The sequence below is a fragment of the Nuphar pumila genome, chromosome 17 (genome assembly GCF_984573655.1).
Source record: "Nuphar pumila chromosome 17, dmNupPumi1.hap1.1, whole genome shotgun sequence".
In the NCBI taxonomy this organism is placed as follows: Eukaryota; Viridiplantae; Streptophyta; class Magnoliopsida; order Nymphaeales; family Nymphaeaceae; genus Nuphar; species Nuphar pumila.
In genome coordinates, this window is record NC_143265.1 from 11401895 (window position 1) to 11463111 (window position 61217).

The 61217-nt window shown below is 37.9% G+C and overlaps 2 protein-coding genes and 1 pseudogene across 2 annotated transcripts; all 3 read right to left on the reverse strand.

Moving 5' to 3' along the window:
- Positions 1-6096: 6096 nt before the first annotated feature.
- LOC149811632 (28 kDa ribonucleoprotein, chloroplastic-like) lies at positions 6097-9947 on the reverse strand. The gene is made up of 4 exons (XM_089993397.1): positions 9346-9947; positions 9061-9162; positions 6523-6804; positions 6097-6433 (listed from the first exon to the last, which is right to left on the reverse strand). The coding sequence occupies exons 1-4, from the start codon at positions 9859-9861 to the stop codon at positions 6368-6370; spliced, it is 966 nt and encodes a 321-aa protein (XP_089849523.1). The 5' UTR covers positions 9862-9947; the 3' UTR covers positions 6097-6367.
- Positions 9948-30971: 21024 nt separating this feature from the next.
- LOC149811633 (uncharacterized) lies at positions 30972-31892 on the reverse strand. The gene has a single exon (XM_089993751.1). It carries the CDS (start codon positions 31872-31874, stop codon positions 31209-31211), a length of 666 nt encoding a protein of 221 aa, XP_089849877.1. The 5' UTR covers positions 31875-31892; the 3' UTR covers positions 30972-31208.
- A 14744-nt stretch (positions 31893-46636) lies between these two features.
- On the reverse strand, positions 46637-51664 carry LOC149811634 (cytochrome P450 71AP13-like; annotated as a pseudogene).
- Positions 51665-61217: the final 9553 nt, after the last annotated feature.

The window sequence follows — 61217 nt, forward strand, 5'->3', positions numbered from 1 at the left end:
AATTCTTCAAGAGTTTTAACAATGGTTGGTACACCTCCTCTATGAAGAATAGCTGATTTGGTCTCTTCAAATTCGGGTCTAAGCCTATTAACAAATTGATAAAAATACTCCATTCTAATTTATTTTTCATGGAGTTCTATATCTTGAGGGCAATGCTATTTTGGCTCTAGAATAGTCAATTCATCACAAAGAAGAGAGAGAGCATTTTAATATTCTCTAATACTCATCTCTCCTTGGGTCATAATTTTTACCTTATTTTGCACATTGCATATGTGAGCAATATCCTTGAAACTATACACATATTTAAGATACTTTCATACATCACTAACAAAATCAATTTTTACTAAGCTAGAGCATTGTTTGATGTTAGCACTATTGATAAGCCATCCAATTATCATGGAATGGCCCATCCTCCATTCCTTCTATTTTTTCTCATATTTGACAATGGCCTTAGACATCTCTTCTTCTTAAAGAGTCACTTCATTTCCATTTTCAATCTTGGTAAGTATAAGTTTAAGCTCTCTTTTGGTGTCATTAACCAAACTCCATAGACCCTTTTTTCATATTTTATATTTCACTATGGATGCACATCACATAGTTAATATCATTGAGTCTCATGAGAATGAAGACAATTACTTCTTTTTCATCCTTCATTTTTATAATAATGAGAAAGAGAGAGAGAGAGAGAGGTAACAAGAATTTTGTTGAGGAGATCTTTGATGATGTGCTTCCAGATGCACCGATCCCATGAACCGATACTCCACCAATCTCACGATCCTCCTCTTGGCCTTTCTAAATGAATAACAACCCAAGAGCACCAAAGCTCTTATACCTTGTAATGAAATAAGAACAAAAGCAAATAAGTGCCTATTATGAGCTTACGAGAACACAACCAACCCAAGAAGAATACTTATTGATCAATCCACACCACCCACACAAGGGTCAAAAATAAAACAAATGCTTTTGTATTACACAAATGCTTAAAAAAACATTAGAATTTACAAGGGCTTAAAGCCCTATTTATAACAAGCAAGGGAGATAAGGAGCAGCTCAACTAGCTGTTAGGTTGCTCCCAATCGATTGAACTAAAAAACAAAAATACAAAAAATAAAAAATAACAATTATACAATCATCCCTTAATGGGTTGACTTCTATTACAAGATAAAATGATCAAAATACCCCTGATAGGTATTTCAGTTTATATATATATTAGAAACACATCTTAACAATACTCCTGCACACAAAGACCACAAGATTTAACGTGGTTCGGTTCAGTATGAACCTACATCCACGACAGCTAACCTGCATCTACAGGGTTAGATTTACAAAAAGAACTTTTGAAAATCTTGTTTCATAATAGTTTACATATTTTGCTGGTTTACATATTCTAGTTTTCCTATATATATATTAGCTCATAATAATGGATGCTTAAACTGACCAATGTTATCGGACGTTTTTGTGCTTGTGTATTTTTAGCAGTTGTCAAGACTGTCTCTAAAAACATATTTTTTTGACATGTGGTGCTTGACCGTGCATCGAAGTGTTGTTCGGCACTTAACCTGTCCATCATTACAGGTTTTCCTATATATATAGTTGGTGGTAGTTGTCTACTCTCAACCTACTTAGCTTTGAAAGGGTTTTTTCCATTTTGTTTGGAATTTGACCATACATATGTGATCTATATGCTTAATTTTATAGGAATCGACTTTTGGATTGTTCGATTCCAACATGCGGGTAGGTTTTTATAAGATTTAAAAATCGATGGTCTATAATTTTCAAAAATATTCAATGCTTAAACAATCATGTTTTTTATTGAAAAAACATGATCTAAGTGTCATTTAATAGAAAATTGACCCTAAACACATCTCTAGGATCAGATTTATGAAAAACAACCCGAAAACACCTATTTACTAGTGGAAGGCTGGCAGTAAGCTCAAAAAGTGGTAGGCAGGTACCACTTTTCCTATATATATATATAAAACTTCTTGAAGCATTTTCATGCAGTGGTAGGCTCAAAAAGTGGTAGGCAGCTAACACTTTTCCGATATATATATATATATATATATATATATATATATATATATATATATATATATATATATATATATATATATATATATAGAGAGAGAGAGAGAGAGAGAGAGAGAGAGAGAGAGAGATGCCGGTGCCTCATTCTGCCCCTTCAAAATCATAATTTTGTGGTATTTTTTCTCACATCTAACAACATAAATGTGATCTATAGGTCTTGTTTAGTGGGAACTGGCTTTTGGTTCACCGGAATCTGATCCGTATGCAGGTTGTTTTGGTGATCCAAAATCAATTGCTACGAAGGCATCAATTTTTTCTGGCTCATAAAAATATATTTTTTTGTCAAAAAAATATGATCCAAGAGTTGATTCCCACTAAATCAAGCATGCTAAACACATCTAACGGTTCAGATCTATCATAAAACATTTCAAACTATGGGCAATGAAGCCTAATATGTTCGGTTCTCATATATATATATATATATATATATATATATATATATATATATATATAAAGAGAGAGTAATAAGTAGGTGCAAAATGAAATGTGCTAAATGAGTTTTTCAGGGTTTTTTATTTTATTTTTAAATTTTGACAGTACAGATGTGATCTATCTACTTGATTTTATAGGGATCAACTCTTGAAGTGTTGGATTCTGACACATGGGTGGGTTTTTATAAGGTTCAAAGAATCAACGGTCCAAAATATTTGTAAATATTTTAGGCACTAAATATCATTTTTTCATCGAAAACACATGATCCATGTATGGATTCCTCATAAATCGACCATGCCCACCACATTTATGGGGTCAAAACTATGAAAAAAACATCGAAAGGGCATAAAAACCCATTTAGTACATACCATCTCTCTCTCTCTCTCTCTCTCTCTCTCTCTCTATATATATATATATATATATATATATATATATATATATATATATATATATGTGCGTAGGTGCTTAATAAAATATGCTTAATGATACATGCTTAATGTCTGCTCTTTAGATATTTTTTTTGCAGTTTCGACCCCTTAAATGTGTTGGGCATGTGTTTTCGATGAAAAAATTGATAGTTGGAGCCTAAAAATTTTACAAAGATTTTGGACCGTTGATTTTTTGAACCTTATAAAAAGCTACCCATGTACCGGAATCAAACACTTCAAGCGTTGATCCCTATAAAATCAAGTACATAGATCACATTTGTACTGTCATAATTTAAAAATAAAACAAAAAAACCCTAAAAACCCATTAAGCATGTATCATTAAGTACCTACCCTCTCTCTCTCTCTCTATATATATATATATATATAAATATATATATATATATATATATATATATATATAGAGAGAGAGAGAGAGACTAGAATATGAGAACTGAAAATATGAGGTCTAATGTGTGAACCCCAATTTTTATGATTTTTTTATTCTTTACTCTTGAATCTAACTGTAAGGATGTGATCTATATGCTTGGTTTCATGAAAACACGGTCTTGAATCATCAGATTTGATGCATAAATGAGATTTTTTAGGGCTTTAAAATTAATGGCTCATATTCTTCATAAATATTCAAGCATTTAAAAATCACTTTTTTTCATTGAAAATACTATATCCAATGACGACAGGGTCAAAAAGTAAATTCATCATGCCACTTTTTTTTCGAAATAACGACAGGTTCAAAAAGTAATAGGTAGCTACCACTTTTCTATATGTATCATTCTCCTTGCAATGAATCTTTTTTTCAGACAAACGTCTAAAAAAGCTCCATGGTTATATATGGAGGCAATCCACATAGATGCAATAAAAGTGAAGGGCCTACGACAATGAATAATCGATTTGTTTACCAAGCAAAGTCTTGCGGATTTTTTCCTCGTTGAGAGACAGGGACGGAGAGATGTGTAGCTATAAACCATCATTTTTCATACTTTTTTTTTAAACCTGATCACATGTATGTGTTCTATATGTTTGACTTGGTAAAAATCAACTCTTAAATCGTCTGGACACGTGAACAGATCTTTTAGGGTTTGAAACCCAAAGGCCCAAAACTTTCATTTCATAAATATGCAAACTTAAAAAAAAAACATATTTATTCTTTAAAAAAACATAACCAAGTGTTGATTCCTAGCAAACAGATTACGCCGAACACATCTGCAGGGTAGAATTTGTAAGAAAACCACCAGAATACCCAGTTTGTACCAAGTTTGTACGGGTGGTGGTTTGCACTGTGCACCGACTGGTTCTCCTGTACACGAGTGATTGCCTTGGATCCTACAAACTGTCATCCAAATTGAGATCTTTGAAGGGTTTTCCTTTTTTCTTTTTTTTTAAATCTAACATTATGGCTGTGTTCTACATTCTTCAGTTTGTGAGAACTGCTCTTACATTGTTTGATTATAATACATGAAAAGTTTTTTTGTAGAACTTGAAAATGAGGGCCTTTTGATTTTTGTAAATATTCAAACCTCAAAAAATCACATTCTTTTGTCGGAAAAACATGATCCAAGTATCAATTCCCTGTAAATGAGTCTTACCAAACACATCCGAAGAGTCGAATTCGCAAGAAAAGTGACAGAATACCCATTTCATATGTGGTTTGCACGGATAGAGATATATTTGGTACACGGAGTTGAGAGACAACTCGTAAACAGAAGGAGATAGCCACCCCTCCTCATGATAGAACGGCATTCAAAGCCTCATGGATTTCTTGCACTCTTAGGCCTTGGCTGCTAAAAAATTTCAGCATTGCAAAGCCAAGCATGAAGAGCACTGCAAGCTGTGTAAGTCCACGCAGAAATGAATGCATACTGTTCATTGTGTTATGACGGAGATGATTTAAGATACTTGAATAGATTACCATCCGAGGTAGGGATGTCGACAGGCCGGATCTGATTCAGATCCAGGTGGGTTCAACCAGGATCTGACTTTGAGTATGGGTACCAGGTCCGAACTTGAGTTCGATCGGGTCCACCATACCCAGGTCCTATAAGGATTACATGAACCAGACCCCGCCCATACCCAATAAAATAATATTTTTATTTATTTATTTTTCATTGAAAAATCATGAATCTTAATCTGAACTTGGGTCAAACGGGTTTGGTATGAAATTTCACAAACCGTACTCGACTCCATATACTAATTGGACCCTTCAAGTTCAACCCGGATTCTTATCAAATCTTCTTATTTATCACCAAACCCTAATCCTATAGGGTTTGATACGGGTCTGCTGACACCCCTAATCCGAGGTAACCAACACCATTTCCACTTAAAAAAAACTTATCGCGCCTTGAACCTTACCTGCTCCATTTGTAAAACCTCCAAGTTTCTGAATACAAAGTGAGCAGATTGAGTACTCGGGCCCAGCACTTAGCAAAATACTTGGGCCAAGAAGGTGGTGCCACGTGTTCTTGGGCCAACCTTTCCCCAGGATGGTGGTTACTGTGTCCTGGGGCCCAGCCTCCCCCAAGATGGTAGTTTACTGACCTCCGTTTAGTGTGAGGTAGGCTCCAGGACACGTGGCAGCAACCACCCGGCCCGATTACTTTTCCAAGTACTTGATCTGTTCTCTACAAAATTTATCTAGCACAAAGAGGGCAAGAACAATCTGGAAACTACATCCTGCTATTACCTTTTCTAAGATGATGACAGTATGATTTATTCCATCACTTTCTACCTATTTCTACTGAACATCCAAATCATTTACCTCGAAGCAAAGGATATCGGATCATTTTTCTTTACCCAACATTAAGATGTTTCTCCCCTCCCAGGCTCTAAACAGGAGATGTTTTCATATTGTCCAAATCCATTTAGAATGCCGCCAACCAAGTGAGAAAATAAGAAATACCATCAAACCGGGTGTCAACATGCATCTCCTAACTAGATCCCAAAGTCTATCTCACTTCCAGCTCCTATTCTTCTTTCTCCTTTATGATGGGCAAGCTGGAGCAAAACCCCCATGGCATTCGAACCTAAGACCCCTTGGTTATGAACTTATGATAGTGTGATCCAACCATCCAGCTATCTCATTTGCGGACAGCCATTGACAAGCACTCACATTTCAGCTTATAATAGTGAAAACTTTTAGAATCAATCTTTATCACCATGCAATCCACTTAGAGAAATACCAGAGTACAAGCAGATAACAAATAAAAGTGAAAGAAAAATGAACTGAACTTATTAAGCGGTACAACCGCTGGTCTGAAACTCTATCACTAAAGCAAACTAACAAAACTAATCAAAAGATGGGGAGGGGAGAAAAGGAGAAAAAAAAAAGGTGAAAATTAATGAACAGCCATGTGATGGATGGAGACTTACAGGACATCCAAAAAAAAGAAACGTGTTTTTTGTGATCAAACAGGGACACGCCTTGACCTTTCTTCAGCAACATTTACTCTGAGGGTTCTCCCATCCAGAATCTGTCATGCAACAAAAACTAGTTCAGTACTAAGTGTTGATGGGATGAGGTAATTGCTAATTTTCTTGGATGCATCAAGTGTGTGTTCACCTGTCCATCAAGAGCTGCAATTGCATCATCAAGCTCACCCTTTGATGACATTGTGACAAAGCCAAACCCACGTGACCGTCCGGTCTCCCTGTCACAGACAACCCTTGCATCCACAACTTTTCCATGTTCACTAAACACTTGTTCCAGGCGTGCATCATCAACTTGCCATGGCAGATTCCCAACATATACCCTGAAAGAAGGTTCAAACACACGAGGAGGACGCTCCACCCTGGATCCTCTAGGAGATGCCTTGTTAACTGTCAAGAATCTCCCACTGAGTTCCTGTTATAGTGCAAAACCCAAATCTCAGTAAACATATAAAATCTCAAAGTTGAATTGTTTCAATGACCCTTATTTTCTTCCAGGAAAAAAAAATTCTAAAAGGACTAACATAAAACATGGCCAAGTTACTTCCCCTTAAGCACGTCAAACTATTTTGAGAATCAATTACAAGGTCCAACATATAGGGCAACGGCCAAGAAGCTAACAACATCGTACAATGTTGAACACTATGACTTTGATTTAATAGGAAGAAATAAAGATCAAAGGGACCAAAAGAGAAAACGTTCACAGACCCCTAGAAAGTTACAGGGAAGTTATCGAAGGTGATGCTTGGAGACCATCAACTAATGATACCATTCTTAGACCAGGACCTTAACTTAAGTTTCCTAACCAGTCAAGATAATGCCACCAGTTCTGTCCAAATCAGAACATATAAAAAACCTAAAATTCTGCAACATGTGACCTTGCTCAAATGCACAAATAGATTAAGTGACCGCTTGTTGGAAAGATGGTGCTTATGCTTGTTTACCAAAAAACGCTGATTTACAGTCTACTACTCAGAATACCTGTCATCAGCTATTAGATGACCAAGTCAGAATATCTGACAATATTGGGTTTTTAGATGCACCCTCTTGTCGGAAACTAGCAGAGAATGTATTGTATAGAAAGTAGAATATCCCAATTTATCCTATTTTTCTGGATTAGTGGGTATATCCAAACACCACATAAATGTGTAAAAGAACATAAAAAATGAAATGAAATCCCACTAAGAGCTTCAATGTAGCACATAAAAAGGCAAAGTAACAACTAACTTATGATATGGAATGATGTGTATTCTTCATGTCACAAACTGAAGAGTGACAGATTGCAAGTGAAACATGCAAAGTTGGGACAGAATATTCCAAAAGCTTAGTGATATCACCATGTCTGAATTAGCAAATATGTTTCCCTCGAATAATCTTTATAAATGATACATGAAAACTGAACAGTCCAAGGTAACACAGAAAGAACTTGACGCATCAGAGCTCAACATGCAAATGGGGACCAAAACTTCCCAGTGTCTGAAGAATGTTGTCCCACAAATTGATTAGATAATAAAAATTCGAAAAGAATGTGAAAATTATGAATCCAATAGTTTCAAAAAGTAAAACTAAGATTAATATAAACATGTAACAAGATTAAATGCAAAGTTTTGGTGTTTCTCCAAGTCAAAACTGAAAATGCATATCGTCATCTTACAGTTCTATGAAAATACTTCTGAGACTGTAAGATTCCAAATTACTCTGCAGGAATTAAGCACAAAATAAAAATAAAAAAGTACTACCTAAGCAAAAGAGCTTTGTTATATGAGAGTCGGGTCTCCCTATTTCTCATCTTGGAACTAGTACATAAGAAAAATTAAGTATCTAATACCCCATTCGGTGAAGCAAAGTAGGATCAATGATTCCATTAATGCAAGTAACAAAAGATAATACTACAGTCATATAGAGCAAATGTAAGATTTTAGTGGCAGATAAAGATTGTCATGAAATACAATATTTCTGCCAAATGCATTAACAGAGGGTACACTGGCCAAACACAAACAAATGAAATCATAAGCAGCAGCAAAATCAAAATCAAAATCAAAATCTGGAAACTGTAAACGCCAACATTCATAAATCCATGTTAACTTAATCCATCCTATGATGTTGCTGAATATGGATTCTATGTTGAAAGGGAAAATATATTATTGGTAATACAGCTAAAAAGTAGTCAGAGTGAAATGATAAACCATCTTGCCGTGATTTTCATCCATGAAAAAATTGATGAACTCCACAATATTGCTAACAATGAAATGACTAAACGTCGAACAAAGAAGACAACTTGAAGTTCACTTCAAATTTTAAAAAAACAAGTTTTCATGTTACCAAACCAATTTCCCATAATCTACAAAGCATGTCACTGTAAGCTCACTTCAGTTAACGTACAACCAATAGAGAAATGTGTCTACACGCTATAGAAATCAGAAGACTAACTACAATAAGTGTAAGATTTCGGGAAAAAACTACATAAAACTTTTACAAGTTCCATACTTTCAAAATAATCTAAACGAATGGGCATATGTAAATGTGTAATTTCCATTCCATAAAAGACACTGACCAACATACATTACACACACACACACACTCATAATAGCTAAAAAACCATCCAACATGAGCTTCTAATATACTCCACTGAAATTACCATGTTCAAAGGAAGAATGAACCATCAACTTACATAACGGTGAAGCATTTCTACTGCTTTTTCTGCTTCTTCAACTGTGCTCATTGTAACGAAACCGAACCCACGACTCTGATCGGTTTCTCTGTTGTAGATGACCTATGGAATGACACAAACAACTACAATTACCAACAGAAATTGGTAATGTACAAACTAAACGATCATGGAGACACCAACATCTTCATTCATTTATCTGCCTTTTAAGAGAGAACTAATCAAAATACATTGTAATTCAGTCGAAAACCGCGACCCCGCCAGAAAACCATTGATCAACACACTTACCTCTGCAACCTCCACAATCCCGGCCTTATCGAAGAGCTGGGCCAGCTGCTCGCTGTCCATATCATACGGCAAGTTTCCAACGAAAAGCTTCGCCTCTTCTGGGGGCTCCTGGTAGGACTCCTCCTCATACCCACCTTCCTCACCCGACTCCGCTCCGAATTCGCCGCTCTCAGCTTCGTTCTCGCCTTCCAGGTCGGAAACCCGCGCTTCCGTCTCCTTCCCTTCTTCGCTCCACTCGAATCCCTCCTCAAGCTGAGCGGCCCCGTCCTGCTCCTCCTCCTCCTGCTGAGCCCAGTCGGAGGTCCTAGCAACGAGCCCAACTCCATGTTTCTGCTTGTCCTTGAAGGAAACCAACGAAGAGGGCAGGAAAAAATGCACCTTAAGAGAGTCAAAACGGAGAGAAGAGGAGAAAACACGAAGTGGGGTGTTGTTTTTCTTGTTGGTTAAGATGGTGGGGAGCGAGGTTAGGCGCCCATCCGCCATAGAGAGGGATTTGAAGATTGAAGTTGCAGACATGGTGGTGATGTTTAGGAAGGGAGAAAGGGAGGTGGGAAGGGAGAGGAGGAGAGATATTTTAGGGAGTGGAGTGAATAGGATAAGGGAGGAGTGAAACAGAAGGCAGATTGCCTTATGAGTTATGAGAGAGAGAGAGAGAGAGCACCCTTTTCGTCGGTTGTTCTCTTCGGGGGTGTTTGTTAGCGTGTTCCGCGCGTCTCTCTGGATGCCACAGACGCGAGAAACGTTGTCGTCATCAAACCCTGGACGCGGTCCGTTGGACGGTGCCCCCTTGTTATACTGGAAACAAGAACACAGAGTACACCGCTTAAAAAAAAAATCGTGGAGTCAACTCTCTCTCTTCTTTTTCTTCTCTCCTTGGCTCTCTGAATAAGAAATGTTTTTATTAGGCATTTGAATCAAATTTCTTTAATTAGGATTTTTATATTTAATTTAATTAAGGTTTTTCTTTTATTTGAATAGAGTTTCTTTCTTTGATTTTTTTATTAGGGTTTTTTTGTTTGATTAAGGCTTTATATTTATTTAAGGCTTTTGATATTTAATTTGATTAAGGCCTTTTTTCTTTGATTTTCTTTAAATAGTGGTTTAAATCAAATATCTTTAATTAGGGCTTTTGATATTTAATTTGATTAGGGTTTTTCTTTGATATGATTAATATTTTTTTCTTTGATTAAGGTTTTGAATCAAATTTCTTTAATTAGGGCTTCCTATATTTAATTTGATTAGAACTTTTTTTGTATTTAACTAAGATTGTGTTTCTTTGATTTTTTTTATTAGGGTTCGAATTAGAGATTTTTATATTTAATTTTATATTTTATTTATGATTTCTTTGATTTCATGGTTTAGTTAGGGTTTATTTTTCTTGTAGTTTAGGATTTTTTGGTTTATTTATGATTTATTTTATTGCATTTTAGGGTTTTATGATTTATTTATGATTTTTGCATTTTTATATAAAAAATATGAATTCTTATTTTTTTCTCAAATTATCCAAAATTTAAATCTTTTTTGGTACTTGAATCCAATTTGATATTTATATTCAGGGCTAAAATCTATAATTTTTTGATAAACTTTAATAATTAAATCTAATATGATATTGATTAAAACATCTATATAACAGAGGGCAAGTTGCTTTATATGAGAGAGAGAGAGTCCAAAGGGAACCCACTTGGTCGGTTGTTCCCCTCAGGGGTGTTTGGTAGTGTATTTTGTGCATCGTGCGGGATGCCACAAACGTGACGAACGATGTCGCCATAAAATCCTGGATGCAGTCTGTGGAACCGTGTTTCACCGCCCTCCATGTTATGATGGAAATAGGAACACAGGGTACACCGCTTAAAAAACAACTCAGGTGGGGGGGGTACCTCTCTCTCTCTCTCTCTCTCTCTCATTTTTCTTCTATCTCTATTTAGTTTTCTGAATAAGATTTGTTATTAGAGCTTCAAATCAAATTTCTTTAATTAAGATTTTTTATATCAGAAAATAATCGTATTGTACGGTAAACATGATGTGTTTCCCTAAAAGCTCTGTAATTTGCTAAAATTTGATCGATGACCAAAACCGCAAATAGCCAACTTTGTTAGGAGCTTTTTACCCTTCACATATGCGAAACTCGTGAAGTTCATGTGATATATCGCTCCACTCGTTGGGTACCACAAACTCCCACTTAAAAGGTGGTCTGAATGTTTTTTTTTTTTTTGCAGACCTCATGAAGAACGCAAAAAATTATGTTATTTATGCAGTTTTCTCTGTTAAACATAAAATCACAAACAACTTAGTAAAATCACATATTTTATACCAAAGTCGCAAGATATCGTGCAAACCTCCTTTCTTCTTTCTTTAACACTTACTTAAATGTATGTTCACACATATTTTTTGTGGTCTTCACAAAGCGTGCAAAAACAAGTTTTGTGAACCTACTTATGATCATAACTTCGTAAATAACTTAGCACAATATTATAATTTATATTAAAGTCATATATTTTATACCAAAGTTTCGTGAACATCCTTTCTTCTTTCTTTAATCGCATATCTAAATTTGTAATATTCTTTCATGTTTGTGGTTTTCTATTAGAATAAATATGATTCTTCGAGGGTATAAAAAGTGATTGTTGTCCCCTTTTAGGGTTTCCTTGTAGTCCCCTTCTTGATCTTTCACAAAAGAAATTGACTTTTTTGACAACTATTTTTGGCCACTTTTTTTCGACAACCTATTCATCGGTGGTACTTTATTGTTGAGTTTTCCAAAATCATCTTTGGCGAGTTTTTTGGTAAGCATAATATTTTCGATGAGTTTTTTGTTAACCCTTTTTCTTAAGTTGCTGCATATTCTCTCTTCTACCTCTTTTTATGAGTCTTTCGGTAAACTATAGCAGTATTAGAGGCATTGCAATTTTTTTTATTTGATACCATTAAACATTATTTCATGACTTTTAAGCATATTTATTAATTTAACTTTTCTTGACTACATTCAAACATTGTTTGATGATTATGAACACTTTCATGTAAAGGCTTGAAGCTCATGTATACTTTAGTGTTAAAGGTTAAATTATGTGTTTTTTAGTATTTCTTAGTGTTGAGTTTGCAGAGTTTGACATAATTTGATGACTGAGAAGTTTGTATCTAGGAAGCCTACACCCACATCATCTATCACTACAAGAAAAACGTTAATTAGCGACGAAAATTTACGACGAAAATAATTTGTCACAAATTTATGATGGATTAGCTAGAGAAAACTAGTCGTCCCTAAAGTTGGAATTAGTTACGAAATTAGCGATGAAAAAAATTGTCTAAAAAACTATCTCTAATTAGTGATGGATTAGCGACGGAAACATTCTGTCGCAACTTCACGACGGATGAGCGACAAATTTTTTTCGTCGCTACTCCATCGATGTTTGAGATGGAATGTTTCTGTTGCTACTTTTCGATATAAAACGGCCAAATAGGACGCAAAATTCTTTCCTCCCCTTGCTCTCTCTCACTCTGTCTCTCCCCTCTTTCGTCGATCGCCCCCGCGTTGCTCGCCTTCTCCGCCCCCGCTCTCTGGTGACCCACCATCCAACAGCTCCCCGCCTATCCGACCTACGAGCTCTAGCCTGCAGCTCGTTGGAGACCTCGTCGACCACCTCCCTTTCTCCTCCCTCGCTCATTCTCCCTCTGTCGCCCTTTTCTCTTGGGTGAGCCCTCTCTCCCGCTCACCGTATTCTCGTCACCCAACGCTGGCGACCCCCACTCTACGTTCGTGTAAGACCCGAGATTTTTCTGAGAAAATGCAATGTATGATGTGATTCAGTGATGGTAAATGGCTTGTGTTAATTATGAGGTTTTCGCATATAGTTATGCATTATATATATGTATATGTATATAAGTATGGGTATACGAGACCCTAAATCGCGTAAGTAAGATGTACGACATGATTGAAAGCAATCTATAATACATTAATTTTTGAGAACCTTAAATTAAATTCATAATATATATATATATATATATATATATATATATATATATATATATATGATTAGTCAATCCTTGAATTTGAGACCCAAACGAGGAAAAAACCTCGTTATTTCATATGAATTACTGGAAAGCATATATCGATAGAATATGGGAATACGGGTCTTAACGGGAGCAATTTTTGTAAGTGATGAAAATATAAAAATATGATTTGAAAATTTAGTTGCAATTGGGAATTTAAACAAGAATTTATCTTAAAATTTTGGTTGAATTTGAGTGTGTAAATAAATTTTAATAATATTTATTATTTAGGTTGATCGTAGGTCCGACTAGGGAGAGGGCGACCTAAGCCCTTGGTCGACCACCTTTCCGAACGTGTTTGGCCTTGGTGGACCAGTTGGTCAAGGGTTGACCAGCTGGGCGATGGCATTTTTGAAAGGTTTTCAGAGAAATTCAAACAAAATAAGCCTATTGGTGCTGGAAAAGTAGAACTAAAATATTACAAGTATGTCCTTACCTAGAAGGGTGAGACATACATCCTAGCCATTCATTTTTAACTTTTAATCTCAGTCATCCACTTAAAACCTTAGCATATTTAACCTTTGAGAAGAGAGAGAAAGTCACTCTCCTCTTCTTTCTCTCTACCTCCTCTCTCTCCCCCAAAATCGTGGAACTCCCACCATAGCCGACCTTCCTTCTCTTCACCTTGCTAGTATGTAGGGTTGGGTACCACGTGGGACTCCATCTTACATGCCCAAGCAAGAGGAGATCCCTTCATTGTTTCGGTAGCATCGAGGGTGAGTTTTCTTCCATCTTTCATTTGCAAATCCTTTGTTTTCGTTTCAAAGAAATATATGTGATGATATCTTCTTCCTTCATGAAACCGGATTTCCCAAATGCATGGGTGTGAGTTGCATATGTATTAGATTTATGTGTTATTTCTTATATTTAGTTCATAACACTTATGTGAGATGCATCACTTGCACACACTTATGTTTCAAAAAAATATATATATGTATTTTGTCAAAATGAGTTTCCCGAATCTAGAGTTGTGAGAGACACCTCTGATAAATCGACTGTATCACTTTGGATACAAGTCCAATTTTGGTGTTCTTGAATATTTTGGAAAGATCAGACTCAGACCTCTAACTTTGTAGTTAAAGGTTTAGCCTGATTCGGTCCGTAGAATCTTCTACAATCTCTGTCAAAAATATGGTTTTTGCATGCATTGATTCTTTCCCGAATCTAGAGTTGTCAGAGACACCTCTGATAAATCTATTGTATCGCTCTGGATACAAGTCCGATTTTGATGTTCTTAGACATTCTGGAAAAATCAGACTCAGACCTCTAACTTTGTAGTTAAAAGTTTGGCCTGATTCGGTCCGTATGGTCGTCTAAAATCTTTGCCAAAAATATGGTTTTTGCATGCATTGATTCTTTCCTGAATCTAAAGTTGTCAGAGATACCTCTGATAAATCGACTGTATCACCTTGGATACAGGTTGGATTTCTGTGTTCTTAGACATTTTAAAAAGCCAAGATAGAGTCCACCAACTTTGTAGTTGAAGACTTTTCCTGATTCGGTCTGAAGAATCCTCCAAATCCTTTGTCAAAATATAGAAAAATTGGATTTTTGTTAGTCCATGTTCAGTCCAAAATGCCCTGGACAGCGTCCCGTATTTTTGGGATTTTTCCCAACTCCCTCAATGAAAATTCGATTGATTTAATTCTGTGAAAAGATAAGAGATAATTCTACAACTTTTGTGTTTAGGGTTAGGGATGAATCTTTGCCTAAATATCTCAAAAACATCAATCTTTCTGTTATTATAGGAAGTCATGATTTTCTTTTAACTTGTTTTAAATCTCTCTCCTTTTGAGGCCGAGTTGAGTGTAGCCCATTTGAGACACTAAGTCACTAAACTCAAACGACTTAATTAAGCTTGTTTATCATCTAATATAGTCAAATTAGAATTAGCCAACATGCGATATCATGCTCGTATTGCTTTGATTTATGTACGCTTACACATTACATGAGAACAATGTGACATAAATGTTATAACACGAATAAGTATTTTCACTTGCACATCATGTCACCAAACTTAGAGTAATTGCATGAATCATGTTGATAATTCAAGTGTCCTAGCCTTTAATGAATATTTGATTATATTTCATGTACGTTTGCATTGATCACACGATTCACCTTTGGCACTCGATTTATCCCGTAAGTATAAAGGGGACTTGAGGCACCTTGTAAGGGTCTATTTGTCAGTGAGACTTTGTGGAATGCTAAAAAATCCGTGGCGAGTTAGTGTGGGCAATTGACCCACTTTGTGAGTTGAGCTCATTTATGTCAGAAATGTGCAGTTACTCGTACTTTCTTTCTTATGAATATCTCATGCGATATAATTTTAGAGAGGTCTTCCTTTGGTTAGATGATTAATGAAATATTCATTGTTGAATGCTAATGTTAATCATGTTAGTCGCTCGATCACGATCGCACTACTTATTTTGATCATGATGCAAGAGTTGCACCTTCCTTGCTCACTTGCTTAAATGATTGATGTACCTGCCTAAGTATGTTGGTGCATGACGTTGTTGTTTATTACTTAGCATTGTTCCTTTACTGCCTTTCTACTTGTTGCAATTACACTTATTTAATCACTTCAATTATGTTAATTGTCTCACTACGATTCACATATATGCTCACTTGTACATATACATTGTTTGTGATATTTTATTTGTTCTGACATGATATATTCTCTTGTGTTGTTGCTTCAGTTAATTATGTTATTAGATGCATATCTTGTTATAAATGTTATTATTTGCGCACATGGATTGTCGTGGATGATTTCTCACCAGCTCGCAAGAGTACTAACCCCGTTTTATGGGGATACAGGTGGTGACTTCTCGTGGTGCGATGGAGCTCGATGTGCGGTGGAGGACTGAACCCATACTCTAGAATATTGAAGATCTTGGTAGTTGTCTTTTGTAAAGGGAAATGTTGTATCATTTTGTAAACTATGATAAATAAAATGTTTCTTCTTGATGTTTCCTCTGTAACCCGCCTAGAGTTTCCACTTGTTTTTTTCTTTTTGGTTTTTCCGCCTTAAGCAATGTATTTTTAAAAAAAAAAGTTTAGCCTAAAAATCTAAAGGATTTTCCAAGCTGGGATTCTGGGGTGTTACAGTTCGGCCCTCTCAGGTGATCTCTTCCCCCCTCTTTGTTGTCTTCTTCTTCATCTTCTTTCTTCTTTCTTCTCGTCTCTCTTCTCCTTCTCCTATTATTTGCGGCAGAGGGGAGGGCGTCGCTGCCCTCCCCCTCGCTTGCTCTGGGTTGGGCTCATGAAAGCCCACCCCCCTCGCTTTCTTTCTCTTCTCATTTGATAGGGGAGGGGTTCGGCCTCCTCCCAGTCTTTCCTCTCTTTTGACACTGATCGAAGGGCATTGGCTCTCTAGCCTCCCTTTTCTCCCTTCCTCTGTTTGGCAGGGTCAGGCTCAGGCTCAGGTTGGGATTGACCAGGTTGCCGAGCCCACCTCAACCCCGGGCTCTACTGGCTTAGGCCGAGCTCAGCATGGTTGTCAAATCCACCCCAGCCCTTGGATTTGGGTTGGGCTCGGCCAGGTTGCCTCGTTTGTGTGTCGATTCTCAGCATTGGAAATTGTGCAGGGTTGTTGTTGCTAGACAACAGGGGTATTCTTTGTGTTGTTAGTTCCTGTTTTGTTCCTTTGGGTTGGTTTTGGTTCCAATGAGTATATATTTAGTTGAAATCGATTATCTTGTTGGTTGTGTCATCATTGGGGTGATGCACGAGGCAGCATGCAGCCCATGGAGCTACACCACACGGTCGTTGAATCTGTTTTAGACTTGTTAGGGTATCACTTCAGGGTTTCGCAAATCGGGTTATCGAAGTTCATTTTTATTTATATCGCTCATGTGTGAGATCGTATCTAGATAAGTTGGTCGTTATGTGTGTAGTTGTAGCGCTCTTTCATTGTGAGGGGGATGAGTAGATTGCATCGTGTAGCACTTGCATTGGACTTTCAAGACTTCAAGCTTCGTTTTACTTTTCGTCGTATCGAAAATGTAGGATTCCTAAACTAAAGTTTTAGAATGTTATTCATGTTGTATGATAGGAATCTAAATGTTAAAAATTATATTATATTGCCTATATAAATGTGCATTGTAGGTGCGTAGCAGAGTAAAATGTGTGATGCTTAATGCTACGCATCACATGCGGCTTAAAATGTCATGCGAAAAGAAACAAGAAAAATACAAATGCAAAAGCATGAAAATCGGGTAACTACCCGTGGTAAGTGATGCAAGCGCATCACATGTTATTTACTTTCTTAGATACAACATTTTCCTACTCACACACTCACTTAGTTGTGGATATCTAGAATTATTTTGCTAGAGTTTGTAGATCATGTTGAGCATGATTTGAATGTATGAGAATAAAAGTGTTCTTATTTTTGTAGTTCGGAGACCATGCTAATCATGGTTGTAGTTAGTGCGATATTGCAGTGTATTTGTTGCAGGTACATGTTTGACATTATTGTAATATGAATGATTGAATGTATTACAATGTTTGGCATGACTATCCATGCTTGCATGGAGTTATTTTCGATTTGATTATGCATTCCATGTGAAATTGTATAATGAAAACATGCTTAAAACAAATGTATCGTGTTTTAGAATAGGATTTCATCTTTCTAAATATCTTTGTTGATCATGCATACATATTTACATTTTATTCATCTTTATTTATGTATGATCCATGATAAAATCGTATTAAAAACTCATCTTTATCGTTGTTTTCGAGAATCTGTTTCAAAATTGAATTTATAGAAAAATTACATTTTTCGATTCGGCCCTGCGTTTTTAGGTATTTTTATTAGTTAAAGTTTTTCTAATTTATAATTTAGTTAGATTAGGACTTACTTAATTATTGTTAATTAGTTTTTGAAAAAAAAATCCTTTTGAAAAACATGTTTCTATAGAAGAACCCTTGTGGAAATTAGTAAAAAATTATCGAACCTTTTTAGAAATTTTAGATTTTAACCTAATTAGGCTTATAAATAGGATTAAGAGGGCTGGAGAAATCATTTTTTCCAGCAGCCTTCTTGCCTTCCTTCTTCCTCTTCTTCCTTCTTTTTCTTTATTTTTGGCTGATTTCTTTTCTCCTTCTATTTCTCCTTTTTCTTCCTCTTCTTATTCTTTATTTCATCAATCGTCTAAACCCCGTCTTCATCGGCTTTTCTTACTTTCTTCGTCGAAGAGGCGTGTATGCAGCTGGATTGACCACTTTCTCCTCTCAACCAGTCCGTCGAAGGCGATCCGTGACCGGTCATTTCTTTCTCTCTCTTTTTCACCATAGATTTAGGTTTTGCATAGCATAACACATTGCATGAATATTTCTTGATATTTTTTTACATCATCATAGCATATATCATATCTAAATGTTATTTGCATCATTGATCATATAAAAATATAGTTTAGATGCATCGTAGTAGTATGCTTCATCTTCTTTTTTTGTTTTGTTCGATTTCGATTTAGTCGTTGTAGATAGTTTAAATTTTTTATAGGCTACCCTCTTCTTGTAGTTAGGTTGCTGTATTAATTTATGGTGGTGCATACTGTTACAAGAATACTTGTGGGAAGGAACGATCCGATATGTCATGCTTAAGGGATCTGATCATTAGTTGGTACTGAACACGACACAGTTCAAATTGAATCCATTAGAAAACGCAGAACACCGTGACGTTCACTTCATGCTTTTGCTGTAGATTATTCTCTGTAACACGTCTGCACTGTTTAAATAAGTTAGTATAATATTTTTAGGTATCCTAATAGTCATAATATTCTGTAGTTAAATTGTTTATTTACTGGTAGAATACCGAGTAATTAGTTAGTTTGCTAAAAATAAAAATTGAAAAAACAAAATAGCTTTCCTTGAAGTGGCGTAGTACAATGTTTTTTTGCATTTTATTTGTTTTGATATAATTTAAGCCATTCAGTTAGTGTTAGTTGTTAAAAATAGTCAGCTTGATTTTTAATTAGATAAAATGTGACCCCATGATGCTGCATGTTTGGTTTGTTTATTAGTCTCATTGAAAACCTTGTTAAGTAGCTGGATGATTTAGTATCAACGTTTTTTTAATCATGTTAAGAACGGGGTTCCATTTTCACTAGTTTTGAATTAGTTATAGGTTCTTTCATATAGCTAGAATCAATAGCAATTAAATTGGTTTTGTTTACTATAAGATTAGATTAAGTTGGAATCCCTTGGGTCTATATCTTGGTTTATATTTGTTTATGTTTTTTTGTTCCTTTTTGTTCTTGAAGTAAATTTATTAATTTGGGTAGTTCTATTCATGGACAGTTAGACTGCCTTTATAGTTACATGCAGTTCACATGTTATTTACATCGTGTTTAGCCCATTAATCGATTTTTTTTACATTGATAGATTGATTGATTTATTTCCAGGTTTGCTTATTCATGCTGAAGTGATTTGATTTATTTTTGGTAGATAGTTGTTTTATAATTGTTATTTAGTTTATTTCAGTTAAGTTGCTTTGGTTGTCTTCCAAGTACTCGTTATTCCACGTATCTTGTGTATTAGTTTCATATTTGTTTCACATAATTGATTAGTTGCGTAATTTATTTCATAGCTTGTTATTGAGTTTCTTTCTTGTTACACAGTACTTAGTTTGGTTTACTATTTCGTCCTCTAGTGTAGTTAGTGTGTTTAGTTTATTTCAATTCTTGTTTGCTGAATTTTTATTGAATTAACTCTTAGTTTTTGTGTAGTTTTGTTCGTCAATGCTGGGGATGAGTGTTTAAATAATTTTTTGTTGCGACATTTTCGGTATGATTTATAACTAGTCATCACAAACCACCTAAGATATACATGGAAGACATAAAATATCATTAAATACCTATGCAAAAAACAAATACGCATTACACCGATACAGTCAACCCTAGCCTCATTACACCAATATAGAAACACCAAAAATTAAATAAAATACAAGACAAACAAATAACCACACACAAATGTGCATCGGCCTAGATGATGCTCATTTTTGCTAAAAAAAAAAAGTTCAAAATGAAAATAAAACAATATGCTTATATATGTATGTTGTTTGTATGAAACTCACATTTTCACCTAACCAGAGCCGCAACCTCGGTGGTAGGGATGGCAATGGACCGGGGCGGGGGCAGGGGATAGGGTCTCCACCCCCGCCCCGTCTCAAGATTAGAACCTCCATCCCCGCCTCCATTCTCGCACGGTGATCGATGGATTTTAACCTCCACCCCTGCCTTCATCCCCGTTTCATGTCCTCCATCCCCGGTTCAAACAGGGATGAGGCAGGGTGGGGCCTCATTTCCCCGTAGTCTATTGACATCCTTTAGAAGGACTGGGGATGGGGCAGGGCGGGGATCGTGGCGGGGATGGGGCGGGGTGGGGAAAAGTGTAAGTCCATCCCCACCTCCATCCCCGAACGGGGATGGATTTTAACCTTCGTCCCCGCCTTCATCCTCATTTCATACCCTTCATCCCCGGTCCAAACGGGACAAGACGGGGCGGGCCCCGCTTTCCCCCGGTCCATTGCCATCCCTATTCTTCGGAATACAACGCTGAAGTGTAGCCGATGAAACACCGAAAAAATAGCCAAAAATAGTTATAAAAAAAGTCACTAGATTTCTTTGTAGAAGATCAAGCAAGTTGGGGACCACAAAAAAAAAACCCTAGAAAATGTGACATGGGGTACAGAGAATCGCTTTTTACACTATGAAAAACAACAAAAAAGAAAATCATATTTTATATGCGATTTTGCTAAGGTATTTGCGAAGTTATGATCATAAGGAGGTTCACATAACTCATTTTTGCGTGCTTCATGAAGGCCACAAAAAAATATATGTGAACATATATTTAAGCGACGGTTAATGAAAGGAGAAAGAAGGTTCACACAGTATCCCACGACTTTGGTATAAAATATGAGATTTTACTAAGTTATTTGTTGTTTTATGATTAATAGAGAAGACAACATAACTAACATAATTTTTGTGTGTGCTTTATGAGGTTCACAAAAAAAAACATGTAGACCTTCTTTTAAGTAAGAGTTTGCGATACTGACGAGCAGAGTGATATATTGCACAAACTTCATGAGTTTTGCATATGAAAAGGGTGAAAAGGTCTTAACGAAGATGGCTATTTGCAATTTTGGTTATCAGCCAAATTTAGCAAATTATGGGGTTTTTAGAAAAATGCATCATTTTTACCGTACAGTAAGGTCATTTTCTGTTTTTATATTTAGTTTGACTAAGGTTTTCTTTGATTTGATTATGGATTTTTATTCTTTGAGTTGTTTTTTTCTTCTTTGATTTTCTTTGATTAGGACTTTTTTTCTTTGATTTTCTTTTATTAGAGCTTTGAATCAAATATTTTAAATTAAGGCTTTTGGTGCTTAATTTGATTTGATTAGGGCTTTTTTCTTTGATTTTCTGTTATTAGGGCTTTGAATCAATATTTTTTTTTAATTAGGGCTTCTTATAGCTAATTTGATTAGGGATTTTCTTGTATTGATTATGGTTGTTTTTTTATTAGGGCTTGAATTAGGGCTTTTTATATTTAATTTTATGGTTTATTTATGGTTTATTTTTCTTATAGTTTAGGATTTTTTGGTTTATTTATAATTTATTTTCTTGCATTTTAGGGTTTTATGATTTATTTATGGTTTTTGCATTTATATATAAAAATATGAATTTTTATTTTTTCTCAAATTACCTAAAATTTAAACATTTTTTGGTACTTGGATCTAGTTTGAAATCCATATTCAAGGATAAAATCCATAATTTTTCGATAAGCTTTCATAATTAGATCCAATATGACATTGAAAATTACCAAATTTTAAACATTTTTTGATATTTAGATCTAATATGAGATCCATATACAGGGCTAAAATCCATAATAAACATGTTAAAACACTCATATGATGGGGTGGATCGAGTCATACAATTCAAAACACAGTTATCTCACTCATTATCTGTGTGTCCAAGTTGTCCACACAACGTGAAAATCAAATGCCTGACAAGGAACACTACTTCTTGTCCAATCAAAACAAACATTGGATGTAGGATAGTTGTTATAGAATAGGCATAACATGTGTTTTGTATGTTGTGTTTTGTTGTTTCATCCAATCTTGGATAATCAATCAAACACACCCGTCGACTTCAGACCAATTCTTGTGTGTTGGTTGCTCTGATGGCCTGGTAAGTAAGGGTATCAACAGGTCAGATCTGGTTTGGACCTAGGTGAGTCTGAACTTGGATCTGACTTTGAAGTGCATGTATCAGGCTCAGAGACGGGCTTGATCATGTTTGTCATGAGAAAAACCATACTTGGGTCTTATAAAGATTACATGAACCAGACCCAGATTATACTTGATAAAATAATATTTTTCTATCCTTTTTATTCTGAAAAAATCAAAACTCAAGTTGAACTCGGGTTTGATATGAAATTTCACAAACCACACCCAACTCCATCTAATTAAACCCTTTGAATCCATCCCAATTTCTAATATGACTTCTTTCTTTGTCATCAAACCCTAACCCCATAGGGTTTGTCCCAGCTCAGTGTTGGTCAAACCCTGCCAGTTGAAACCCCTACTTTTATGTGGTCTAAAGTCTTGTTGGAGTAGGGTTGTGAAACATGATGAGCAGCTTGTGGCTTGGCTCATGTTTAGCTTGTTAAAAGCTATTTTGAACTTGTTAAATGGCTTGACAAGTCGAAAATGAACAACCAGTATTCGACTCAAATTGACTTATATAGTTTCTTAATTCGAAAAATGATCGTACTATATGGATAATTTGACACATTTTTTGAAATGCCTTACAATTTTTGCTATTCTTTCCATGTCAAAAATCATAAATACCCAACTTTGTTAAGACCATTTTACCCTTCACAATTGCAAACTGACGGATTATTGCAATAAAAGTGTACCGCTCATTGACTAGTGCAAACTTACACTTAAATCTAGAATCACACATTTTCTTATGTGGACCTCACGAAACTCGCATAAATTTATTTGCAAATATTTGGTGAAACTGAAACCCCAAACATCGCAAATATCCTACTTATTCACATATATAATATAAACTTCATATAAATTTATTTGCATACATTTGGTTAGACTGAAACCACTAAAATCATAAATATCTTACTTATTCGCATATATAATACGAACCTCACATAAATTTATTTGCGATCATTCGGTTAAACTGAAACCCAAAACATTGCAAATATCCTACTTATTTGCATATACTTTACTAATTTGCCTAAACATATGTGCAAACCTCCATTTAAATTAAACGTCGCAACATCACAAATATACTACTTAAATATTTGTGAATTTATGATATATATGCAAGTTTTCTTATTATGTGCAGAGTTCTCGAATCATATATAAACTCATTGTCTCCACCCTCAGGACTATTTTCCCATAAACTAGGTTTCTTTGTAGTCTCCAATCTGCTTCCCTTCGGTGACTTGTTCATGCAACTATTTCCATGATAGTGAATCCTGTTTTCACAACATATTCATGCACATAAAGACTGGCTTTCATTATGTGCACAAGATGGTTGCTAACGACAGTCTTATTACCAAATTTGTTAGTTCAGAAAAACAACTTGGAGATATTTAACAAAACCATTTGGTGATAAAACAATTCCATGAATTGAGAACCAAACTAGGACTTTGTAGGCGGCTTAGTTTGACTGGGAGTGAACACAGCTAGCATTTCCTATTTTGTATGCCATTTTCAAGGGATTTTGGCACTGTGGTGATTTATATTTTTTGTGCCATTTCTTCTTTGTATTAATTATGAGTCTTATCAGCTTTGAATCAATCTAAGAGAGTCTGAGTGTGACTTCTTCCGTGGATGTAGATTCTGACTAACTGAACCACGTATATTTTGCCTCTTCTTTGTGTTTGGTTTTAAGAGTGCCCTTAAGATAATCAAACCCGTAATGTATAATGCTTGTGGCTTTCAAACATGTTCATGTTTAAGATAGAAAAAGTAGCAATTCAACACTTTTGAGGTAGAGTCCCTTCAGGCCCCACTCCAAACAATGACTTGACACATGGCAACCAGTGCTTGGTTCGAGCAGAGCCAGACATGTAAAGATGCCAATGAGGCTTGGGCCCCTGGGCCCAAAAAAAAATTAGGGGCCCATTTTTAAGGCCCGAGCTCCCCATTTGTTTAGAAAATGTTCGGGTAAAGGATCAGACATGGATCCTTTACCCGACTCGGATCCGATTAAACATTAAAAACCCATGCGCCTCCTCGTCTTCTTTAATCTAGAACCCTTGTGCCCTCTCGTCATTCCATCTGGTCTGGTGGAGAGTCTGATACATTGGATCTTGGGCAACACTACTCTACTCTTTGCTTTTAGTTTCAAAGTTTAGCATCTATGTGGTTTTGCCTTGTGCCTGTTCTGTACTAGTTGCTAAATGTATCTGCTTTCTCATTGGCCTCTTTACAGGTCCAGCTCTGTGTGTTGCGGGTTATGCTGTCAAAAAAGATCAGTGGCCAGACTTCCTCTAGTTGGTCTTATAAGTTATAAGGTTAGTTCAGTTCATATCATCATTGTATCTGCTTTTCTCTTTAATTAGTTTATTCAGACTTCCTCTTCTAGTCCATCTGCCTAGACGTTGTTAATCATGCTAGACTTTATTGGCATTTTACATTGAAAGATTGAGATAGCATCCTTTTTGAAGTTTTAGTGTGCAAGCTGAATTCCTGATATGGATTATATTTCTGAACGTAACGGGCATTTGGGTGCACCCAATTATCATGATAAACGTTGTAAAACATTCATTACCAATTTATCACCATCAATTTTTGTGATTGTTACAACTACTGATGTAACTGTTAGAGGTGCCCTTTGATGATCATGCACATCATGGGGGAAACGTTGTTATATTTTATAACAACATTCAGATGTGCCACAATTTTGTAAATATATAATTTATGCATATGCATCTCTTTTGTCCAATATTTCTAAATTTCAATTGGATATTTGAAAAAGATTACATTTTCTAGAGGATGTCTATGGAAGTTGGATTATTCTGTTACAACGACTAGATCCTTCAGTTCATGTTATTTGAAAATTTCCTTTTTTTCTGTATAAATTTGTTTTTTCTGTTTATCATTGTATAGAACTTTTCAATGTTTGCATATGTTGCATCCTCAGGAATGCTGAGGAAAAAGAAATGTGTTTGCAAAATGCAAGTCGGACACATAAAGTCCTCTTTTATTGACCATCTGATATTTATTTGGTTTTTAGTGAGCTTCATTTTCCTACACTTCCTGGTGATTGTGTCATTTCTGTTTTATACTAGGGATAACAACGTGTTATAGATGTCTGGAATATTTTCTGCATTTAGTTTGATTGTGTCACAAAGTTTTTTTCTTTTTTTGTCTCTGTTGCATTTGAATGCTTAGTGCTTAGTTAAATGGTTATTTGATAATGAACGGACCTGCTATTTTTTTCCCAGATAGTGTTTCCTGCTTGGACGATTTTATGTACCTTTTACATACTTTCCTATGTTTTCAGGTCGAACATGTTGTTCTTCTGCACCATTTCATAAGTATTTAAAAGAATCTTTCTTGAAAATGCTTTGAAGGATCTTTATCAGCAGCTTGTACTTGTATTATTGCTACATATATGTGAAATGCTTTAGCATCTTAATGGTAATGAAAATTTTCACTCGTTTATGATATGCACTAAATGCCTCGGTTGTGTATATGTTCAGCGACAGTCAAAATCATTAGATTTTAAGGGTGTCTCAGGTACTTTAGTTAATTATAGTTATTTTTGTTAAATTATGATTTCTAATTTGTGATTTGTTAATTATAGGTATTTGTGATTTGTGATTTGTTAATTATAAGCAACAAATAATGCCTCCTAAGCATAAATCTGGTGCTCAAAAAAGAAAAAAAAGAGAAAGAGAAGCAATATTAATTCAAAGTCAAACCGGAGCTATCAACAAATATTTTAATAGAACTGTGGAACCAAATGAGGAAGCCCATGAAACTGTGGATCTGAATGAAAATGAGGAAGCCCATGAATTCATGGATCTGAATGAAAATGATGAAGTCTATGAAACTATGCATTTGAATGAAAATGATGAAGTGAATGAAATTATGGACTTGAATGAAAATAAGGAAGTGAATGACATCTTGTTTCAAGAAATTGAAGATGGAACTCGAACTGAAAAGATTAAAGAAACTGAAGATTCAACTACGAATTTAGAGGATTGTGCAAATTAGAATAACATCGATATGAAATCAAGAAGGGCAGTTGGCCCAGATGGTATACCTATCGAGGCTTGGAAATGCTTGGGAGAGAAAGGTTTAGAATGGTTGACAAATCTTTTTAACTTGATTTGGCGAACAAATAAGATGCCTAATGAGTGGAGGAAGAGTACTTTGGTGCCTTTATATAAGAATAAGGGTGATATACAAGATTGCACAAACTATCGTGGTATAAAACTCATGAGTCATACTATGAAACTTTGGGAGAGGGTGATTGAGTCTAGGTTGAGGAAGGTTGTCATGATATCGGAGAATCAATTTGGTTTTATGCCTGGAAGATCAACTATGGAAGCTATACATCTTCTTAGACAACTTATTGAAAGATATAGAGAGAGGAACAAAGATTTGCATATGGTTTTTATTGATTTAGAGAAGGCATACGATAGAGTACCTAGAGACGTTCTCTGGTGGACAATGATGAAGAAAGGTGTTTCTCTCAAGTACATTAGTATAATTAAAGATATGTATGAAGGAGTAGTAACCAATGTCCGCACTTGTGGAGGGGTGACAACCAATTTCCCGATAACGGTTGGGTTACATCAAGGATCTGCTTTAAGCCCTTTCCTATTTGCGATAGTGATGGATGAGCTTACGAGATCAATTCAAGAAAATGTACCGTGGTGTATGTTGTTTGCTGATGATATTGTTTTGATTGATGAGTCTAGAGCTGGGGTTAATGCTAAGTTAGAATTATGGAGACAGACATTGGAAGCTAGAGGTTTTAAGTTGAGTAAGAGTAAGACTGAATATATGGAATGTCGGTTTAGTAAGCAACGAAGTAGTGATGGGAGTGTTGTGAAGCTTGGTGAGCAAGATATACCGGTGAATGATTATTTCAAATATTTGGGATCCATCATTCAAAAGTATGGAGAAATTGATGGAGATGTAAATCATAGGATAAAGGTTGGGTGGATGAAATGAAAAAGTGCTACTGGAGTGCTGTGCGATCGTAGAATGCCATTGCGGTTGAAGGGAAAGTTTTATAGGACGACTATTACACCCGCTTTACTATATGGTACGGAATGTTGGGCTGCCAAGAGACATCATATTCAAAAAATGAGTGTAGCTGAGATGCGGATGCTTAGATGGATGTGTGGAAATGCAATAAAAGATAAGATTCGGAACGAAGAGATACGTAAGAAGGTAGGTGTTGCACCCATTGAAAATAAGATGCGAGAGAATCGTTTACGGTGGTTTGGACATATTCGGCGAAGGCCTAATGATGCTCCAGTTAGAAGGTTGGAGAAATGGGAAAATATATTAGTTAAAAGAGGTCGGGGTAGGCCTAGGAAGACTTGGATGGAGATGATAGGAAAGGATATGAATGCTTTGAACCTCACCGAGGACATGGCGTTGGATAGAAATGATTGGAGGAAAAGGATTCATGTGGAAGACCCAAAATGAATTTCTTTTTTGGTTCATATCGCTGACCCCAATTGTTTTGGGATGAAGGCGTAGTTGTTGTTGTTGTTGTTGTATCGATATGAAACTCTAAGATTTTTTAGTAGAAATGGGTCCAAAGAGAGTGAAACATCTTGTTTCCTAAAGATAGAAACAATAAGAATTTTGATTCATCACATTATACAAATGTACTGACAAATGGGCAGACATCTGATAGAAGATGGCTAATATATTCTATCTCTTTAGATAAAATATTTTGCTTCTGCTGCAAGTTGTTCAAAACACCACAAATGATGAGCAGAATGAGGCAATTGGGCAATCATGAATGCAACGATTGGCATAATATGCATAAAAGTCTTAGAAATCACGAAGCTAGTAGAGATCATATGGAATGCATGATTTCTTGGATTGATTTAAAAAAGAGACTCAAAACAAACAAAATAATTGATCAGAGTGTGCAAATTCAAATCAACAAAGAGAGGCAGCATTGAAGGCAAGTTTTGACAAGAATAATCTCCATTGTGAAAAGACTTGCCAAAAACACTTTAGCATTTCAAGGAGATAATGAGAAACTCTATGGTGAGAACAATGACCTATTTTTGCAAATGATAGAAATGGTTGCTGAATTTGATCCAGTAATGGAGGAGCATGTTCGATGTGCTCAAGCACGAGAAATTCAGAATACATACCTTGGACCCAAAATTCAAAATGAGTTAATTTTGATATTAGTCAACGAAATAAGAAGTGCAATCATTGCGAAAGTTAAACATGCAAAATATTTTTCAATAATTCTTGATTGTACTCCTGACGCGAGTCATGAAGAACAAATGTCTCTAGTACTACGATGTGTTGATGATTCGATAGACACACCAAAAATAGAAGAATATTGGATTGAATTTTTGAAGGTGGATGATACATCAGGACTTGGATTGTCAACTGAATTGAAAAATGTGTTAACTACACTTGGGCTTGATATTGATGATATAAGAGGGCAAGGGTATGACAATGGCGCTAACATGAGTGGAAGACACAAAGGTGTCCAAAAAAGAATACTTGAAATGAATCCTAGAGCTTTCTACACTCCATGTGGTTGTCATAGTCTTAATTCGACGATTGTGGATATGGTGGAATGTTGTCCTAAAGCTAAATCATTCTTTGGAGTAGTGCAATGCATCTACACATTGTTTTCTTTTTCTCCAAAGAGAAGGAATTTTTTTAAAGATATGGTACCCGGTCTGACTCTGAAGCCATTGTCACAAACACGGTGGGAAAGTCATGTTGAGAATGTAAAAGCTATAAAAGATCAAACTACACAAATAAGAGATGCTTTGCTTGAATTGGCTGAAAAAAGTGAAGATTCCAAAACAAAGAGTGAGGTCGAGACCTTAGCAATTTTTTATTTGGAGAATTTTGAGTTCTTACTTGGAATGGTAATTTGGTAGAAATTGTTATGTGCAATTAATAATGTCAGTAAATTTCTTCAGTCTGAAAGTATGGATATTGGCATTGCAGTCAACCTCTTACAAGGACTTATTGTATTTCTTGATGAGTATAGAGAATGTAGATTTTTCAGTGCCATGAATGAAGCTAAGAAACTAGCAAGTGACATGGGGTTTGAACCTAAATTTTAAAAAAAATGCATAACCCGAAGAAAGAAACAGTTTGATGAAAGTGGCAGTGATGATGTAACACTATCAAGTGAAGAATCTTTTAGAATAAAATATTTTCTGTTTATAATTGATCAAGCTCGATCTTCCCTTCAACTCCGATTTGAACAATTTAAACAATATTAAGAGACTTTTGGATTTTTGTTAAACTTAGAGAAGTTGAAGACTGAAGCTGATCCCTTAAATAGCTTAAAGAAGTATTGTGAAAAGCTTGAGAAATTTTTAAGTCACGATGGACGTTCAGATATTGATGGTTATGATTTATCTACAGAGTTGATGACCCTGAGGTGTTATTTAACCACTGAAAGAATGACAATTGATGTACTACGTTATTTCGTGAAACTGAATGGTTTATTCCCAAATGGTTATATTGCTTATAAGATTTTGCTAACAATACCAGTTACCGTTGCATCAACAGAAAAAAGTTTCTCAAAATTGAAGTTAATCAAGAATTATCTTAGATCAACTATCTCTCAGGACATATTGAATGGATTGGCTATGTTGTCAAATGAGAAAGAAATGGTTGAACAACTTGATTATACTGATTTGATAAATATTTTTGCATCTAAAACAGCTAGACGAGTATTGTTTAGGTAGTTTATATAAATATTTTATATATTTTTATTTAATATAATATAAATATTTGGAATATTATATTTGTTTAATGTGAATGCAAATTTTATTGTTATTTTGATTCTTTAAAAAAAATTAGGAGGCGTTGCCCCTGAACTCCTACTATTAATAAGGGGCCCATTTTTTCCCATAAAACACAGGTATGGCTCTGGGTCCGAGTACCTTGCTGGACCTCCTATTAACTCAACTGGTTACACGTGATGGTGCCGGAGAGGCCACCAACAATGTGGATTGAGATGCTTTTGCTGAATTGAGATCAGGTGTAATGTGTGATTGCACACTTCTTCTGCACCTGCTGTTGGGCTCCACAGCTTAAAGATGGGGCCCACATCTGGACAAGCTGTCCTCTAAAGATGGTGGGTGATCACCCAAGTTAGAAAAACACATAATACATATGATTGTAAGTATAGAGTAACATTTGGTACTACAAAACTAATTTTTGTCACACCATTAGTTCCTTCCTTTTTCTAATTGTTTCAATATAGATATCCAATCCGAGTTATATCAATGCTACTGCCATTCACTTTCAAGTTTTCTTTGGCGAGAAAATAGACACTTTATATCTTGAATGGAGGAACATCATTAACCAAGTAAAACAGAACATCCTAGTTGATTTGGTGATCTACCAAAGTATCAAAACTACACTTGCTTTCATCATCTATCATCATATATATCATTTACTTTAACAGCAACACGCAACAAAAGCTGGCTGTGAGATACAAATTTTTACTATATTGATTTACCAATGCCTTTCAAATACCTCATCACCTCAGGAAGGTGAAACTACTCTGCAAAAGGCGCAGGTGCTAGAAGAATCTCATCTAAGGAATAAACTCATCTTGCTCTTCTTGGTTAACCTGAAAGTCGTAGTTGTTAGATTCATAGTAACCATTTTCATTGCCGTAGCTGCCATAAGAACCCCCATATCTGTTTTCACCACCACGCGGATTGACTCCACTGTTGGGGTACCCATATCCAGCACCACCAGCTCCCTTCTGATACGGGAAACCATTCTGACGATATTCATTCTTCAGGTTATAGAAGTACTTTCCATTCTCCAGGACCCTGGTGTCACTCATCCCAAAACCATAGAAGCCAGATTTGAGATCTTTATTGGCAAAGTTTTGACCATAAGGGGTGGTGTCTGTCTTGAAGGAACTGTAGTCTGTTGTGGTCGGTTGGTTTTCAGGTTCAGTTGGTGGTGTGTGGGTGGTGGTTGTGGGAACAGAGTTGGGAGAATGGCCATAGAGACCATGACCATTCTGGTTTTGAGATGGAGAGGAGGTTTCATTGAAGTCAGGCAATGGGGTGGTTTCCTTGAAGGCAGACAGTGGTGTGAACTGCTGCTGCTCCTCTTGAACTTGGTATGGTTGCTGATCGTAGGGCGTTGCCTTGCTGAAGAAGTGGCTCTCTCTTGCGTGGATTTGAAGGGAGGAGGAGATGAGGAGGAGGGAGAGGAGGAAGAAGTGGCCGTGGGAGGAAGCCATTGTGGAAGACTTAGTGGGGAGGAATTGGTGAGAAGGTGGCTTTCTGTTATTGAGGCAGAGCAGTGGGTTTATATAGAGAGAGAGGGGGATGATGATGGCCTCTCTCTCTCTCTCTTGAATCCTCGTGGAAAAAGGAGGAGACATGGCCTCACTTTCTTCAGAAGCAAAGAAAAGTTAGAAACGATGATGCAGGAGAGAACTCCCGTGATGTTAGGCAAATGGGATGGCGACGAAAGTTGAAACTTTTTGTATTTCTTAAATATTTATTAGAAAAATATCGGCTGAAATAAATCATTTAAATATAAATTCGATTGATTGACACCCTTACTTTTAACCGATGTTGTTAGAAGCGGTTTTAAGTCTCATTAGTAAAAAAAAAACTCGAATAGCTTTTAATCGGTTTAATTCAAAAAATTGAGCAAATTTTGGCTCAATACAGCAGAGCAATTGAGAGGGTGGTGTGTGTTCTCCCCCGAAGACACAATGAATGCCACAATGCGTATTCGGGGTCCGAATGAGCGCCACGTATGTAAGCACATGGGGCTTGTATTCTCGTGTGTGTCGGCATCACTTAGCATCGGAGTCCGGTGCAGTTGCAAAGACTTAAGTACCATTTTCTGTTATTCTTGTCATGAAATGACTGTTCGAGAAAATGATAAAAATGTTCATTCAAAAAAAGGGAAACAACGGTTAAAAAAAAAGACAAAAATATCTTTCATCCAAAAAATCGAGGATGATGTTGACTCTTCAAAGTCTAAACAGCGAAACGAACCTGAAGCGCTCTCTCTTTCTTTTCTGTTTGAACTTTTCGTCGCCATCTTTTTCTTCTTCCTTCTCGGTGAAACACTGTAAAACCCTCTCTCTCTCTCTCTAGAGAAGAAATTACGGGAGGCAAAGAGCCGGTGATCCGATGGTGATCGTCATCCTCTTTCTGCTAGCAATGGCCGAAATGCTACCCTCATCCAGCGGGCAACTGACTGCGGCGGCCCCTCTTCTGCCTTCGAGGGACACCTACAACGGAATCTTCCTCCAGTACACCTACAACAAAGTTTTTCAAAGTACAATCCGTCTACCCCCTACGTCAACAATACTTTCGATCAGGATTATGCCTTTCAGGCCACCCTGACGTTGCTCAACACAGGCATCGGGAACAACACGTTCCTCTCTGGCTTCCCCATCACGGACCTCAAGACTACCATCAGGACGGCTGACGACTACAACCTGATCACGACGAAGATCGTGCTCAAGGGGGCGGTGTTCGGCATCGCGATTTACGAAAATCGCATAGCACAAAAAAAATGGCAAATCGCAAAATTGAGTAGCGATTTATGAAAATCACGTAGCGAAAAAAAAATAAATGGCAAATCGCTATGCGATTTTCGTAAATCGCTACTCGATATAGCAATTTACGAAAATCGCGTAGCAAAAAAATGGCAAATCGCTAAATCGAGTAGCGATTTACGAAAATCACATAGCAAAAAAATAGAAAATCGCTAAATCGAGTAACGATTTACAAAAATCACGTAGCAAAACAAAATAGAAAATTGCAGGAAAGGGTGTTACAAAAACCTCAAGCAAGAAACAACCGAAGGAAATATATGAGTGTCACGATAAAAAAAAAACACTTTATTGATCTTTTTCGACAGTTACAAGAGGGAAAGAAAAGAAAGAATTTATACAAGACCCAAAAAAAATTTGTTTTGGGGGGCGCTGCCCCCCAAAACCCCTGCCCGCTGACCACGCAGCGGGACCCACGCCGAGGGAGCCCCCAGACCCCCTTCCTGTAAGGGCAAAAACTCTGAATCAGGCTCCACAACTCATCAAGTTGAACCATGCTACAGTCAGTGCGCAGGTCAGTCGGTGTCTGATGAAGCAATGTAAGATCGTCTGCTGGATGTGCACAAAGGCATAAAGAGAAGGGGGAGAGAGAGGGTTGATGTTTATGGCCTTCTTGAGGGGGGATTCCTTTCTCGGATAATCTTGCAGTGCAGGGACTGAGTCTTAAATAACCATTTTCGAGGTACTTAAGTCTTTGCAACCGCTCTTTTTCTAGAATCATCATTTTTATGGCACCCATGGAGGAAAGGGTACTTAAGTCTTTGCAAACGCACCAGACTCGATGCTGAAAAACATAGGGATACGAGTTGCACGTGCTTACATACATGGCGCTCATTGGGACCCTCAAACACGAGATGTAGCTAGCAACCGTCTTCGGGGCGGGGGGGGCATATAACCTGCTTCGAGAGCAATTGGCCCATTTTATAGGTGAGTCTGAATATTGATTTGATTCAGTCGGTTCAACTTGATGCTACATCATAAAGATACATCGACATGAGGATGCGTGAAATGAGTTCGACTTGCAAGTTTTAATTTTTCTTTTGAAAATAGGACACGAGGACACATAATTTTTTAAATGTTTAATAAATAAGAACTATTTTTTATAATTTAATAATATAAAATGCAATTTTTGTCTGAAACAACATTAAAAAGTATTAAAAATATCAAAATAATATTTGGACTCATATTGGACCAATCGGATGCATGCTAAACTGATTTGGATGGTGAAAAGTTTATACAAGATCTGTTTTTTTACATATAAACCGATTCAGATATCCATCAAATTTGGATATTTGTTGGATTCTTAAGAGAAATTCGAAACTATAACGGCATTCGATTATAATGGGATATGGTTTTAGCTAATCAAATACAACTAAACAGAACCAAATTAATTTCGTGGGATATCAAATAAAATTCGATTGATTGACATCCTACTTTTAACCAATGTTTTTAGAATCAGTTTTAAGTCCAATCAGTATTCTTCAAAAAAAACTTGGGTTTGACTCGAATAACTTTTAATTGGTTTAATTCAAAAAATAGAGCGAATTTGGCTCAATACAGCACAGTTGGCCCGTTTTATAGGTGAGTCTAAATACTGATTCGATTCGATGCTATGTCATAAAGATACGTCAACATAAGGGCACGTGAAATGAGTTTGACTTGCAAGTTCTAATTTTTTTTTTTGGAAAACAGGACACTAAATTTTTTAGAATTTTAACCAATAAGAACTATTTTATATTTTAATAATATAAAATGCATTTTTTGTCTGAAACAACATTAAAAGTATTAAAATGTTATTAAAAATATCAAAATAATACTTATACATGTCAGTGTCAATGTGAGCCTGTGCCATCAAAGACACGCAACCAAAATGGTGTGTCCCTGTGACGTAAATTCGATGATGCCACCCTTGCTTTTAACCTTCTTTTTTTAATTACTAAGTTCCTCGCCGAAGCAGGTAATTTTCGAGTGATCAAGATCACCGACACCCAGTGAAAGGCACCTACCTTCCCACTAGTGAAAAGCTTTTAACTGTGTGCATAGCAAACCGAGCAACAAAAAAAAGGAAGTAAAAAGGAGGTGGGTGGGTGGTGATAATGAGGAGGAGAGGGGCACCATCATTGTTGGCCACAGTGGAGAACGTAAGGTTAATGATGCGCGCGTTGCGGTGGAGTTGGTTGGGGTTGCAGAAATCATGGCAGCCTGCGTCTACACTGCATGCGGCCATGGCTTCCGTTGGATGGTGCACCAAATTATGGCACCAACCAATGGGACTGACGATACCGATGACTGCCTAGGGGTGGGTAACAGGCCGGGCCACCCGAAAGGCCAAGCCGTCCCCGCCTGTCATGGGCCGGGTTTGGGTCAAGGTTTTAGGTTTTAGGTTTTAGGTTTAGGCTCATTAGCTACCGTGCCGAAACCCAGCCTATTATGAACATGTGCCGGGTTCAGGTCGGGCCATCGGGTGTACTATTTATTAATTTTTAATAATATAAAATTTTAAAAATTAATTATATAGTAACTTGATAATTATTATTATTTATTTAATTAAGTACATTAATTTTATAGAAACTAGAAAGATAATTAGTTGGGTACATGGGAACTTGTTAATTATTTTATTATTTACCTAATTCGTTGCACTCATTAATTGGGTTTGGGCCCAAGTCGGGTCATGTGCTGCTCTCCAAACCCGAGCCTGTTAAAAAACGAGCTAAAGCCCGATCTTTTAGTAAATTGTTTGGGCCGAGCTCTAAACGGGTCAGCCCAGCCCTATGCCCACCCCTAAATGTGCTTGAATCGGTCTATTAATTTGTGTAATCATATCAATAGAAAATTGATTTGCAATTCAGAATTTTAGATTGTTTTTAAATAAATAAAAGATGCTAGAACAACAACAACTACGCCTTCATCCCAAAACAATTGGGGTCGGCGATATGAACCAACAAAAAAAAACATTCTGGGTCTTCCACATGAATCCTTCTCCTCCAATCATTTATATCCAATGTCATGTTCTCAGTGAGGTTTAAAGCCTTCATATCCTTTCCTATTATCTCCATCTAAGTCTTTCTAGGCCTACCCCGACCTCTTTTAACTAATATATTTTTCCATTTCTCCATCTTTCTAAAAGATGCTAGAAAATAGTTTTTAACCCTTTTATGATACGTGTCATCTGCTGGTTAAAAGTTAGACAATTCAATTCGACAGTTGAGAATCAGTATCGGCCGAGATTCACCTGAATCGTTGTTAAACCGATTCGATGTCCGATACGATTTTGACAACATTGGTCAAAACCAAATCGAATCCGGCGACTCGTGCTGATGTTGGTAACCACGGCGTGATGAGCGGGAGTGAATCACGCTGATCCACCGGTCAGCTTTTTGTGTGTTGGAAACCGATTATCTATCTTGACTATTGAGGCAGTTGGATCATTATAGGTTGTGCTCGTTTGCATAATCACGGAACAAGGGTGTTAGGTGCTCTGACCCCACCACTTTATGGTTAGGTTTGCGTTGATTTGGAACTTGTGTGCATGTGATATGGTAATTACCAAATCCAGATTTTGGTGTAAATACAAAAGGGAGACAGTCTGCCTTCCTTTCTTAAATGCATAAACTCCAATCCGAGCTGCCAGTTTCTAAACAACTACCACCAGATTGTTTGACTACGTTTTTACAAATTGCATAAACTCTTGGAACCACCCGTTCCAACTAGGGGTGGCAAAACCTGACACGTCCAGCCAACCCGCCTCTTAGGCGGGTTTGGGTTGGGCTTAAACTAACCCGTTTAATAAACGGGTCCACCCACCTAACCCGTTTATTAAATGGGTCGGGTTCGTGTTAGGGGTATGCCAACCCGCCAACCCGGCTGACCCGTTTAATAAATGGGTTAGGCGGGCGGGTCAACCCGCCAACCTGTCCGCCAACCCGACCCACCCGCTAACCCGTTTACCTGACCCAACCCGTTTATAGACGGGTTGGCGGGTCGTGTCGGGTTACCCGTTTAATAAACGGGTCGGGTTCGTGTTTGCCACAGCCAACCTGTTTAATAAACGGGTCGGGTTCGGGTTGAGGTATGCTGACCCGCCAACCCGACCCGATTGCCACCCTTAGTTCCAACTACCATTTGCCAAACAAAGCCTTAATCCCAATCTGATAGCAAGTTGGTACATGTAGCCAAACTCGTCCTCGGCAACTCCTTGAGGAGTGCCCTCATCGGGAAATTGTGATTAATCAGGATTTAAATCGGTAACCTCAGCATGCAACATCTTTCGCCAAATCGTGATTAATCGGCAAAAGGACGTGCATGAGTAAATAATTATATTCAGCTAAATTTTAAACCATGTGAATAAATAAAAGCTCATCAATTTATTAAATAATTTTAAATTGATTGAATGTGTTATATTAAGATTACCTTATAAAAAATCGAATATGCATGGAATATTTTCAATGTTCTACATTTTTTATTTTTGCTTTTAAAAATTATAATTTCTGATATTCATTAATAGATTATTAATAATTTTGATTTTTAAAACAATTACCTGCCACCACATGTGCTATGTGTGTGTTGGTGATATATCTGTAAAGTTTAGGAACACACAATCTCACAAGAACACACAAGAATACACGATTTTAGAGCGGTTCAGTCTAAATATAACCTACGTCCAATATAGAGTTCTCTCACTCTCTTTGGGTTTCATGCCCCCATAGAAGAGTTTCCTTTCTCTTTTTATAAACAACCTGAAGTGTTACATGTTTTTCAAGTTCTTTCATATACGAGGTGACCCAATTATAATATGACTCATTTTGTTTACATTTATTTGAAGTCTTCTTCTTAAATAATGAGTCATTTTCCTTCTTGGCTTCTGACTCTTTAGGAAGACGAAGACTTTGTTCTTCACAATCCCAGTGAAATCTCTGGAACATGAACAATTTTCAATGTAAGGCATAGTAGGACTCTTCTCAACATATGGGCCTTGTTGATGGGAGCCTTCTTTGTAGTGTGGATCTAGGCTTGGACTTGAATTTGTCTTCACATGCCCCCTCAAGCCAATCTCTCAAAAATTGAGCTTGTCTCGAAAGTATTGAAACTTCGGTCCAACTTTGATATTCAGATCAAATGAATTGAACTTCTAAATCACCCTGAGCAACATTTTCTCTAACAAAATAGTAATCAATTTCTATGTGTTTCGTTCTGGCATGAAACACTGGATTAGTAGTTAAAATAAGTAGCTCTTAAATTATTACACCAAAAGAACTTGAGCTTGATTTGCCTTGAACCCCAGATTTTTTAGTTGTTTAAGCTACAACTTAGAGGTTGCACCAACATTGGCTTTATATTTGGCTTTTGTACTCGATCATGCTACAGTTTGATGTTTAGAAGAACTCCATGATAATAAATTGGATCACAAATAAATTAGATATCCATTATTGGATTTATGATCATCCAGACTACTTGACCAATCTGTATCGGAGAACTCTACAAGCTTGAGATTATATGATTGTGTGATGTGAAACCCATAATTAAGAGTCCCTTTGAGATACCGTAGGATACAAGCTTGAGATTATATGATTGTTTGATGTGAAACCCATAATTAAGAGTCCCTTTGAGATACCGTAGGATTAGGGGTGGCAATTTCTGACACGACCCGCCAACCCGACCCGCCAACCCGCCTCTTAGGCGGGTTCAGGTTGGGCTTAAGCCAACCCGTTTAATAAATGGCTCGACCCGCGTAACCCGTTTATTAAACAGGTCGGGTTCGGGTTGGGGGTATGCCAACCCGCCAACCCGGCTGACCCGTTTAATAAACGGGTTAGGCGGGTGGCAAAATTGTTTGAATAACTTTCGGGAGGGCTTCCACCATTTTCCTTTTGGTTCCCTCCAAAAAAAAACCCTTCTTTCTTCTTCCTTTTCCTTTTCCAAGTCCGAGATCAGGTATGAAGGCCTCGTCTCCTCCATTAAACACCCTCGAGTCCAACAACGGCTTGCAGAACAGTATCCCTTCTTCTTTCTTTCTATTCTCACTTTTTTTCATCTTTCTTGCCACAGAGAGGTCCCGGTTAGGGTTTCATCTTCGATACGTCGATTGCCATTTTTGTTTTGCTATGATTCTTTGGTCAATTTTTGCAACTTTTTATTGATGGATAGAAAGGTTTTGAAGAGGCACTATTTCACTGATGTTATGTGCTATATGTTTCCTGATGTTGTCTCTCAGATGAATATGAATGTGAAATTCTGCCTTAGATGTATGGACGTTTTCAGTCGAGCCACAAATGCCTCCGCAAACATGCTCTTGAAGCATCTTCCTCGATTCTCTCTTTTACGCATTGGCGAGTGAGTGGGGAAGGAATCTCTCTCTCTCTCTCTCTCTCTCTCTCTCTCTCTCTCTCTCTCTCTCTCTGTGTGTGTTCCTGCATCAGAACTCAATGCCCCAAAACCTCAGTTGAGTCACTCTATCTCTCTCTGTCTCCCGATCCTCGTCCTCTTCCCCCTCTCATTGGGCTCCCCTTCGTTGGGGCCCCTCCTCATGCCAGCGGAGACCAACCCGACCCCCTGCTCCCATTTTCCTCCCTTGACGTATCACCAGGATCCCTTCGCTCCCTTCGCAAGAGGCCCTACCTGATGCCGAGAATCCCCTCCCGACTCCCAAATCCTTCTCAGCCCGCCAACCCGTCTGCCTGACCCGTCAACCCGCCAACCCGACCCGCCAACCTGCCTACCCGATCTGTCAACCCGCCAACCCGACCCGCCAACCTGACCCGCCAACCTGAAAACCCGTTTACCTGACCCAACCCATTTATTAAATGGGTTGGCGGGTCGTGTCGGGTTACCCGTTTATTAAACGGGTCGGGTTCGTGTTTGCCACAGCCGACCCGTTTAATAAACGGGTCGGGTTCGGGTTGAGATAAGCTGACACGCCAACCCGACCCGATTGCCACCCCTACGTAGGATACATTTTACATGAGTCCAATGATCTCGCGTAGACTCATAAATGAATTGACAAACTTTGTTGACAACAGAAGCAATATCCGGTTGAGTAAATGTTGCATACTGAAGGACCCCCATAATACTTATGTACTTGATAGGATTATCAAAAAGTTCTTCAGCAAATTTGGACAACTAGATGTTTGGAGTTGTAGGTGTAACTACACTTTTACAGTATATCATGTTTGTTCTCAGTAATGCGTCTTGAATCACTTCAACTCCCAGAAAATAGTGTAGAGTTTTCAAGTTTTTTATTAAAAATTCTTGACCAAACTAGGTTGGACTGAAACCCATTTCCAAGTCCAATATCTAAGATCCAAATTCAATTTTAAAGTTCAAGATCCAAAGTCCAAAGTTTAATTGACAAGCCCAAGATTCAAGACCTTTGAGGGCCTTGCCCATTAAGGCAACACCTCAATATATAAAGCATAGTGGAGTTTTAACACTCTTCAATGTGCGACTAAACTTGTAAGAATAAATGAACCCTCACTAACTTAGGTAAATATAGGATAATCTATAAAAAAAACCTTGATAGTTAGTTTTGAGCCAAAACCCTAACACTATGCACACCCATGGGTTTCAAACTTGTGATATCCGATCTACTTGGTGACATTCATGAGCTGCTTTTACTAGATTAGTGGAGCCCTCGTGGGCAAGACCCATTTAATTGATAATGTAAAAAAGGAAAGAGAGAGTAGTGGGGGCTGGGGACGGCTGCAATTTGAGTTAAATCACAATATCACCACAACCTTATTTTATATAATTATATTTAGATTTTCCTTCCCCATGCCCCCACACAATTTTTCAGAGCTCTTCTTTCTTCACAAGAAAGTTTAGATCCAGAAAAGTATTTGAAAACAAGGATCAAAAGATTGACTGCAACAAGAGGACACTTGCAAATGGTTTTGCCACAGTAATCAAATCAAATTTTCTATGCATCAGCATCATTGGCATCCTCTGCTTTCGGAGAGGGTGGTGTATGTTCGCCCCCGATGATTTACTGAATCCCACGTCTGTGTTCGGGGCTTTGAATGAGCACCACGTATACAAACACATGGGGCTCGTATTCCCGTGTATGTTGACATAACTTTGCATCGGACTCTGGTATTGTTGCAAAGACTTAAGTACCCTTTCTTGCTATTCTTTCCATAAAGTGATGGTTTGAGAAAATAACAAAAATGCCCTTCATTCAAAAAAGAAAAAACAAACAGTTCAAAAAAAGGACAAACATGTCCTCCATCCAGAAACTCGAGGATGATGTTGACTCTTCAAAGTCTTCTTCTTTTTCTGTTCAAAAAAAGGACAAACATGTCTTCTTCTTCTTTCTCCGTAAAACACTATAAAACCCTATCTCTCTCTCTCTAGAGAAGAAATCAAGGGAAACAAAGAGTTCTTTCTGGAGAAGGCCATGAACATCAACCCTCTCACTCTCTCTCCCTTCTCTCTCTACTTCTGTGCACATCCAACAGACGATCCTACATTGCTCCATCATCATCTTCTTCTTCTTCCTTCTTCGTAAAACACTGTAAAACCCTCTCTCTCTCTCTAGAGAAGAAATCAAGGGAGGTAAAGGGTTCCTCCTGGAGAAGTCCATGAACACCAACCCTCTCACTCTCTCTCCCTTCTCTCTCTACTTATGTGCCTAATTTAGAGTTTTTGCCCTTACAGGAGGGGGTCCGGGGGTTCATCCCAGTGTGGGTAGCATCATTCAACTAAATGAGTTGTAGATCCTGATTCAGAGTTTTTACCCTTATAGGATAGGGGTCTGGGGGCTCCTCCCAACGTGGGTAGCATCATTCAACTTGAAGAGTTGTGGAGTCTGATTCAAAGTTTTTACCCTTACAGAAAAGGGGGGTCTGAGGGCTCCTCCCAGCGTGGGTAGCATCATTCAACTTGATGAGTTGTGGAGTTTGATTCAAAGTTTTTACTCATTCATATTTTAAGGCATTAGATCTCATTTTTGAACATCCACGCAGTTTGCTTTCATCTGTTCAGTTGCTTTTTAGATTATACTTTGAATTCTGGTGCATTTTAGATCTATCGATTTGTATGTAACCAGAGCTCATTTTAATCTGAATTTTTTACTGCAACTTTATGCATATGTTTTCATGCTCTCCATCAAAAATCAGATCATTCTGAGTTTGTTTGACCCACTTTAAAAATCGAGATTCAAAACCTGTTATTTTGCATCGTCAGGATTTTAGCAGAATCAGGACCAACTTGCGGAAGTGATTTCTCCCTAACCAGAGATGATCTTTCCGATCCGTAAAAAGGGTTGTTTTTTAAATTGAATCTAGTTTGTTCATACTAAATCTCAGTGATTTCTATGGTGTTTTCATACCCGTTTCGGGTAAAAAACCATAACCCTGTCACCCTGTGTCATTTTAATGGCTCAGATTTTGATCTATTTTGTTTAAATTTTATTTTTCTAATGAGAGATCATTTTTCAATTCTGTAAAACGGGTTCTCTTAGTTTATGTGTCTAGTTCATTCATGTAAATTTTCAGAATTTTTCATGGCCAATTACTATTTTATTTTGATTAAATACCAGAACCTTGTATCCAGATTTTATAAATGTTCTGATTTTGGCCCCCATATCATGACTGTTGTAGCACTTCTTCAACAAATCGTTATTTGATTGGCAATATTCTTCAGCAAATTGTTGTTATGATTTTTTTGAGTCTCTAATGAGTTCCTACTATGATTTGTAGTATTTTTGGGTCTCCAACGAGCCTCATAATGATTTATAGTGTTGTCCGGTCTTTTAACTATGATTTATAGTGCTTTGGGGTCTCCAACAAGCCCCACAATGATTTATAGTGTTTTTCGGTCTTTTAACTATGATTTATAGTGTTTTCGGGTCTATAACGAGACCCACAGCGATTTATAGTGTTGTTGGACCTCGCTATAGCGATTTGTAGTGTTTCTCGCTAAACACTACAGCGATTTGTGATACAAATCATTATCCGAATCAGGACCAACTTGTCAGGGCCATATCTCCCTAACCAAAGATCGGATTTCAAATCCGTAAAAAGTGGTGTCTTTGTTATAAAGTCTAGTTTATTCCTGTAATTTTTCAGCAATGTCTATGGTCATTTGATACCCCATTTGGATCTAAAACCAGACCCATATCAGTCTGCCTTATTTGAGTGACATAGGTTTTTATTTCATTTTGTAAGAGTCATATCTCCCCAACGGAAGATCATTTTTTAAATCCGTAAAAAGGGTTTTCTTCTTCTGTGTGTTTAGTTTATATCTGGAAAGTTTTATAACTTTTTATGCTCATTTGATATTTCAAACCTGTTAAAAATCAAGACACATAGAGGAAGTTTCAAACTTTTTAAGTTTTATAACATGTCTCAGTTTTTAACAGGTTTGAAATATCAAATGAGCATAAAAAGTTATAAAACTTTCCAGATATAAACTAAACACACAGAGGAAGAAAACCCTTTTTACGGATTTAAAAAATGATCTTTCGTTGGGGAGATATGACTCTTACAAAATGGAATAAAAACCTATGTCACTCAAATAAGGCAGACTGATATGGGTATGGTTTTAGATCCAAATGGGGTATCAAATGACCATAGACATTGCTGAAAAATTACAGGAATAAACTAGACTTTATAACAAAGACACCACTTTTTACGGATTTGAAATCCGATCTTTGGTTAGGGAGATATGGCCCTGACAAGTTGGTCCTGATTCGGATAATGATTTGTATCACAAATCGCTGTAGTGTTTAGCGAGAAACACTACAAATCGCTATAGCGAGGTCCAACAACACTATAAATCGCTGTGGGTCTCGTTATAGACCCGAAAACACTATAAATCATAGTTAAAAGACCGAAAAACACTACAAATCGTTGTGGGGCTCGTTGGAGACCCCAAAGCACTATAAATTATAGTTAAAAGACCGGACAACACTATAAATCATCATGAGGCTCGTTGGAGACCCAAAAATACTACAAATCATAGTAGGAACTCATTAGAGACTCAAAAAAATCATAACAACAATTTGCTGAAGAATATTGCCAATCAAATAACGATTTGTTGAAGAAGTGCTACAACAGTCATGATATGGGGGCCAAAATCAGAACATTTATAAAATCTGGATACAAGGTTCTGGTATTTAATCAAAATAAAATAGTAATTGGCCATGAAAAATTCTGAAAATTTACATGAATGAACTAGACACATAAACTAAGAGAACCCGTTTTACAGAATTGAAAAATGATCTCCCATTAGAAAAATAAAATTTAAACAAAATAGATCAAAATCTGAGCCATTAAAATGACACAGGGTGACAGGGTTATGGTTTTTTACCCGAAACGGGTATGAAAACACCATAGAAATCACTGAGATTTGGTATGAACAAACTAGATTCAATTTAAAAAACAACCCTTTTTACGGATCGGAAAGATCATCTCTGGTTAGGGAGAAATCACTTCCGCAAGTTGGTCCTGATTCTGCTAAAATCCTGACGGTGCAAAATAACAGGTTTTGAATCTCGATTTTTAAAGTGGGTCAAACAAACTCAGAATGATCTGATTTTTGGTGGAGAGCATGAAGACATATGCATAAAGTTGCAGTAAAAAATTCAGATTAAAATGAGCTCTGGTTACATACAAATCGATAGATCTAAAATGCACCAGAATTCAAAGTATAATCTAGAAAGCAACTGAACATGATGAAAACAAACTGCACATGCGTGGATGTTCAAAAATGAGATCTAATGCCTTAAAATATGAATGGGTAAAAACTTTGAATCAGACTCCACAACTCTTTAAGTTGAATGATGCTACCCACGCTGGGAGGAGCCCCCAAACCCCCCTCCTGTAAGGGCAAAAACTCTAAATCAGGTTCCACAACTCATCAAGTTGAACGATGCTACAGTTAGTGTGCAGGTCAGTCGGTGTTTGATGGAGAAATGTTGGATCGTTTGTTGGATGTGCACAGAAGTAGAGATAGAAGGGAGAAAGAGTGAGATGAGGTTTTACCCCTCTCTTGTAAGGGTAAAAACTCTGAATCAGGATCTACAACTCATTTAGTTGAATGATGATACCCACGCTGGGAGTAGCCCCCAAACCCTCCTCCTGTAAGGGTAAAAACTCTGAATCAGGCTCCACAAGAGTCAATGTAGAAGTCAGTCGGTGCTTGATGGAGCAATGTATGATCTTCTAATGGATGTGCATAGAAGCAGAAATAGAAGGGAGAGAGAGAGTGAGAGGGTTGATGTTCATGGCCTCCTCCAGGGTAGATTTCTTTCTCGGATAATCCTGCAGTGCAGAGACTGGGTCTTAAATAATCATCTTCGGGGCACTTAAGTCTTTACAACCACTCCTTTTCAAGAACCGTCATTTTTTTTTGCACCAATGGAAGAGAGGGTACTTAAGTCTTTGCAATCGCATCAAACTCCAACGCTAATTAATGCTGACAAACATGGGGATACGAGACGCACATGCTTACATACGTGGTGCTCTTTGGGACCCCCGATCATGAGATGTAGCTAACTGCCCTGTTCGGGGGGGGGGGGGGAATAGGGATGGCAGTGGGGCGGGGCGGGGCGGGGGACAAGGTTTCCACCCCCGCCCCGCCTCAAAATTTTATCCTCCACCCCCGCCCCGCCTCCGCGGCGGGGATGGATTTTATCCTCCACCCCCGCCTTCATCCCCGTTTCATGTCCTCCACCCCTGCCCCGTCCCCGTCCCCGCCCCCGCCCCGTCCCCGTCCCGACCCCGCCCCCGTCCCCGACCCCGCGGGATGAGCGTGCTCGTCACCGGCGCCGCTGGCTTTGTCGGCACCCACGTCTCGCTCGCCCTCCGGAAGCGCGGTGACGGTGTCGTCGGCCTCGACAACTTCAACGACTACTACGACCCCTCGCTCAAGAAGGCCCGCCGTCGAATCCTCGGCGACCACGGCGTCTTCGTCATCGCCGGCGACATCAACGACGCCCGGCTCCTGGCCAAGCTCTTCGACCTCGTCGCCTTCACCCACGTGATGCACCTCGCCGCCCAGGCCGGAGTCCGGTACGCTATCGAGAACCCGGCGTCCTACGTGCACAGTAACGTCGCCCGGCTCCAGGGTTAGGAAATTAGGGAAGGGAGTTAGGGTTAGTAAACAGTTCATCTGAGTTGGGGGCGGGGATGGGGCGGGGTCGGGACGGGGATGGGGCGGGGCGGGGCGGGGCGGGGGAACGTGCCAGTCCATCCCCGCCTCCACCCCCGGACGGGGATGGATTTTAACCTTCATCCCCGCCTCCATCCCCGTTTCATACCCTTCATCCCCGGTCCAAACGGGGCGAGGCGGGGCCCCGCTTTCCCCCGGTCCACTGCCATCCCTAGGGGGGAACATATAACCTGCTTTGCTGCTTTCGTCCCAATGGGGAGTTCTTCATAAAGAAGTGCTGCCAGGACTAGTTCCACAGTAGCTATGCTAAATGTTATTCATGGGCATCCCCTTCTTCCTGGTCCAAATGGAATGATATCAAAATCCTTGCCTTTGTAATCAATCAAACTGTCAATAAATCTTTCAAATCGGAACTAGTCCGGTGACTCCCACCATTCCGGAATCCCTTCCAATTGCCCAAGCATTGACCAAGATCCTGGTTTTTTCTGGGATATCATAGCCTTCAATCACAACATCTTTCATTGCTTCTCGAGGCAGCAACACAGTGGCCGTCGGGTGCAACCTCAGGATTTCCTTGGCTACTGCCTTTAGATAATGCAGATGGTCTAAATCACTCTCCTGAACTTTTCTTCTTCCTCCACCTGCTACACTTCTTACTTCAGATTGTGCCTTCTTCATCGCTCTTGGATTCATAATGAGCTCTGTCATTCCCAAATCCAAAGTTATGAAGGTTTTCTCAGTTCCAGCGGCAAACATGTCATGCGTCTCATGAGAAGCCTGTCAAGCTTAACTTGTCCGACACTGAAGTGTGCAATGGATGAAAGATTTGTAAATCTTTTAGAGATAACTTTTTTTATTTATTTCATATAGAACTGCACCCAAAATCAGATACCTGGTTGAGCTAGCCTTTTGCTTGTCATACCTACAGTCGTCGTCTTGGGGTGGCTCCCTTGACCCCATCCAGCTTTGCATTGCTGAAGGAGGCACCCACACGTAGACTCGGACCTGGGTAAGGGAAAGATTCTTATCCGGGGCCACGTGGCAACCTCTTGGGTCTAAATCTTCTATCAGAAATAAGGTTTTTTACAAATTGGTCCACGCCTTATAGGAGATTTACAAAATAGTCTCTACCTTATGCCATGCCATTTTGCAAATTGGTCCCCGGCTCTTAGTTAACCCTTGCAAATGGACCAATTTACAAAATGTGAATAAGGTAAGGACTAATTTGCAAAATGTTAATATACTAACAACTATGAGATAATTGTCATTTTTGGTGACCAGTTAACCATGACAGAAGGACAGGTTCGTAATAAGGGTGAGAAAGGCGAGGACTGATTGGAAAAATGGCATAAGGAAAGGACTATTTTGCAAATCGGATATAAGGTGTAACCCTAGAATTAATAACAAAAGTTTAGTCAAGTAAATTCAAAATGGAAATCTTGAAGAGTACAAACTCAATATATCATCCATTGAGGTCTTCTAATAGGTAATAATCATTATTTTTGGGTATAAAATAAGTAATTATCAGCTCTTATACAATCTTATCGCTTAAACTATGATAAATAGCTTCAAAGGGTAGTGTTTCAAGCAATGTTATATGTATCGTTTCGTTATGATACATATATGGTATGATATGTATCATTACTATGAAAAATATCGATACGAGTACATATCATATGTATCATACGATACAAGCCTATATCATATTGTATCGTACGATATAAAGTATATTGTATGATATAGGGTAACACTAAAAAAGGGGTTGAATCATAAGTGTTCATATTTGAGTTTTAAACCTCTTAAGAGCCGACTCTTTTATTTGTTCATAAGCTATTAGAGAGATATCCACACACCCTCTGACTCATGAGAGCGATTTGAGGGTTGATTTGTGCACAAGAAAATGGTTTTTGCGGTTTATTAAAGTAAAAGTGCATTTTCATCATTTTTTTCATTCAAAGAAGTAGGTTAAAGTAAAAAAAAAACTTTATTATGAGTAAAAAAAATTTAAAAAAAATTGGATCCACAAAAATTTAAATTTATATCAAGGTAGAAATCAAGCTTTACACTCCTCAAACAAAGTTGACATCAGATGATCTGGCATAACAATATAACGCTTAAGTAATGAGTGAAAACCATTTGAAAATTGAGTGCAACTATTGCCATAATAATTTTTTATTATTTAATACGAAAGTATGAGTCTTGTGACATGTTCTTAATTGCAAGATATTTAATATTTTGCAGTGTTCTTGTGAGATAGTTGATGTTTGATGATGTCTTGTGCATGTTTGATGATGTCTTATGCAGCTTAGAGAAACATAAATGTTTCATATGTGATTTTATGGTTGTGTTGTATTTTATGCAATTCATCATTGTTTCATGCGTTCTAACTTTTTTTGATTTTTTGTTAGTTTTCTAATTTTTTATAAATTTTTAGAATTTTTTATTAAAAAATTATGATTTTTTACAATATGATACATATCTTATTTTGGGCCCGACCGATACGGATAACTATATGATACTTACAACCTTGGTTTTGAGTGTTTTTCTTAATTTTTATAGCTTAGTAGAAAAGTGTATACCAGATTAGTCATTTTGCATGCCTAAATGTGTTTTTGTAGTGGTCAAAATCAATTGCTCATATTACAGTAAAACTTCGTGAAATAAAATATCAATTTTTCTCATTAAAGTGATCCAATCCAAAGCATGTTCTTTTAGTAAATATCAGCAATGATAAACAAGTTCAAAGGTTTGGATTAAGCTAAAAAACTTGCAATTAAGACATTTAGGGTGTAAAGTTGTTTAGGAATTCCTAATATATATACATATATATATATATATATATATTGAAATGGGTCTATGCTAAACCCATTTGATGCTAAACTGGAGCTAAAGTGTGCTAACTACCCTCGAGCACGGCAAAAAAAATGCATCAAAACTCCTTTTATTGGCACACTAAAAGCCTCGATAAAGGTCTAGGGCGTTTACTGGCGCTTTTAGTGTGCCACTAAAAGTTTTTTTTCAAAAATGCACTCGGCTTTTAGTGGCGCACAAAAAGCGCCAGTGAAGGTCACAAACCTTTTGTGGGACCTTTACTGGCCCTTTTAGTGCACCACTAAAGATTTTTTGGCCCAAAAATTACGTTTTTGACATGTTTTTTGCATTTTTTGCTTACTAACTTTTCATCAACGCACGAGATGGATGGTTATCGTACTGTAACTCCAATTTAACTCCAATGTGGTTTAGCACGGATCCATTAATCTCTCTCTCTCTCTCTCTCTCTCTCTCTCTCTCTCTCTCTCTCTCTCTCTATATATATATATATATATATATATATATATATATATATATAATATGTGTGTATTCATATTATATGCATGAACGCCACTGGCAGCCACCCATCTTGGCATTTTTTGAGATGGCATGGTCTCCATCTCGAGAAATGTTGAGATGGGTGGCTGCCAATGGCTGCAGCGGCGCATGCATCATGCAGTGCCGCTGCACAAAAATTCTCTCTCTCTCTCTCTCTCTCTCTCTCTCTCTCTCTCTCTATATATATATATATATATATATATATATATATATATATATATATATATATATATATATATTTTGCAGGAACACTATCATTGTTACTTAAATTCAACAGTGAATGATAAAAAAAATAACCGGCGTAATTCTGCATATTTTGAACATAATATTATGAAATGGGTAATCAAACATTAGCCTATCAATATTAAGTACACTATCATTGTTACTTAAATTCAACACTCTGCGTACGTGATCTACAGTTATAGTTTAATAGTGGGCAAGCAGAAAGCTATTTACTTAGTAACTGCATTTAAATATTGAAGCCTAAAAGCAGAGGAAGCACATACCAGTAAGATAGCCTTGACGTTCTCTCTGTTTAGAGGAAAATCAGAATCGCCACTGCCCTCAATCGCCAGCTTCTCTTACGATCCTTGTGTTCTCCCTTGCTTCTCTTACGATCAAGGTGTTCATCAATAACTTCATCAAAGAGCCTGCCAAAATCTTTGGTCTTCTTCAACTTATAGTTCAAAACTCAAATATACCAACCCAAATCCAAGGACGCAAAGAAATCTCTAACACTAAAACCACCCAACAAAGATTGATACTCTGGAAACATTCTGTGAAAACCCATGCATATCATACTCCCCCCCCCCCCCCCGCCTTTAGAAAATTTTTTACCTAGTGCAACCCTACAAATCATATTATTTGCTAAATGGGCTAATTTCTTACTAAGATTCACCTGACCTAAAGATATCTCCTCAATAAGATGATTAACCTCTTCCTCCGTGACATAATTAAAGAACTGAACCCTCTTAGCAGTCAACAGTTCAAGTACACAAATCTTTCTAACTTCCCTCCAGTAAGATGCCTATAAGGAGCAAAAGCAATATCAGTGCAATTGTAGAATAGCTCTCTAGCGGCCTTGAGCATTGGTCTGCTAGCAAGAGCCAGGTCATGAGTTTTCAAGACTTCCATGGCCATCTTTGCTGATGAAACAACTATGGTGGAAACCTCTCCTAGTTGGAGATGGATAATTGAACTGTATCTATCAGCGAGCCGGCGAAGAGAGAGATGAGGAATGTTGTCGACGAGACGAAGGTTGCCGATAATTGGTAGCTCCAGTGGTAAGTTTATTTTCCAGCAGCTTTTTTATTTCTGCCAAAACTGCATAGATAGAAATGGAACCAACAAAAGCAAAGTAGCAAGAATAACACTAGAGCCATTGAGTTTGGTACTAGAATTCTTTTGAGGTGAAAACTGCTTCCAGTTGAGCTTCTTTATAAGGTTGAGCTAAGATTCAAATGTACAAAAGTACCCCCAAATATAGGAACAATTTCACATGGTTTGGGCCTTAAAGATTGCGCAACGAGTCATTAGTGTGGCCCAAGAACAAAGCCCAACTCCCAGGTGTTGGGATAAAGTATAAACCACCACGTTGGTGCTGGTTATCCACGATGTGGGTAACGCTCCCCATAAAGTGCTCCTTTCGTTAAACCTGCATAAAATCAGAGGAAACTGTTACTCAACCATTCCCATTTTGTGCTTATAAAAGGGTATCCATGAGCGACCCTTTGGATGTACAAAATACAGAAACATTGAGAAGGGAAGTGGGATCCTGCTCACTGATTGCTAAAGGAGCCTGCGCTTGTTGGAAGACTGCAATTCGGCTGAGGAGCGGAGCTTTCCCTTACTCCAGCCACCACTTTCTCCAGCCGATCTCCAGTCGCCGGCAAGCACTGCCTCAGGTACGCTGTCCTCAATGCTCTGTGTTTTTTGTTTTTACGCAGGGCCACCGCCTTTCTGAGGAAGCAATGCATTTTGCCGGACGAGCAATCCCAACAATGGGTTATGGGTCCACAACACGCTTCCGTTGCGGGGTGTGTTTTTTGATCATCCAGCAATGCAGGTCGCGGTGGGGCGATGCTGCAACTGGTCGCCGACAGTCAGCGACTGTCGCCGTTGGGTGACATGACAAAAAAAAACCCGGCTTACATCCATATTTTTGGGGGGTTTCAGTCGGGAATGGTCGTCACCGGCTGTTTTCCCTTCTTCCTTCATCTCCGTCAGGGCGCTGCAGAGCCCCCGGAGCCATCGCCGGCGACTGTCGAGTCGTCGGACCTCTGCAATTTTGTTGCGTTTTGCCCTCTCCCCACCGTCGAATGCCAGTGACCATTGGGTCACTGACGATGGTGATTGCCGCCTCCTTGTCGCCGGGGTCACCAGCAACCGTCTGATTGCCAGACCGTCGAAGTCGGTGACAACGATCTGCATCTGGGGAGAGAGAACGAAAGAGGCGAAATAAGGTTTCAGAAACCCTATTTCGCATTTTCAATTTTCATTTTTAAACAGTTTTGGGTCGGGTTCATTTTCTGAACCAGACCCGTCCCACCCGAATCTGATCCATAAAGTTGATTTGAATCGGATCCAGGATTCGGGTGGGGGACTAGATCCCTGACCCGTAGGGATTTTGGGTCCGGATCGGTCCGTGATTAGATTCGATCCATATTATCTGACCCGATCCAAGAAATTTTCTTTGGATTGGATCCGATTCTCGGGTAATGGATCCAAAGCTCATTTGACCCTGACCCATTATGAAGATTGGATTCGGGTCGGGTCAAAGAGATCCATTTTGGATCTCTCTCTGGAACCATAACCAATCCGTTAAGAACTTTTGGATCGGATTACGGTTCAGACCTGGATTTGATGACCCGTACCGACCCATGAAGATAAATTGGGTCGGGTCCGGATTCAGATCTTCGGGTCTTAGATCCCAAATCCGAAAACATCCTCTGGATCGGATCTTGGTAAGCCAGACCTGGTTCTTTCAATGACTAATCCAAAGTCTGATTAAAATCGGATTATATGGTTCTGGATCTGTCAGTCTGACAGAATCGGATCCAGATAAACTGTAACTGGGTACGAACCGGTTTAGCCGGTTTGACCTATCTCTGAACTGATCCGGATCTCTCTGGAACCGGTTCTCTGACAACAGAGACTGGTTCAATGCTGCAGAGACTGGTTCAGAGTATTACAGACTCGGTTTGGTACATTCTGAACCGATTCAGAGCTTGATTCAACCAGTTTATACGATTTTAGGACCGGTTTGTGGGTCATTTAACCGATTCATCCAGTTTTTGAACCGGTTTGTGGATCATTTGATCGGTTCATCTAGTTTTAGAACCGGTTCATGGGTCATTATAACCGGTTAATCCAGTTTTTGGACCGGTTCATGGGTTATTTAATCGGTTCATCCAATTTTCGGACCGGTTTGTGGATCATTTGACCGGTTCATTCAACTTTTCAAACCAATTTTGAGGGTCATATGACCGGTCCATTCGATTTACGGACCATTACAAGATATTTTTCATATTGGCATTAAGGATGGTTAGATGACTTAGTGTGTTCACGTCACCAAAGTGACTGCATACATGTATGTCATCAAAGATTTTTCCATGTTATCATACAATTTAAGTCGATATCCACATTTTACTTAGATTCATGAAATGATAAACGACCCAAAGATAGTTTTATCATATTTGGAATTTAAGTAGGATAAAATAAGGTAAATGTGTCGAGATACATCACACATGTGTATCCAAAGGTACCTTGTGTTGATGGTCTAATTTCACAAGAACCTTAGTTTTACCGAATATGGTTGGTAGGCGAAGTGGTTTCGCGTGTCGGAGCTCTTACCAAAGTAGGACTCCGATGACCCCCTTCACTCGCCTGAAAATAAGCATATCAAGGGTCTTTATTCTTTTGCTTTTTTCACTAAAGTTTTAGTCTCGTACGAATGCTTCTTGATACGTGTCTTTTGTCGTGCAGTTTCTAGTTCTGTGATTTTAGATGACTCAAGCTCTATACCTTTTCTTGATGGATCTATCTTTAGTGATTGGAAAGAAACAATTTTTTTTATATTAGGGTATATGGATTTAGATCTGACCCTAAGGATAGATGAACCTGCTGCCCTCACTGATCAAAACACTGTTGATCAAAAGATTGTTTTTGAGAAGTAGGAGCGCTCGAATAGGCTTAGTTTGTTGCTTTTGCAATCTAAAGTAGCTAAGAATATTTGCAGTGCTATCCCACAATGCAGAACAATGAGAGAATTCCTGAATGCCATTGAGGCATAGTTTGTGAGTTCAAACAAGGCCAGAGCCAGTACTTTAATGTCAAAACTTATAACTATGAAATATTCTGGAGAGAGAAATATTCACCAGCACATTTTGAAAATGAGGAACATAGCATCTCAGCTGAATGACATGAAGCTCACCATCTCTGATTCTTTCCTAGTGAATTTAGTTTTAACGTCCTTACCCTTGGAATACAGACCCTTCAAAATCTCTTGCAATACACATAATGATGAATGGACATTTAATGAACTCATGTCCAAGTGTGCAGAGTGCACATATGGCTTCTCATGCATCCAAGGTAGGACCAAGAAAGAATGCATTTAAGAGAAATGCTAGGAAGAAGCCAACTGAGGATAAGTCATCCCAAGACAAGCAATCTGACTCTACTCCCATAAGGTGTTTCTTTTGCAAGAAGAAGGGACACAGGAAGGTAGATTGCATAAAGTACAAGAAGTGGTTGGAAAAGAAAGGTAATTTGTCATTTGTTTCTCATGAATGTAATTTATTACATATTCTTGAAAATAGCTGATGGATTAAATCTTACATGCTTTGGCACCAAAGGTTGGGTCATATCTCTGAAAAGAGAATAAAGAGACTCGTAAATGAAGGGATCTTGAAATCTCTAGATTTTACCGACAATGACCCATGTGTTGATTGCATAAAGGCTAAGCATGCAAACACATATAAAGAGGGTGTCAAACACAGCAGTGATATATTGGAGATAGTCCATATGGATGTATGTGGACCGTTTACCCCCTGTTACACAGGAGAAAAATATTTTGTCACATTTATTGATGACTATTCTCGGTATATGTATCTCTACTTGATCTTTGAAAAATCTGATGTTTTTCAGATGTTTAAAGAATTTAAGAAAGAAGTAGAGAAATAAATCGATAAGGTTATTAAGATAGTCAGGTCTGATAGAGGTGGTGAATATTATGGTAGATTTACTAAGATGGGGTAAAGGGAAGGACCATTAGCGTGATTTCTCAAAGAGGAAGACATTGTGCCTCAATATACCATGCCTGGTAGTGCCTATCAGAATGATGTAGCTGAAAGAAGAAATCGTACGATTAAGGAAATGGTCAGAGCTATGTTGAATTATTCAACACTTTCCATAAAGTTGTGGGGTGAAGCCTTAAGGACTGTTGTGCATATTTTGAATAAGGTTTCTACGAAATCTGTGCCTAAAACTCCTTATGAGTTGTGGTCGGGTAGGAAACCATCACTTTCTTATATGCACATATGGGGATGTCCTGCAGAGACTAAGTTGTATAACCCCCACATTAAAGCCTTTGATTCAAGAACAACCAGTGGATATTTCATTGGTTATCCAGAAAGATCAAAAGGGTACAGGTTTTATTGCCCATCTCACTCACCACAGATTGTTGAAACGGATAAGACAAAATTCCTAGAAGATGGTTTAGTAGGATTAAGTGCACTTCAAAGCCTTGGTTTTGAGGAAGTACAGGATCCAGTTTCATCATCTGTTAAGGAAAACATCGAAAGATACCACATTATTATTCCTAATGATGATGTGGTTGATCATTCGGTTGTTAATGCACAAATACAAAGTAAATCTATTATGGACAATGCAGAAGAGCACGAACAGGATGATCAGGTTCAATCTGAGCTTGAAGAACGACCTGTTTGGAGATCCACAAGGATTAGGAGATCTGCTATACATCTTGATTATGTGGTGTACCTTCAGGAGCCTGGTGATTTCATAGATATGGATGATGACCTGTTGACTTTTATGAAAGTTGTTGAATGAAACAATCTTTGCACTAGATAAAAGCCATGAAAGAAGAGTTAGACTCTATGACTAAAAATCAAGTGTGAAATCTTACCACATTACCTAAAGGAGTAAAACCCGTAGGGTGTAAATGAGTCTTAAAGACCAAAAAGGACTCCAAAAGTAACATAGAGAGACATAAAGCAAGATTGGTTGCTAAAGGATTCACCCAGATGGAAGGCATTGACTATAATGAGACATTTTCTCTTGTCTCAACTAAGGAGTCAATGAGGATAATTTTGGCCCTCGTAGCTCATTATGACTTAGAGCTATATCAGATGGATGTGAAAACAACGTTCCTCAACAGGGATCTGAATGAAGAGGTATACATGAAACAACCTCTTGGTTTCTCTGAAGATGATCGTTTGATTTGCAAGCTTAACAAATCAATATATGGACTTAAATTGGCCTCCCAACAGTGGTATATTAAATTTTTCCAAGTCATTGTGACTTTTGGGTTTACAGAAAATATTATTGATCAATGTATATACCTTAAGGGAAGTGAGAGTAAGTTCATTATATTGATGCTGTATGTGGATGACATCTTACTTGCAACCAACGATATAAAGTTGCTTTCAGAGACAAAACAGTTTCTTGCATCACATTTTGATATGAAAGATATGGGTGGGGCTGCTTATGTTCTTGGCATTGAGATTCGTCAAGACAGAGCAAAAGGTTTTCTAGGCCTCTCCTAGAGATCCTATATAGAAAAAGTATTAAAGCGATATGGGATAGAGAATTGTTCTCCTAGTTCAACACCCATATCAAAAGGTGATAAGTTGAGCCCAAAGGATTGTCCACAAAACGATATTAACAAAGCACAGATGAGTGCTTATCCATATGCATCAGTTGTTGGCAGCTTGCAGTACGCGCAGACATGTTCTCGACCAGATATTTCTTTTGCAGTAGAGGTGCTTGACAGTTTTCAGTCTAACTCAGGTTTACCCCATTGGAAGGCTGCCAAGAAAATCTTACGGTACTTACAAGGGACAAAATACTATATGTTGACGTATCATAAAGTTGATCACCTTAAGGTCATTGGCTACTCAGATGCGGATTTAGGAGGATGCCTTGATAGTAGAAAGTCTACTACTGGGTACGTCTTCTTACTTGCTGGGGGCACGATCTCTTGAAGGAGTGGAAAGCAGACGACCACTGCTGCCCACACCATGGAGGCAGAATTCATAGCATTATACGAGACTACTTCGCAGGCTATATGGTTAAAGAACTTCATATCACAGTTAAAGGTGGTCGATTCCATTGGGAAGCCACTGAAGGTCTATTGTGATAATGAAGTTGCGATGTCCTTTTTGAAGAACAACAAAAGTACTACGTCATGTAAGCATATGAAATTGAAGTATTTTGTTGTTAAAGAAAGGATGCAGAATCATTTAGTGCATATTGTTAATATTGATACCAAAGACATGATTGTTGATCCTCTTATTAAAGGACTAGCACCAGGATTATATTCTGAACATGTAATGAGGATGGGATTGTTAAACTCTTTTTTGACATATGCACATAAATAAAGTAGTTACTTTCAGCTTTTTTATTCTCATTATGGTTGTTGTTAATCTCATAAGGATTAGAGATTCAACTAAGGACCTATAGAATAGAATAAAAAGGTCATTCTATTCATCAAGTTATTCCCATAAGGTTTTCTGGTTAAAGGGTTTATCGTCGGAACAAGTGAGAGAATGTTGGGATAAATTATAAACCACCACGTTGGTGGTGGTTATCCACGATGTGGGTAACGCTCCCCATAAAGTGCTTCTTCCGTTAAACCTACATAAAATCAGAGGAAACAGTTACTCAACTGTTCCCATTTTGTGCTTATAAAAGGGTATCCATGAGTGACCCTTTGAATATACAAAATACAGAAACATTGATAAGGGAAGTGGGATCCTGCTCACCAATTGCTGAAGGAGCCTGTGCTCATTGGAAGGCTACAATCCGGCTGAGGAGCAGAGCTTTCCCTTACTCCAGCCACCACTTGCTCCAGCCGATCTCCAGTCGCCGACAAGTACAACAGCCTGTCAATGATTGCCTCAGGTACGCTGTCCTCAATGCTTTGTGTTTTTTGTTTTTACACAAGGCCACCACCTTTCTGAGGAAGCGATGCATTTTGCCAGATGAGCAATCCCAACACCAGGGTCATTTTATGATGGATAGGCACTCTGGATACAATTTGGCTCCAATCATCCCGAAAACTATAACTGATTTGGCATCCTCACCATCCACAATGTACACAAAGACTGTGAGGTTCTTCTGGGATGAACAATGGACGAACAGTGAAGATTTAAGTGATTTGACAGATCACCTGATCTGCTCTTCAAAAGTCGTCCCCCGTTGGCATACCTTTTTTGCGACGTCATTGATACAAGTTTTTTTAAAGGCAAGCTGGGGTTAGGCAAACCCCCACCAGTTATTATTCAAGGTACACTCGAGTTTGAACCTGCAACGTCCCATCACAAGGACCCCTCCTTTGGTATTGATACAAGTTATTTTGATCAAATCATTTATGAGTCGTAGATGTGATGGGCATTTGGAATACCTGAATCCGACTTGTGTGCAGGTTATTTTATCAATTCAAAAATCAAAGGATGAAAAAACACAAAATCTTTGTGATATGAAAAATCCTGCATGATCAAATGGTCGACTACTGTTCAACCGGCCGTGCTGAATTCATCTATACGATCAGGCTGAGAGTCATCTATCCATATATTTTTTAAGATGGATACTTAAAAACTCAGAAAATGTCAAGATGAATGGTTCTCTGACACGCGACCGCACCCTTGGGCGCTGAATGTGATGCCCACACCTTTGCAGTACAGATTTTTTTCCCACCTACTTTCCAAAACTTGATTTCTTGCCAATATCAGTTTATCTGCGTGAGAGTAACGTTGCGACCAAATGCATACACCTGCTCGACAGGAGCCAGGATGGCACACTTTGAAGTGTGTAGTTGTACATGATGCCCTTCATTTTTGAAACAGGGACCCAAAATCAGATGGAAGGCAGTCAGGTGCAGAGGCACACTCAAAGTGTGCAATGTGATGGCACCTGATCTTGACTTGTTTGACAGTCATCCATCTAGTATAAAGATCAGGTGCGATATGATTGCATAAATATTTGTGCATTAAGCACTTGTTCACCCTTCATTTTGAGGACAGGGCTTGTCAGTTGTGGGGCCCAAAGCCGGATGGAGGGCAATCAGGTGGTTAATGCACAATTTTTGTGCCATGTGATTACACTCAATCCAAACTCATCCATCTCCATAGTTGTCCTGAAAATGATTGATACAAACGCTTGGCACAAAAGGTACATCGACTAAAAGATATGTGATGAAAGTTTGACTAACATGTTTAAAATTGTTTGGAAAATAGGACACGAGGAGACAAATTTTTTAAATAATAAAATTTGTTTTTTGATATTTCAATAAAAATACATTTTTATTAAAATAATATTATAAAATAATGTTTATCCATTTCATTGTGTTTGAGGGTGTCTATTTGTTTCACTAGAAACTGTAACACCCTGATCTGGGACCTCTCAAATCCAGGTTTGTAGGTATTACTTTTCAGAGAGAAGAATTCAAAGTGAGCACAAAAGAACCATGGTATAATTTTTTTTTTCTAAATTCACGACATAGTTTCATAATCACAAGCCTTCCCAAGCTATATCATTCATACATATAAAGAGTTCAATAAAATAAAAACATAAATGAAAGTCTCATCTTGATCTAGCCACCTAAAGACACCTGCTGAAACAGTGGCGACTCCGATTAGTATATGGTCAATCACCCTGAACCTATAGTTGTAATTATTAAAAAGAGAGGTGAGTCTACAACTCAATAAAAAATATTTATAATTAACTGAAGACTTTGACTTACAACTGTATTGGGCTCTAAGCTCCTAGTCTTAGTTTGGTTTTACACTATAGCCCGATGCTCGAAGAAGACACCAATTTTATCGGCAAGGTATGTGAATGGCTTGTGGTGGGACAATCAGATATTGGATACGTGTCAAAAGAAGAGTTGTATATAGAACTAGAGGGGCCATGAGGAGTGCACGAGAACGCTATATGTCTCGTGCAAGCTATAGAGCAGCAATGAGAGTATAGAGCCAAACTGAGTTGGCAAATGCCAAGAGAGAGGTGGCAACCATGGCTATGGAGGTGCAAGTTAAAGAAAGAAGAGTAGAAATAGTATGAGCCATTGTACCCTTTACCTACCTTTGTACATGCTAAGTAAGGTGGTCTTGTACCATCCTGGGTGATGGTAAACCAAGAGAGCTCGTCAAGCACACAAAGAAATACAGAGCCCACGTACAACCCATATTCTCCTTACTACACTCCAGCTATGCCCCCTTATAACCCTATTAGATCCCTCAAGAGAGAATTTGAGTAATGAATGTGATATGTAATAAAAACATAATAGAAGTTCTTTAACTTAACACATATAATATTGTCATACAGGTACTACATTGATATAAAAAAATGCTTGTTAAAGAAAATCTTTGTTATGTTGTGGATTATATAACTTGTTTAGAATAAACATAATTGAGTAAATAATAAATTACTCGTGTAACGTATTACCATGCAATACATTATGACTACTTGTAGAGAAACTTCTTACTTATCAAGAGAGACTCATGCCACAAGGCATGAAGTGGAACAATTGGAGGTCATGCATGGGAGTGGGGAGCGAGGAGGTATATCATTCAAGAGAGCATCCTCTGTATCCTATACAGGTAGCCATACACCATGCAGTTAGGAAAAATAAAATCAAGAAGTTCCAACAATGACTCTAGTAAATGATTCTGTGCAAATGAAAATACAAGAATACCTCCAGAATATACTACAGATCAGATCCTATACGAACTACTACAAACCACGCAGGCACAACAGGGATAACCGTAGACCATCATCTTGGATGTCTTTCCTCGAACATATTATCTCAAAGGATGGAATCATGGTAGATCTGATGAAAGTTGAAGCAATCACTAATTGGGTTAGACCCAAGAATGCTACTGAGATTCATAGTTTCTTGGGATTGACTGAGTACTATCGATGATTCGTTGAAGGTTTTTCCATACTCGCAGCCCCAATGACTAAACTCACTAAGAAAATTTTAAAGTTTAAGTGAAATGATAAGTATGCGCAGAGCTTTGAAGAAATAAAAGAAGCAGTTGACCACCGCCCTTGTCTTGGTCTTACCGTTTGGGATGGGTGGTCTCACCATTTATAGTGACACTTTATACAAGAAATTATGGGGTGTTCTATGTAATATGATAAAGTAATAGCTTATGCATCTCACCAACTAAAAACACACAAAGTGAAATACCTCGCACATGACTTGAAATTGACTGTTGTGGTGTTTGCCCTCAAAATATGGAGGCATTATCTATATGGCGAACAGTTCGAAGTGTTCACCGACTATCG

Coding starts and splice junctions, on each gene's coding strand:
- LOC149811633 (XM_089993751.1), bottom strand. CDS start 31,874: ATGGCTTCCTCCCACGGCCACTTCTTCCTCCTCTCCCTCCTCCTCATC.
- LOC149811632 (XM_089993397.1), bottom strand. CDS start 9,861: ATGTCTGCAACTTCAATCTTCAAATCCCTCTCTATGGCGGATGGGCGC. Junction 9,163..9,345: donor GGATTGTGGAGGTTGCAGAG/GTAAGTGTGTTG, acceptor GTCATTCCATAG/GTCATCTACAACAGAGAAAC. Junction 6,805..9,060: donor TAGAAATGCTTCACCGTTAT/GTAAGTTGATGG, acceptor GCACTATAACAG/GAACTCAGTGGGAGATTCTT.